Here is a 72,089-nt window from a genome sequence, read left to right on the forward strand (position 1 = left end):
CCCTTCCAAGCCTTACCATGTGCCCAAACAGTAATTTACCCCCACATGTGAGGTATCGGTGTACTCAGGAGAAATTGCCCAACAAATTTTAGGATCCATTTTATCCTGTTGCCCATGTGAAAATGAAAAAATTGAGGCTAAAAGAATTTTTTTGTGAAAATAAAGTACTTTTTCATTTTTACGGATCAATTTGTGAAGCACCTGGGGGTTCAAAGTGCTCACTATGCATCTAGATAAGTTCCTTGGGGCGTCTAGTTTCCAAAATGTGGTCACTTGTGGGGGAGCTCCAATTTTTAGGCACACGGGGGCTCTCCAAACTTGACATGGTGTCCGCTAAAGAGTGGAGCCAATTTTTCATTCAAAAAGTCAAATGGCGCTCCTTCCCTTCCAAGCCCTGCCGTGCGCCCAAACAGTGGTTTACCCCAACATATGAGGTATCAGTGTACTCAGGACAAATTGGACAACAACATTCATGGTTCAGTTTCTCCTTTTACCATTGGGAAAATAAAAAAATTGTTGCTAAAAGATAATTTTTGTGACTAAAAAGTTAAATGTTCATTTTTTCCTTCCATGTTGCTTCTGCTGCTGTGAAGTACCTGAAGGGTTAATAAACTTCTTGAATGTGGTTTTGAGTACCTTGAGGGGTGCCTTTTTTAGAATGGTGTCACTTTTGGGTATTTTCAGCCATATAGACCCCTCAAACTGACTTCAAATGTGAGGTGGTCCCTAAAAAAAATGGTTTTGTAAATTTCATTGTAAAAATGAGAAATCGCTGGTCAAATTTTAACCCTTATAACTTCCTAGCAAAAAAAAATTTTGTTTCCAAAATTGTGCTGATGTAAAGTATACATGTGGGAAATGTTATTTATTAACTATTTTGTGTCACATAACTCTCTGGTTTAACAGAATAAAAATTCAAAATGTGAAAATTGCAAAATTTTCAAAATTTTCGCCAAATTTCCGTTTTTATCACAAATAAACGCAGAATTTATTGACCTAAATTTACCACTAACATGAAGCCCAATATGTCACGAAAAAACAATCTCAGAACCGCTAGGATCCGTTGAAGTGTTCCTGAGTTATTACCTCATAAAGGGACACTGGTCAGAATTGCAAAAAACTGCAAGGTCTTTAAGGTCAAAATAGGCTGGGTCATGAAAGGGTTAAGAGGTCACCTGGTGCATCATCTGACTGATGAGTTCATTCTGCAGCGACCAAGCTGGGAGAAGGAGGTTGCTGGGAACAGTTGTTCTTCTGCTGAGTCCGGTGAATCTGGTGTTTCTTCCCGCTGTGCTTTGCAGCAATAAGCTAAGCGTTGTTTGCCTATACTTTGTTTGTCTTTCCTTACCCCTTGTTGTATTAGTGCAGCAGTGGGACCAGTGCTCTCACCTGCCAGTTCCCTACGTAGGGATAGGTGCAGGGCAAGTGAGGGACTAGGTGTCCTGGTCAGCGACTGGGTGAAAGAACTCATATAAGGACAATAGCAAGAAAAGGGCACATCTGCAGGCCAGTGCAGGAGGCGCCCATTCCCCCAGTCCCTACCAACAGGGCCCACCATTGTAATTGTGTCCCCGGAGTTCCCTTGTTTGTTGTGCTGTTTGTGACAGACCTACGGCTGGGTCATTTCATACCGGGTCAGTCACATCGTGACAGACCCAGAACTCCAGTGAAAGTAACAGTTTTTGAGGAGACAATGATTTTTTATTCTTAACATTGAGACTACATGAAGGCTTTTATAGCTCCCTGAAAAAATAATAATATTAGCAAAACCCAAAAAAATAAACTGGAGTATAGGTTGGAATGCATGAAACATTTAGGAAAATGCTCATAATGGCTATTAAGCAGACAAAATTTAAGACAGAAACAAAATTAATATATACCCTGCTGTAAGTAATTAAAAAGCAAAATAAATAACATAGGGTGCTTAGTAACACATAAAACATAAAAGCCATCCCACCAGTGCCAAGGTGTACCCAATTGGAATGGTCAAAACCTCTAGTTTTGAAATATTTTTCAAAAATGACCTCAATGTGTATAAGTGCTGAGCAGGACTGGGGCCCAATTATGGATACCAGCCATAGGAAGCTAAATGAATGCCCTTGTGTGCACTGAGTGCAAAAATGCTACATGTTGCATGTACATCAACTTTTACTCCAGTATATTTCTTTCGGTTTTGCTTTAGGTTCCTACAATCTTTTATATCCTCAGAGGCGCCCCTGTATAACTAAAAAAAACTGCTTTATTCATGTCTCATGCTGCATGCAAATTGTGTGGTCGGGTACAGTGAGCAAATCCAAATCGCGTCTTCTATCTGGATGGAAGTGGATGAGGTGTCCTATGTCATCCACACAGTGCTTGAAGTCTCACTCCTACTCAGCGGAATCAGAGACAGGCAGCGCAAATTTGGGTAATGCGCAGGTATCGGCTTTACTTTTATGTCACCAAATCCCTGCCTGTTCAATTACATAAATAAAGCAATTTGGGGGGGTAAGCAGGGGCACCTCTGAGGGAATAACATGGTTTGTAGGAACTCCATTTACATGCTTTTAAAGGTGATTGGCGTGGTTTATAATGCCAAAAACTGGTGACCGATTCCCTTTAAAACTGAAGAATAGCCCTACAAGAAATCTTCATGTAGCCTAGGAGTGCATTTACATTATGCAATCTACTTTGATAAACAACACTGGATTGGTGATTGGCAGTTGTGTGATCGCTTGTTTAGACAGGCAAACAACATGATAATATGATCACAGAGCAAATAGATCATTCAGTACACATAGGCTACATAGTTCTCGGCAGCAGGTTTTGTCTACACAGGACAATGTGCTGCCATGAATGAAGATATCATTTCACCTGATAAACAAGTGTTTTGCTCATTTGTTGGGTCATCAGCAAAAAATGTTATGAAGATTTTATTTTTAGGAACGATTGTTACTGATAATTGAGCAGTGTAGTAAATGGATCTTAAAGGAACCTGTCAGGTAGCTCAGTCCTCCTAAGATGTCTATGTTTACATATAGGTCATAGAAAGTTTGAAAAAATGATACCTTGATATCTTCAATCTGATGTTTTATTCCAGAGAAATCCACGTTTTTCTTAATCTACTATATAATTGTCTAAGGGTCACTTCCGTCTGTCTGTCTGTCTTTCTGTCTGTCTTTCTGTCACGGATATTCATTGGTCGCGGCCTCTGTCTGTCATGGAATCCAAGTCGCTGACTGGTCGTGGCAAAAGCCCACGACCATTGCCACGACCAATCAGCGACGGGCGCAGTCCGGCGGCAACATGGCCGCTCCTTCCTCTCCGCAGTCAGTGCCTGCTCCGTACTCCCCTCCAGTCCGCACTCACACAGGGTTAATGGCAGCGCTAATGGACCGCGGTGTAACGCACTCCATTAACGCTGCTATTAACTCTGTGTGACCAACTTTTTTACTATTGAGGCTGCCTAAGCAGCCTCAATAGTAAAAAGATCTAATATTAAAAATAATAAAAAATCATCATATACTCACCCTCCGGCGCCTTTCCCGCTTCTCGCGACGCTCCGGTAACCGCTCCATGCAAGCGGCAGGTTCCGGGGTCAAGGATGGTATGCGACAAGGACCTTCCATGACGTCACGGTCATGTGACCGCGATGTCATCACAGGTCCTGTGTGCCTGCGCGAGAAGGACCTGCCATGACGTCACGGTCATGTGACCGTGATGTCATCACGGGTCCTGCGCTACCAACCCTGGGACCGGAAGCTGCCGAGTGCACCACACACAGGCGACATGACTGCAAGGGCTCCCTCAGAAGGTGAGTATATGTTTATTTTTTATTTACTACGTAGCTGGGCAATATACTACGTGATTGGCCAATATACTACGTGGCTGGGCAATATACTACGTGGCTCTGTGCTGTATACTACGTCACTGTGCAATATACTATGTGGCTCTGTGCTGTATACCACGTCACTGTGCAATATACTATGTGACTGGGCACACAAAAGAGAATAGTAAAACCAAAAACACTCAGTTTGAAAAAATGTTGCAGTAATCCGCAAGTGCTAGTAAAAGATGTAAAAAACAGGGTATTTGGTTGATACGTTTTTTGCAAAAAATGTATACTAAGCTGCTCTACCAAACTTCACGGTATACCCTTATCAGAGCAGTCCTAACTAATGTATGCAATCCCTATCTGATGTATTTAAAAACCTGATCATCTGTATATTACCTGTGTGAACAGGGTTCAGAGAGGAAAAATCCATGTGTGCATACAGGGTAGAACAGCTTTTGTGCAGATAGCCCAAGAGGAGTGGTGGAACTCCCCAGTCTTGTAGACACAAGAGAACAATTATGGAAACAGGAACACATGGGCTACTTGCACAGTGAACAAGTCTGTATGATCATGTTCACACACCACCAAAAAACCTGAAGACACAAAAGAGAATAGTAAAACCAAAAACACTCAGTTTGAAAAAATGTTGCAGTAATCCGCAAGTGCTAGTAAAAGATGTAAAAAACAGGGTATTTGGTTGATACGTTTTTTGCAAAAAATATTGACTGGGCAATATACTACGTGACTGGGCAATATACTACGTGGCTGGGCAATATACTACGTGGCTGGGCATTATACTACGTGGCTGGGCATTATACTACGTGGCTGGGCATTATACTACGTGGCTGGACAATATACTATGTGGCTGGGCAATATACTACGTGGACATGCATATTCTAGAATACCTGATGCGTTAGAATCGGGCCACCATCTAGTAATTATATAATCTGCAACAAGAGAATATTGCAAATGAAAGGATCTGTTACCAGTGTGAGACATGTAATGGCTGACAGTCTGCTCTCTTGATCTACATGTCTCACACTGGTAACTCCCCTTTTCATTTAACATAATCCTTGGAGTTATATTCTCATGCAAATCAGTGTCCGGGCCATAGTCCTGAACAACTCATTTACATATAAGAAAAATGTGGATTTCCCTAGAATAAGACATCGGATTGCAAATATCAAGGTATCATTTCATTAAACTTTCTGTGACATACATGTCCATGTAGACGACTTAGGAGGGTTGATTTTCTGATAGATTCCCTTTAAGCCTTAGGGTGTATGCAATAATGCTCACATGTGGCCAAAAAACGTGGAAGGATATATGTGGATTTCAAATTATTTGTTGTTAACTCTGATTTTGTGGGTAAAACTGCTGCAAAAATCTGTGCCCATTTATCAATCGATTTGAAAATGTTGTCACTGCATTGTCATGATCCTGTCTGTTTTTTCCCGGTCTGATCATGCAAGGGTTAACTTTGCCTGGCCTTGTTTTGGGTTCAGGTCTGCTATTTTTTCCTGGTGCGTCCTGCAGGTGATGTCAATTATATTTTCTGCCTATGGTATGAGTATCTGACCCTGGTAGCACCCTGATTTATCCTGCTGCGCTTTCTGACTTAGCCGGTGTCTGTTCTTTCCTCCCTTCCCGTCCTGTTTCCCCTTGTTTTTGGATTTCCCGGTGTTTGACTCAGCCTTGGCTTTGACCTGACTTTGCCTGTTGCTTCTGGTACTGCTGCTTTGGACTGGTTTTGACCCTCTGGCGCTCCTCTGACTCTGTGCTTGTTTTTTCCCTTTGTACTGCGTGACGGTCTAGGTTTTGACTCGGCTTGTTTGACTACTCTGCTGCCACCTGGTTGTAGCCTCACTGCAGCACTGCAGGTCTGCTTTTGAAAATGTGCTGTCCTCCTTCCACTCTATTCCCATCTAGTGGAGCTTGCAGCTGCCTACATAGCTGCAGCGTGACATGCATGATGGTGAGATTTTCAGTTACCTGTGGCCTCCAGTACATTGTGCAGTGCCTTTATCCAAATTGTATTATGTTCCTACCCCAGGGCTAGTTCACACATTGGTGGCATATCAGATTTTCCCAAAAATGAGGCACAAAACACAGCTTAACTGCACTGTATGAATAAACCATTATGTTGGGTTTTATTAATAATAATAATAATAATGATAATATTTATTTTTATATAGCGCTAACATATTCCGCGGCGCTTTACAGTTTGCACACATTATCATCACTGTCCTCGTTGGGGCTCGCAATCTAAATTCCCTATCAGTATGTCTTTGGAATGTGGGAGGAAACCGGAGTACCCGGAGGAAACCCACGCAAACACGGAGAGAACATACAAACTCTTTGCAGATGTTGTCCTGGGTGGGATTAGAACCCAGGACCCCAGCGCTGCAAGGCTGCTGTGCTAACCACTGGGTTTTACATATGACTGCTCAATGTAGTTAAAAAATATAGCCAGAAGGAAAAGTTTATTTTATATTATTTTTATTGCTCTGCCTATAAACGTTGCAGTTTGTATTATGCGACTTAAACTGCAACAAAAACAAAAAACTCAGTTTTACAGACAAAAAATGCGATGGTTTAGAAATGAGGCTTTTGGCTGTACACCTTGGATATGTGAAATACATAGGCCGAAATTTTAACAAAACTGGTGCTATATTAATTTAGGCATTTTTTAACTATTTTATTTTCTTGCAAAGAAAAATGCATCAGTCAAGTAATAACCTTAACAAAAATTAGTATATTGATTTTGTCCAATTTATTGACTATGTTGAGATAAATTTATGACTGCATGTGCCCTACTTGATAAATCTGTCACAGTCTACATCCCTGCCATTACACAGGCCAAAAATTTATGTTTCTATGTAATTTTACAAATTCTGACCAGGACACAGCTGCAGAATGCTGATGGAATGAAATATATATCAATATGTCATTTCCTAAATGCCTCATAGGAAATGTTCTGTAAGAAAAGAAAAATACTGAAATATATGGCTGTATAAGGGATTCAGAACATTATATTTTACTACATATTAAAAATCTATACCGAAGCTCACACTTTTGAATTCATTTTTATTTTCTGATTATACTGTATATTATATATTTTATTTTCTATATTAATCAAAACACCCAGCATGTATCTCCAACTTAGAAAAGCTGTTGGTAAAGTCTGATAAATTCATGACCACCCATTTTTTTTTTTGTACTGAATTCATGTGTTAAAAAATGTGGTGCACACGTCTTATAAAAATGGTGTTCAAAGCACCATTTATTTCAATGTGTTTGGTTCTTTCTTGAGTACAGTTGTATATTGTTTAGTAATGCAGCGGACAATGTTGCAGGACATTTGGATGGCACACTTTTTGGCAAACAGTCTAGATCTCTAGAAGGTACTGGCTGTTTGATTTTTTAAGCCCTTAGGTACACTGGTCTCTTTTTATTGTTTTTTATGGTACCCGGGGGTTTTAAGAACCCAATACTTAGCTATTGGTCAAATATTTGTTCAGCCAGTCATTTGGTTAGCAGCAAACTCTCCCAACTCCTCCATTTGGTTTGCCAATGTACAATTTCTCCTGAGTGCACAGATGCCCAATATTTGGAGGAAAACAAACTATTTGGGTGCACAGCAGGGCTTGGAAGGGAAGGAGCATCATGTCACTTTGTGAATGCAAAATTTTCTGGAACAATTAGCGGACGCCATGTCGCGTTTGGAGAGCCCCTGATGTGCATAAACAGTGGAAATCCCCCACAAGTGTCACCATTTTGGAAACTTGACCCCTTTGGTAACTTATCTATATGTGTATTGAACACCTTAACCCCCAAGTGCTTCACAAAAGTTAATAACATTAAGCCGTGAAAATAAAAAAATCTAATTTTTCCAGCAAAAATCTTTTTTAGCTCCAAATTTTTTACTTTCACAAGGGTAACAGGAGAAAATGGACCTCCAATGTTGTTGTTCAGCTTCTCCTGAGTTTAAAGATACCCCATATGTCATTGAAAACTACTTTTGAGGCACAGTGCAAAGCTCAGAAGGGAAGAAGCGCCATATTATAGTGCAGATTTTTCTGCACTTGTTTGAAGGTAAAACACATCCCATTTCAAGTACAAAGGGAGAATGAAGAGATCCATTAGTTAAAAATTAACTTTTATTTATAGAGATTAAAATGCAAGAATAAAAAGTAACATGTCAGTGCCTGCTCTCAGGAGGCACTCAGAAGCCACCTTCCCTGCAGGACCCTGAAGGACCGTGCGGCCATCTTGTGGCTGGGGGACTCCATGGATACCATCAGGACAACACGACCGCATCGCCAGGTACGGACTGGGGCTGAAATTCAGCCCTGGCATTTGAAATCACACAGGCCCGTGCTGTTCCCGTCCCCAAGAACCGGATGGAATATATTATTAATCTTTCCCTGGATGGAGGAAACTAAGATTTACTAAAAGACCAATATACTAATGATACCCGTGGCCTGCTGGGGTAAGTGATGGAGTTAGCGACTTTGTGCTCCATCACAATTCTTAACATTATGGGTATCTTGAGAACACTGATTCTGTTAACAACGTTGCAGACAAGGCAGACCATGACCAGACAGGCCCTTCTGGCATTTGCCAGAATTGCCAAATGGCCAGTCCGGCTCTGCGCATTGCATTGTCCTGATGGAAGCACGCAGGGAATCGATTCCCTGCGCTATGTTCCTCTATGTCTCTGTCACTACTAACAGTGGCATCAGAGGGGTTAAACACGTGATCGGTGCTAGCACTGATCGTGGGCGTTGCTGCAGGGTGTCATCTCTCACACAGAGCTAACACCCTCACCCGATCGCCGAGGCACTCAGCGTGAGGCCACGCGATCGTGCGCCGTACACATACTGCTGTTTGCGGGAATGCAGCTCCCGTAGAGCATTATTTAAACAACACGTGTTAGAAAGGGGTTAATGTTGCTGTAGGCCTCTTGTTTTTTCATCAATCTTTGAGAGACATGCATTTTTAGGTAATGTAACTGTTGTGCTGAATTTATGCCATTTCTGGATGACCATACGCACATTGTTTCATGGTTTCTCTAATGCCTTGGACTTTTTTTTACTAGAACAACTAAACTATATATGGGGTTAAACAAAATGACTGTAAATGATGGCAGCTGTGTACTGATTACTATTTAACATGAGTTTAAATGCAATTGGCTAATTTTGAAAATTCTGAACACAACTGCATCCCCAATTACAAGCGGGTGTTCACAATTAGGCAATCAAATTATTTTATTTTTATTTCCCACCTCAAAATGATTTTAGTTTGTTTCTCAAAATTTGCATAGATTTCAAATTTTCAATTCTGAAATTACTGTTCTAGATAACTTTTTTTGCATGACAAAACTTGACTTTCTATCAAGGATGTGAATACTTTTTAAATCCACTGTACATCATTCACATGACCAGTGCATGCAGTCACTGGCCTCAGCGAGTCAAGTGAATGTATGTGACATCATTAAAAACAAAATTGTATGTGGCATCATATCTGCAGAACTTGCAGAAAACATGAGAGGAGCCATGGTTTTAAGTTATTATATTTCTTGCTGTTAGGCAACTTTCCTAAAATCCCAGAAAACCATTTGAATATTATTCTTGGAAAGTTTACTATTTATATATAGGCTTTGCTCCAACGTTTTTTATATGTGTAGTAAAATAACAAAAAACAAAAAAACAAAACAGGCAAAGGTATGTGTCCACCTCTTCAGATTCTTCAGGTTACACATGTTGAGTAAGTATCTCAAATGTCTGCCCCACTAAAGCTGTCTTTTATATTGAGAAGGGAATGTATTCAACTAATAGGCTGCAAAGTAGGTAGGTTTCCTATTTTAAAAGGAATGGGTCCAGGGTGGGGTAAAAAAACAAAAATCCTCTACACGTCTCTACATCGGGTTGGAGATGCCACTAAACTGCTGCAGCCAGTTAGTGACCACAAGAGATGAGCCAATCTTTTGAAATTCACCAGCTTTCCAAATTTTCCCAAAAAATTCAACTTTCGGCAAATACGTTTGTGCAAATGTCAACTCTGGATAGCTTGTATTTGTTAGTAATACATGTGGGGGAAGAGGAACCTAGATGATCATAAGAGCTTACACTTTACAGGTGAGAGATAGAAAGAGGACCCTGCTGACCATAAGAACTTATACTCCACAGGAGAGAGGGGGAGAGAACCTCAGTGATCATGAGAGCTTACCCTCCACAGATGATACATAAATTGTCTATTTAGAGAGGTAATCCTACATGTCAATATAGACCCTTTAACAAGCCTTGTAATATGACATAGGATAAAAGCCAAATCAGAATCTCAATTTGCAGTGTTTCAGGGTATTGCCCCTCATCAGTGCAAAGTATGCCTTTTGTCCTAAGTCATATTGCAAGGCTTGTTAAAGGGTCGATAGTGACTTGTAGAATTGCTACTTCCAATAGGTGGCACTAGAATTCAAGTCCTCTTCTTCTCAGAAGAGACAATTTGAATATTTAATTCCCCAGAGGAGCATGCAATGCATTTAAGTCTCCTTATACTGGTGTGCCAGATCTGGCATGTCACTCTCCATAAGGCGAAAACTTACCCCTTAAATCTCTACAGAAGAGAGAGACTTAGGCCGGAGTCACACTAGAGCGTAATACAGACGAGTGCTATGCGATAAAAAAATCGAATAGCACTCCGACCAGTATTCTTCTATGGGGCAGCTCACATAACCGTTTTTTTCCTCGTCCATTTTCAGTGTGCGAGTGAAATTGCAGCATGCTGTGATTGTCACCGACACTCGACCGAATCTCTGCTCACTCGCACCCATATAAGCCTATAGGTGCAAGTGAGACAACGCACATCACTCAGATATCATCTGAGTGATGTGCAATATACCCTGACCCTGGCAATGGAGGAGATGGAGAAATTCATATCTCCGCTTCCTCCGCAGCTGTGCTCCGATCCACTCTCTGCGAGAGGCTCGGAGCACAGACGCATTACACTGGGCTCCTGCTGACAGCAGAGCAGGAGCCGAGGATCATTAGCATATCGCATCAGATGCTCTCGCATTGGATGCAATACGCTAGTGTGACCCCGGCCTTAGCAAGAGACTCTGCACATGGAAAATGACTCTGCCGTACAAACACTGCTCCACTGAGAATCGCTGATCTATAAGGACCCAGATACTGACCACCACTGTACAAGGTATGATAATCCGTTACATGTCATAGCTGTAGGGTATTATGGGGAGGCCTGTGCGGAAATGCAATATCTATGTTTTGGAGTGGCCATCACAAAGCCCTGATCTCAATCCTATTGAAAGTTTATGGGCAAAGCTGAAAAGGCAGGTGCGAGCAATGCGACCTACAAACCTGGATCAGTTACACTAGTTTTGTCAGGAGGAATGGGCCCAAATTGCAAACACCTATTGTGAGAAGCTTGTGGAAGGATATCTCAAACTTTTGACCCAAGTCATTCAGTTTAAGGGCAATGGTACTAAATACTAATGAAATGTATGTAAACTTTTGACTCTGCAGTAAGTAATAAAAACGTCATTATTCTGGCATTTGGCAAATATTAATAATTATGCTAAATGTGATTGACCTAAAATGGGAAAGGTTTATTCTGATTTCCTGTCAGATAATGAGAAAAACATGCAGATGTGTCTTTTTATATAGTGTATGAAAACTTCTGGTTTCAACTGATAGAGAGAGAGAGAGAGAGTAAAAAAAAAGGAAAGCAGCACAAAAGAAGTATGAAAAAAAAGTGGACTTTATTGTCCAAATGACATTGAGAAAGGATATCACATCTGAAACATTGCCATGCCATTTGGACAATAAAGTCCACTTTTTTTCTTTCTGCTTTTGTGCTGTTTTCCTTTTTTTACACTATTATTGGAAACCATTTGATTGCTGGTTGGGAAAGTTCTGCATGATACTTGAGGTAACACTAGATGCTGCTCCAGTTTTATATACAGTGGGGCAAAAAAGTATTTAGTCAGTCAGCAATAGTGCAAGTTCCACCACTTAAGAAGATGAGAGGCGTCTGTAATTTACATCATAGGTAGACCTCAACTATGGGAGACAAACTGAGAAAAAAAAATCCAGAAAATCATTGTCTGTTTTTTTAACATTTTATTTGCATATTATGGTGGAAAATAAGTATTTGGTCAGAAACAAAATTTCATCTCAATACTTTGTAATATATCCTTTGTTGGCAATGACAGAGGTCAAACGTTTTCTGTAAGTCTTCACAAGGTTGCCACACACTGTTGTTGGTATGTTGGCCCATTCCTCCATGCAGATCTCCTCTAGAGCAGTGATGTTTTCGGCTTTTCGCTTGGCAACACGGACTTTCAACTCCCTTCTACAGGGTTGAGATCTGGAGACTGGCTAGGCCACTCCAGGACCTTGAAATGCTTCTTACGAAGCCACTCCTTCGTTGCCCTGGCGGTGTGCTTTGGATCATTGTCATGTTGAAAGACCCAGCCACGTTTCATCTTCAATGCCCTTGCTGATGGAAGGAGGTTTGCACTCAAAATCTCACGATACATGGCCCCATTCATTCTTTCATGTACCCGGATCAGTCGTCCTGGCCCCTTTGCAGAGAAACTGCCCCAAAGCATGATGTTTCCACCACCATGCTTTACAGTAGGTATGGTGTTTGATGGATGCAACTCAGTATTCTTTTTCCTCCAAACACGACAAATTGTGTTTCTACCAAACAGTTCCAGTTTGGTTTCATCAGACCATAGGACATTCTCCCAAAACTCCTCTGGATCATCCAAATGCTCTCTAGCAAACTTCAGACGGGCCCGGACATGTACTGGCTTAAGCAGTGGGACACGTCTGGCACTGCAGGATCTGAGTCCATGGTGGCGTAGTGTGTTACTTATGGTAGGCCTTGTTACATTGGTCCCAGCTCTCTGCAGTTCATTCACTAGGTCCCCCCGCGTGGTTCTGGGATTTTTGCTCACCGTTCTTGTGATCATTCTGACAATACGGGGTGGGATTTTGCGTGGAGCCCCAGATCGAGGGAGATTATCAGTGGTCTTTTATGTCTTCCATTTTCTAATTATTGCTCCTACTGTTGATTTCTTCACTCCAAGCTGATTGGCTATTGCAGATTCAGTCTTCCCAGCCTGGTGCAGGGCTACAATTTTGTTTCTGGTGTCCTTTGACAGCTCTTTGGTCTTCACCATAGTGGAGTTTGGAGTCAGACTGTTTGAGGGTGTGCACAGGTGTCTTTTTATACTGATAACAAGTTTAAACAGGTGCCATTACTACAGGTAATGAGTGGAGGAAAGAGGAGACTCTTAAAGAAGAAGTTACAGGTCTGTGAGAGCCAGAAATCTTGATTGTTTGTTTCTGACCAAATACTTATTTTCCACCATAATATGCAAATAAAATGTTAAAAAAACAGACAATGTGATTTTCTGGATTTTTTTTTCTCAGTTTGTCTCCCATAGTTGAGGTCTACCTATGATGTAAATTGCAGACGCCTCTCATCTGTGGAACTTGCACTATTGCTGACTGACTAAATACTTTTTTGCCCCACTGTATATACATATACATATATATGTGTGTGTATATATATAATATTAACAATAGAAACAACAAAATAATGGCATAGCAAAGAAAAAATACTGACACAGTAAAAGTAACTGTAAAGTTATCACAACTACTGATATTCTTTTTGTATTAGTTTTTAAGATTTCTGTTTACAATTATTGCACAAGGTCCTTCATTGTCCACTTTTAATGGATGAGAAGTTGTCCAGATTAACGATAATAACATGTAAACATATAATTACTAACACAGTACAGTCATCAGAGGTAATTCCTGTAACGAGCCTTGTACCTCTGTGATCATTACATGATCAGGGCATATTTCTATCCACTAGGTTTTCATACTATGACAACAGACCTTGAAAACTGTGAGGAAATAGAAAGTATTTCAGAAAAGTGTATGACTTTTCTCAATAAGATCAAGGGATAAAAGCAACAGAAAGTGTAACAAAGTAATATGGGAACTACATGTGTTGGGTGGAGTCAAAGTCTAAATGTCTATGTTGCTAATAAACAAATAACTTCTTTATCTCCAGGGTACGAATGACATATACTACATGGTAATAGATTTTTCTTTTAGACTCCCAGCTGTGTTATTAGTTGTTAGGTCCTTATTGTTGTTAGGTTGTTACTGGACTTGTAAAAATCCATCAAAATCCTATCTTTTATCATGCAGTCGACATTGTGAAAACTAATAAAGACAATGCCCATTCCTCACTATAAAAAGGAACATACCTGCAGGAATTACCCCTCTAATTTGCCTCCTTACAGGTAACCTGTCACCCCAAAATTCGCCTATAAGGTTTGGCCCCTGGCATCAGGGGCTTATCTACAGCATTCTGTAATGCTGTAGATAAGCCTCCGATGTCACCTGAAAGATAAGAAAAACAGGTTATATTATACTCACCCAGGGGCGGTCCCAATGCGATGCGGTCCGGTCCGATTGGCGTCGCGGTCCGGGTCCGGCGCCTCCCATCTTCATACGATGATGTACTCTTCTTTGCTTCCTGCCGCGACTCCTGGGCAGGCATACTTTATCTGCCCTGTTGAGGGCAAAGCAAAGTACTGGAAAGTACGGGAAAGGTCAGAGAGGCCCGGTGTAGTGGAGTTGTTCAGTTGTAGTGCTGAACCTGAACCCCTGGTTCTTGTGTGGCCAGGGCCTGAACCTTGAGACCTGGAACTCCCTGTAGTCTAAAGCCGCACCGACTGTACCTGTTCCCTGAAAAACTGCACCGCCTGTACCTGAACCCTGAGAGTCCACACCAGCAGTGCCTGAATACTGAGAAGCTGCAACGGCAGTACTTGAACCCTGAAAAGTTGTATTGGCGGTACCTGAACCCTGTGAAACTGCACTAGCAGTACCTGAGCCTTGAGAAGCTGCACCAGTGGTACCTGAACCCTGTGAAGCTGTACCGGCGGTACTTGAACCCTGTGAAGCTGTACCGGTGGTACCTGAACCCAGTAACCATTCTGTCAATACTTGAACCTGCACCTGCGTCAGTCCTGGTTAGCGTTCCTGTGTCCTTACTGGCGGAGCCTGTTCCAGTATCTGAATACAGCCCTATCTGTGACTCTGTGTCAGTATCTGTTCTGTCAGAGCACCTGAGTCGTATGAACAGAGTCCGAATCCTGCCTATGAGTGACTGTGAGTCCTTATCCATGTCTGCAAACCTGACCCCTGGGGTGATTGCCTAGGACTGGTACCTGGCAGCTACCTGCAGCTCAAGCTTGACTCCACCATCCAGTGAGAACCAGGTAGCCCCTTAGCCATGCCCCTCCTAGGTAAACCTGGCCCTATGGCACAGTGGGTTCATGAACCACATGTCCCAACTGTGGGCATAACACCTTTTTTTGGAATCTTCTACTTGTACGACACCACAAAATAAGTAAAGAAGTTGTAGCAGTATAGAAATATTGCAAAAAAATCTTAAAAAATTCATTTAGAAAAAAACTTGGCAGGTTCACCCAAATGTCCAAATTTCCCTGAACACCCTTCTCAGCATGCTCTTATTTTAGTAAAGTTAAGTAACCTTTTAAAAATCATTGGTAATTAGTGTCCTACTGCATATGTAAAGTATCTCTACTGGTCACTGGGAAGACACCTAATCCTAGAATAGTTATTACAAATCTACTGTAATGACACCCAAAGAGGCTCCAGTTACTCTCAGACTGCCTCCTCCCATCGCTGGAGCTCTCACACATGTGTAAGGAGGTTGACTGGACCGTGGGTACCTGCATGCCGGGTCCGGAACTAGAGAGGCTGCATCCTCTATTCCCGGGAGACAGCTTTGAGGAGGCAGACCTTACCCTGTAGCCTGAGGGAAGCCTGATTGGGAGGGACCTTCCTGCAGACCCAGGGAGGCAGGGAGAGACGGTCAGAAAGCGCACGCAGCAGCCGGGCTATAAACAGGAAAAGTGCGTGAAGGACGGGAGTCTGGCGCCGGCAGAGAGTAGTGTGGGGACCAGCGCAGAGAGCAGCGTGCAGAACGGTGCACAGAGCAGTGAGCAGCGTGCTCTGTTTCCCCTATCTGTGTACCGGTGTGGCGATGGGCCATATAGAAGGAGCCCCCGTCGCCTGCAGAGCAGAGCCATGCAGAGTCGAGCCGTATACACCGAGCTGAGCCGTGCAGACCAAGCGGAGCTCAGCAAGCTGTGCAGCAACCAGAGAGAAGTGTCCTGCCCTGAGAGCACCAGCAGCGTGCAAGACAGTCCCTGTCGTCGCCCGCCACCAACAGCGGGGACCAGAGAGAAAGAGACGTGTGGTATGTGTCCGGTCTTCGTGTCCGTGAGTACCACACATGTGCCCCATAAGAGTGACCGGGACAGTACAGACATTCGCACCCTGACTGGGCCATTAAACACCTACGCAGCCACGCTGGGCTCGTACAAGACCATGACTCCTATTACCGTCAGCCACTTTGGGCCCGTTTGACTCGAGACTGTCAGGAGGGTTATGCAGGAGACACGTCGGGCTTAGACAGTACCGTGGCCTGTAACCGTGTAGGCATCAACAGTATATGGACAAGGGGAGTTGGAAGGTACCCGAGATCGACCACTGTTACCAGAAGAAGGGGTATTGTTTGCTTGCTGGACCACATTAAAAAGGACACCGCGCCAGCCATTGTCGGCGCCATGGAGTTCGCAGCAGGAGCTGCGGTGTTATACGCTTGCTTCCGAAGTGTCATTGTTTGCACCATTGTACTTCACTTTGCCATTCATACTGTTTAATTCTTTACCTCCCTGGAGTATTCCCCTGTAAATAAACTTCTTATCCCTTGCTCTGCCTCCCGTCCGTCACTGCATCCCACGTTCCTGCTTGATACCTTACACATGCACCGCTGCCTTGTTCCAGAACCTGAGAAGGAGGGTATGTAGCTGCCGACATCTCACTCGTGCCTCTTTGAGTATCACTACAACAGACTGGATGTGCCTGATCTGGGATGAGGAGCTATCCTGGTGAGCAGTTAAGGCACTTTGGGCAGCACGGTGGCTCAGTGGTTAGCATTGTTGCTTTGCAGCACTGGAGTGCTGGGTTCAAGTCCCACCAAAGCCAACATCTGCAAGGAGTTTGTATGTTTGCACAGTGTTCACGTGGGTTTCCTTCCACACTCCAAAGACATACTGATAGGGAATTTAGTTTGTGAGCCCCAATGGAGACAGTGGTGATGATGTCAGCAAAGTGCTGCAGAGTATGATGACGCGATATAAGCAAACCTTCATAAATAAAGTACAACTTTACATATGGTGATGATAATAACGTTTTTCTGTTGTTGCAAGATTGCTTGGACAGTTTTCTATGATAAGTGCAAGCTAGGAATGAGTTCTAGAAGGCATGTACACTGGGAGGTTTTTTTTTACCAGCAATCGGAAGGCTAATCTACAGCAATATACACACAATTTTGTGTACATCTGCCCCTGTGGACTTCCCTACAGATACTATATATGTGAACCTGCTGCTTTATCAAGGTTGATTAGATTGCTGAGCAGATAACAGGATGACATATCTTCCTGAAAGGATCGAAAGTACGAGTCTAAAAAGTCCAGTGTAAAAATGACAAGATTACTAATTTAGTTCTTTTCAGTAAAGGTGATTTTCTGCTAATAGCTTCTCCTTCAGACATAGTGTTCTGATTGATACTACTAAAGCCTTATAGCTATAGCACTGTTATCTGTCTCTATCGACATTGAATTTTCCCTAATCCTATCAAAACTCAAGACGAAAATCTAAACTCAATCGACAAAGTAACCCTTGTCAATGACCGCGACCAGAAGAGAATTCGGATGAGAATCAGTCCATGATCACAAGTATACAAATTGCATGCACGCAGTAACACGACCACTCACTCATAGGAGGAATCCGGGAGGGAATGGTGATGGCGTGTGCATCACGCATTGTCACAATTTGGCATTAGGAGTCACAGAGTGACTACAGACTATTCAGTCTTTTCTTGCAAAAAATATCTTTAAATTTGGGGTAGAAAAAAAAGATGTATTTTCTCATTTCATTCTATTTGAGTATTTTTTCGAGTATACTCATGGTTACTGTGGGAATGAGTTATAAAATATGAAATATCCTGTATGATGTTCTGCTTTTCTCTCTAGGGGAGTCTTGTTCTCTTTTAAAGCCTCACATTTAGCAATAGTTTCCAGACACAGTCATAGGGTGGGGAACCAGCACAACCCCTGACACGCACACCCCTTCCCTCAGCTCCCAAATGTTCCTTCTCTGACCTCTTGTTCAATTACTACTACATATTGACTCACTTTACCCCTGTGTCATTGTGTCTCTGACTCATAAAGAGGGCATCAGACGGTGACAAACTGCAGGGGAAGATACACTTGTAGCTGTCACATTACAAACGCTGCAGGTCACATATGAAAGGGGTTAAAATGCGGTGTGCCAAATTTATAGCACCATCTCATCCAATTTTTCAGGGGCAGGACTAGCTGTATAAATAGACAAGGTGTTTTCTCAATTCTACCATTCTAATCCACTGATCTATATCGGAAAACCTGCTTGGTTAGAAAGTCTTTGTTACAGTGTTAATTTAGGTCATAAATAATGTTATATTGGTTGGAGATGACTTTTTCTGACACAATTTATTTTTTTCTGCTCTAATTAATACAGCGTAATGATAAGAACTTTTGCAATTATGAGTTCTGGAGATTTTTCTTAAGGTTCCTGATGACACAAGCATGGGAGAAATATATGGATATAGGGAGTGAATTAAAGAATTAAATCAAACATAACCCCAAAATAGCAGCCTGGGAAAAAAGTAGTATCACACAATAAAATGGAAGATTTAAAGGCAATGTACAACTTTGTCTTTATACTTCATTTCCTTCTTCAATGCAAAATCAAGCAACTTTGTAAATGGTTTTCATTTAAGATTTTTTTACCATTTTGCTGCTGCAGAATACTGGTAAGTTCTTCTAGCAGTGATCTGCAAAACTGTTACAAATCTGGGAAAACTCTTGCTCAGTTCTAGTTGACTCTTTCTACTGTCACCCTCCCTTCTATCAGTGTTCTAGATTTCCCCCTCTCCACTGTTATCTTCAGGATAGATACAGGAAGAATGTTCATCAAGAGGTAGTAGCACTGTGCTTATTCACACAAGCAAATGAATACAGTTGTACCGGAGATGCGGTGTATCAGACCCCTTTAAATTTTTCACTCTTTGTTTCACTGCAGCGATATGGTAAATTCAAGTTCATTTTTTCTCATTAATGTACACTCTGCACCCCATCTTGACTGAAAAAAACAGAAATGTAGTAAATTTTGCAAATTTATTAGAAAAGAAAAACTGAAATATCACATGGTCATAAGTAGTCAGACCCTTTGCTCAGTATTGAGTAGAAGCACCTTTTGAACTAGTACAGCCATGAGTCTTCTTGGAAATGATGCAACAAGTTTTTCACCCCTGGATTAGGGGATCCTCTGCCATTCTTCCTTGCAGATCCTCTCCAGTTCCGTCAGGTTGGATGGTGAACGTTGGTGGACAGACATTTTCAGGCCTCTCCAGAGATGCTCAATTGGGTTTAGGTCAGGGCTCTGGCTGGGCCAGACAAGAATGGTCACAGAGTTGTTCTGAAGCCACTCCTTTGTTATTTTAGCTATGTGCTTAGAGTCATTGTCTTGTTGGAAGGTGAACCTTCTTCCAAGTCTGAGGTCCAGAGCACTATGGAAGAGGTTTTCATCCAAGATATCTCTGTACGTGGCTGCATTCATGTTTCCTTCAATGACAACCAGTCGTCCTGTCCCTGCAGATGAAAAACACTCCCATAGCATGATGCTGCCACCACCATGTTTCACTGTTGGGATGGTATTGGGCAGGTGATAAGCAGTGGCTGGTTTTCTCCACACATACCACTTAGAATTATCACCAAAAAGGACTATCTTCGTCTCATCAGACCAGAGAATCTTATTATTCATAGTCTGGGAGTCCTTCATGTGATTTTTAGCAAACTCTATGCGGCCTTTCATATGCCTTGCACTGAGGAGATGATTCCGTCAGGCCACTCTGCCATAAAGGCCTGACTGGTGAAGGGCCGCAGTGATAGTTGACTTTGTGGAACTTTCTCCCATCTCCCTACTGTATCTCTGGAGCTCAGCCACAGTGATATTGGGGTTCTTGCTTACCTCTCTCACCAAGGCTCTTCTCCCACGATTGCTCAGTTTGGTTGGATGGCCAGGTCCAGGAAGACTTCTGGTGGTCCCAAGCTTCTTCCATTTAAAGATTATGAAGGCCACTTTCCTCTTAGGAACCTTGAGTACTGTAGAAATTCTTTTGTAACCTTGGCCAGATCTGTGCCTTGCCACAATTCTGTCTCTGAGCTCCTTGGCCAGTTCCTTTGACCTCATGATTCTCACTTGGTCTGACATGCACTGTGAGCTGTGAGGTCTTATATAGACAGGTGTGTGCCTTTCCAAATCAAGTCCTATCAGTTTAATTAAACACAGCTGGACACCAATGAAGGAGCAGAACCATCTCAAGGAGGATCATAAGGAAATGGTCAGCGAGTGTCTAGGCAAAGGGTCTGAATTAGTGATGAGCGAGTGTACTCATTACTCGAGATTTCCAAGCATGCTCGGGTGTTCTATGATTATCTTGGGCATGCTCGTAGATTATGTTTGTGTCCCTGCAGTTGCATGATTTGCAGCTGTTAGACAACCTGAACACATGCAGGAATTGCCTGTTTGTTAGGGAATCCCCACATGTATTCAGGCTTTCTAGCAGCCGTAAATCATGCAGATGTGGCGAAACAAACATAATCTACGAGCACGCCCAAAATACTCTGAGAACACCCAAGTATGCTCGGAAAGTCTCAAGTAACGAGCCCACTCACTCATCACTAGTCTGAATACTTATGACAATGTGATATTTCAGTTTTTCTTTTTTCTTAAATTTGCAAAAATGTCTACATTTTTGTTTTTTTTTTCAGTCAAGATGGGGAATTTACCAAATGGCTGCAATGAAACAAAGAGTGAAAAATTTAAATGGGTCTGAATACTTACTGTACCCACTGTATACACAGTTAATACAGCAAAAAAAGGGGCAGCAGTGTATTCCTGCCCAGGTGTCAGAACTAGTGCACTTTCAGGATGCAGCAAACCCATGTAGTAAGGCCTCATTCACACTTCCATTTTTTACAATCAGTCACAATCCATAAAAATGTTGAAAAGATGGATCCTGTGCAGATTGTAAAAAATGGATGCACTGGGTCCCTTTTTTGTGACTGATCCGTCGAGGCTATGTGCACACATTGTGTATGCGTCTTTGCCGCATTTTTCCGCTGCGAAAATGTATACACAACCCAACCCAGGTTAAAAATAATTTAAAAAATGAAAAATCATGATATTCTTACTTTCCGGCGTCGCACGCGGCCTTCCCGATGCTCGCGATGCTGCCGGTAGCTCCCGTTCCCAGTAATGCATTGCGAAATGACCCGATGACGTAGCGGTCTCGCGAGACCGCTACGTCATCACAGGTCATTGTCTCGCAATGCATTACTGGGAACGGGAGCTGCCGGCAGCATCGCGAGCATATTTTAAAATTATTTTTAACATTAAATCTTTTTACTATTGATGCTGCATAGGCAGCATCAATAGTAAAAATAGAAAGAGAGAGAGAGCCAGAGAGACTTTCCCTGACGGGAGCATACTCAATTTCAAAAGACGGCATCCACCGCTGGATTCCTGCTTTTGACAGTCAGCGACGTATCCTGCGTCCATAGGCTTCCATTATAGCCAGCGACAGACAGTGGGGTCGCTGAACGATTTTCCGACGTACAGAAAAAACGTTCCTCTGTGCGTTGTCTCCGCCCGACAGACAGCAATTTTACGACAGATCCAGTGCACGACGGATGAAACAGAAGGCCATCCGTCACAATCCGTCGCTAATACAAGTCTATGAGAAAAAAACGAATCCAGCAGAAACATTGAGACGGCTCCCAGGCACAATAGCTACATGCCAAGCAGGGTGCGGGAGCGCCGCTTTACAGCCACCTCAACACATAGGTCCCTCATTGGGCAGACGACCACCGGCAATAAGAAATCGCTATATGCTCCTAAGCATCTGGACATTAGACAACAGACGTCTCTTCACACCCTACTCTCTTCCTACTTTTCGTTATCTGTACATCTGAAACTAAGCAGCCCCATGAGTAAGACCCGGAAGGTTTGAAACGTTGGGTTTCAATCAGATTGTATTAATTGAACTCCAGTGCTTGTGGCCTTTTTTGACATTTATATAATTTTGAATAAACATTGATGAACACTTTTTGCAAACCTACCAAAGAGAGTGTGTGGTGAATTATACTTCTTACTTTTGTAGTAGCAACCTGGTCAACCAGAAACATCCATATCCTTTTACTCCTCAATAGCTGCAGATGAAGATCTCCTATCTGTGAGCATGATTGCAGCAGCTGTATACACTATGGGCATACAATGGAGCTGTGACATACACAACCTGGTCGGGTGAGCACCCCTTTAGCCTCACTCTAACTTCCTTTACACTGTACAGTATCACCCTATGTGGCCTTTCCACTCTTTTTTTCTCTTCTATGAACTTTCTCTATAGCATTTTACCAACAATTTTTTTTTTTATTGAAAAACGCTATTGGTTTTTTCATTGTTGAATGGACTTGAAAAAAAATTGAAAAAAAGTGGCTGTAAAAGAGATGCATCAAAATGCTGGGAAAACCCCAAAAATAGACAAAATGATCAAAAAAGTGCCCAGGAGACAGCAAAAAAGAAAAACTCTTATAAGGCTACGTTCACACTAGCGTTCGGCTAGTGTGCATCGCGCTAGCGTCGGGCGACGCAGCAGCGACGCACGCGTCATGCGCCCCTATGTTTAACATGGGGGACGCATGCGTTTTTGCTTGTTGCGTTTTCCGACACGTGCGTCTTTTTTGACGCTAGCGTCGGACCAAGAAAACGCAACAAGTTGCATTTTTCTTGCGTCCGATTTTCGTCAAAAAACGACGCACGCGTCGAAAAACGCAGCGTTTTTGCGTGCGTTTGCACGCGTTTTTCGGTGCGTTGTGCGTCGCGTCCCCGACGCAGCGGCGCACAACGCTAGTGTGAACGTAGCCTTAAAGACACTTCAGGAAAAGAAAATGTTGATGTTTCCTGAAGCATTTTCCTTTTAAAAAACTCAGCAATTTACTCACCTGAAAAAGATGCTGTGGGCACATGCTCTTATGCTGATAATCCACACTCAATAACTGAGAAAGATCTCTTGGTAAGTTGTCAAATAAATGCGGAGCTGTGATAAAGAGTGTGCCCTGAGAGGCCTGTCCACACCATCACACTTGTGTCACTCTCACCACACACTGTGTGATCGCACAGCGGAGAGGCTGATGAATTCCAAGTTAGGACATATTTCACTGGAGCAACATGAAAGCTCCTTAATGGATGTTGATACACACAAGCCTCTGACATCAGAAGAGCCTCTTTGTTGTGGTAAATGACATGTGTGAGATTATTTCTCAATCCCTTTGTTTATGTTCTGCACATGTCAAGTAGTGTATGGTTAAGGAGGCTTCACGTCCCTGTGTCATCCATCCCTCAGTGAGTAGAACTTCATAGAATTTCCTGCATGATAGGACATTAAAGGGAAGGTGCCGCAATTTTGTTTTTGTATTAAAAATGATTGTTTATATAAACAATTATTTTGAATACAAAATCATTTTTTTTAACTTTAATATATTTTTTATTATTAATTATTTTTGCAGCCACTGGGCGCCGCCATTTTGCTTTCCAGCAGTGTAAGAGTCCCAGCAGGACACTTACACTCTGCTGCCCTGGACATAGGAGGCTGCGGTCGGCGTCCGACCCATTAGCTACAATTATAAACTGCTCTCTGCTCTGATGTGGCCATGCCCCCTGGGTGGTCTCCACATCACAGCAGAGGCAGGAGATCGGCGCCATCTTGCCTCAGCCCACAGTGGAGTGTACCTGTGAGCTCCACTGTGACTGAGAGCTGCTCCCTTCACACTGTCAGCGGCCGTTCCCTGTCCTCTGCTGCCTGGTGTGTGGCTGTAATCCCTAGAGAGGGTGAAGGAATGCTGCCGTCTGATGTCCTCTTATCTGGAGCTGCAGAGAGGTAACAGAGGGGGATGGGGGAGGCTCTGTGCTGCTCCGACCTCACTGCAGCTCCTCACAGGACATCAGACCCTGCATCTATCACTGTACTGTGCTGAGCAAAGTATCTAATCCTCTCCTGTGTGATAGTGTCTGCTGGCCCATGTATCTAATCCTCTCATGTGATACTATGCTGAGCCATGCATCTAATCCTCTCCTGTGTGATACTATGCTGAGCCATGCATCTAATCCTCTCCTGTGTGATAGTGTCTGCTGGCCCCTGTATCTAATCCTCTCATGTGATACAATGCTGAGCCGTGCATCTAATCCTCTCATGTGTGATAGTGTCTGCTGGCCCGTGTATCTAATCCTCTCATGTGATACTATGCTGAGCCATGCATCTAATCCTCTCCTGTGTGATACTATGCTGAGCCATGCATCTAATCCTCTCCTGTGTGATAGTGTCTGCTGGCCCCTGTATCTAATCCTCTCATGTGATACAATGCTGAGCCGTGCATCTAATCCTCTCATGTGTGATAGTGTCTGCTGGCCCGTGTATCTAATCCTCTCATGTGATACTATGCTGAGCCGTGCATCTAATCCTCTCCTGTGTGATAGTGTCTGCTGGCCCGTGTATCTAATCCTCTCATGTGATACTATGCTGAGCCATGCATCTAATCCTCTCCTGTGTGATAGTGTCTGCTGGCCCCTGTATCTAATCCTCTCATGTGATACAATGCTGAGCCGTGCATCTAATCCTCTCATGTGTGATAGTGTCTGCTGGCCCGTGTATCTAATCCTCTCATGTGATACTATGCTGAGCCATGCATCTAATCCTCTCCTGTGTGATACTATGCTGAGCCATGCATCTAATCCTCTCCTGTGTGATAGTGTCTGCTGGCCCCTGTATCTAATCCTCTCATGTGATACAATGCTGAGCCGTGCATCTAATCCTCTCATGTGTGATAGTGTCTGCTGGCCCGTGTATCTAATCCTCTCATGTGATACTATGCTGAGCCATGCATCTAATCCTCTCCTGTGTGATACTATGCTGAGCCATGCATCTAATCCTCTCCTGTGTGATAGTGTCTGCTGGCCCCTGTATCTAATCCTCTCATGTGATACAATGCTGAGCCGTGCATCTAATCCTCTCATGTGTGATAGTGTCTGCTGGCCCGTGTATCTAATCCTCTCATGTGATACTATGCTGAGCCATGCATCTAATCCTCTCCTGTGTGATACTATGCTGAGCCATGCATCTAATCCTCTCCTGTGTGATAGTGTCTGCTGGCCCCTGTATCTAATCCTCTCATGTGATACAATGCTGAGCCGTGCATCTAATCCTCTCATGTGTGATAGTGTCTGCTGGCCCGTGTATCTAATCCTCTCATGTGATACTATGCTGAGCCGTGCATCTAATCCTCTCCTGTGTGATAGTGTCTGCTGGCCCGTGTATCTAATCCTCTCATGTGATACTATGCTGAGCCATGCATCTAATCCTCTCCTGTGTGATAGTGTCTGCTGGCCCCTGTATCTAATCCTCTCATGTGATACAATGCTGAGCCGTGCATCTAATCCTCTCATGTGTGATAGTGTCTGCTGGCCCGTGTATCTAATCCTCTCATGTGATACTATGCTGAGCCATGCATCTAATCCTCTCCTGTGTGATACTATGCTGAGCCATGCATCTAATCCTCTCCTGTGTGATAGTGTCTGCTGGCCCCTGTATCTAATCCTCTCATGTGATACAATGCTGAGCCGTGCATCTAATCCTCTCATGTGTGATAGTGTCTGCTGGCCCGTGTATCTAATCCTCTCATGTGATACTATGCTGAGCCGTGCATCTAATCCTCTCCTGTGTGATAGTGTCTGCTGGCCCGTGTATCTAATCCTCTCATGTGATACTATGCTGAGCCGTGCATCTAATCCTCTCCTGTGTGATATTATGCTGAGCCGTGTATCTAATCCTCTCCTTTGTGATACTGTCTGCTGAGCCGTGTATCTAATCCTATCCTGTGATACTGACTGCTGAGCCGTGTATCTAATCCTCTCCTATGCACTCCTCTCCCCCCTGCATATCTTTCCCCATTGCACACACAACTCAATGCGTGCGTTAACAGGAGCTGCGGGCGTCATGCTGTATTATGGCATTATGTGAGATCTATATGACGGTATTATGTGATCTGTATGGTGGTATTATGCTTGATCAGTATTGTGAGAATTATATGGTGGTATTGTGTGTGTGATCTATATGGCAGTATTATGTGAGAACACTGGCAGCATTATGTGTGATCTATATGGCGGTATTATGTGAGAACACTGGCAGCATTATGTGTGATCTATATGGCGGTATGTGTGAACACTGGTGGTATTGTGTGATCTATATGGCGGTATTATGTGAGAACACTATGGCAGTATTATGTGTGATCTATATGGCGGTATTATGTGAGAACACTGGCAGTATTATGTGTGATCTATATGGCGGTATTATGTGAGAACACTGGCAGTATTATGTGTGATCTATATGGCGGTATTATGTGAGAACACTGGCAGTATTATGTGTGATCTATATGGTGGTATGTGAGAACACTGGTGGTATTATGTGTGATCTATATGGCGGTATGTGAGAACACTGGTGGTATGTGTGATCTATATGGCGGTATGTAAGAACACTGGTGGTATTATGTGTGATCTATATGGCGGTATTATGTGAGAACACTATGGCAGTATTATGTGTGATCTATATGGCGGTATTATGTGAGAACACTGGCAGCATTATGTGTGATCTATATGGCGGTATGTGTGAACACTGGTGGTATTGTGTGATCTATATGGCGGTATTATGTGAGAACACTATGGCAGTATTATGTGTGATCTATATGGCGGTATTATGTGAGAACACTGGCAGTATTATGTGTGATCTATATGGCGGTATTATGTGAGAACACTGGCAGTATTATGTGTGATCTATATGGTGGTATGTGAGAACACTGGTGGTATTATATGTGATCTATATGGCGGTATGTGAGAACACTGGTGGTATTATGTGTGATCTATATGGCGGTATGTAAGAACATTGGTGGTATTATGTGTGATCTATATGGCGGTATTATGTGAGAACACTATGGCAGTATTATGTGTGATCTATATGGCGGTATTATGTGAGAACACTGGCAGTATTATGTGTGATCTATATGGCGGTATGTGAGAACACTGGTGGTATTATGTGTGATCTATATGGCGGTATGTGAGAACACTGGTGGTATTATGTGTGATCTATATGGCGGTATGTGAGAACACTGGTGGTATTATGTGTGATCTATATGGCGGTATGTGAGAACACTGGTGGTATTATGTGTGATCTATATGGCGGTATGTGAGAACACTGGTGGTATTATGTGTGATCTATATGGCGGTATGTGAGAACACTGGTGGTATTATGTGTGATCTATATGGCGGTATGTGAGAACACTGGTGGTATTATGTGTGATCTATATGGCGGTATGTGAGAACACTGGTGGTATTATGTGTGATCTATATGGCGGTATGTGAGAACACTGGTGGTATTATGTGTGATCTATATGGCGGTATGTGAGAACACTGGTGGTATTATGTGTGATCTATATGGCGGTATTATGTGAGAACACTATGGCAGTATTATCTTCAGAAAGCGGACCCATTCTAGGGTGGTTCTGGCTGAGCACCTGCACGCGGGTCTGGGGTAATAGAGGGGGCAGCATGACCTCCAGTTAGGTGCAGTCAGGGGAAGGCTGGTGAGGCAGCTGAAGAGAGGCTTCTCATTTTTATCGCTACTATATGGCTACATTTCCTTCCCAGCGTCATCCCAGACTGCGCCTGTCACCTCGCTTTCACACATCGCCAGGACAGGATGGAGAAGACAGGATCTGAGGAGGGGAATGGGGTCGGCATGCAAAGTCTGGATCAGACCAGGCCATCAATCCGCAGAAATGTTTACTGGATTTCTGTGGAGCAGACGGTCCATCCATGTGTATAAAAGACAGCGCTCTATGTACAATCCCTGGCTGCTCCGCGCACTAAACAGGGGGCCCCCCCATAGACCTGCACACTGCTCTCCTGAAATACTCTGTGCTGCTGTCACCCTGCTCCCTCCACCACATATCTCCCAGAATCCTTGCTGCCTGCCATCCTCGGTGACTGTCTACTTGTCAGTATAAGGCTGCTTTCACACTAGCGTCGGTACGGGCCCGTTGCAGTGCGTCGGGTCGACGTACCGACGCATGCTGTGAAAGAAATGTCCGACGTGGGCAGCAGAAGGCGTCTTACGACGCTTCCGTTGCCCCATTGTAAGGTATGGGGAGTATGGGGCGGAGTTTCGGCCGTGCATGCGCGGTCAAAAATGGCGGACTCGACGCACAAACAAACGTTACATGTAATGTCGGTAATGTTAGTATATGGGGAAAAAATGCATCCTGCAGACAACTTTGCAGGATGTTTTTTTTCTCCTGAACGACGCATTACAATGTACAGCCAACAACGCTAGTGTGAAAGTAGCCTAAGGCTGCCGTCCACTATCAGTATTTGGTCAGTATTTTACCTCAGTATTTGTAGCTAAAACCAGGAGTGGGTGATAAATGCAGAAGTGGTGCATATGTTTCTATTATACTTTTCCACTATTTGTTCCACTCCTGGTTTTGGCTTACAAATACTGAGGTAAAATACTGACCAAATACTGATAGTGTGACGGCAGCCATACTCTGCAGTCACCAACAAAATGGCTGCTCACTGGGTCCCTGAATCTCATCCTCTCTAATCCCTTAGCAAACACCCATAAGGGGAGGAGAGGAGACATCACACACGTCAGCAGACGCCGCCCATAATTACAGCAGTGCAGTAATGTGAGCTAGTTGTACACTAGGTTTTTCTGAAATTTCAGCAGCTGCTCCCCCTAGTGTTTAAAAGTGGAAATTCCAAAACTTTTCAAATTATTTTTCATATTTTACTAAATTATAAACAAATGATAATATTTTTTAAGAACATGTAATCATTAATTCTTTACATTTTTACAATTTCTGCAAAAAAAATTTTTTTTTGATGGCACCTTCCCTTTAAGTGTACCAACTGTAAGTGGAAAGCAGCAAAAAATGTTACATCCCAACAAAACAGCAGTTATTCACTTCATAGCTGGGATTTTTATGTTATTCATTAACCCCTTCCCGACCTGTGACTCCACGTAGGCGTCATGAAAGTCGGTGCCAATCCGACCTGTGATGCCTACGTGGCGTCATGGAGGGATCGCGTCCCTGCAGATCGGGTGAAAGGGTTAACTCCAATTTCATCCGATCTGCAGGGACAGGGGCAGTGGTACTTCAGCCCTGGCGGGGGGGGGGGGGGGGGGGTTGGGCTTCACCCCCCCCCCCCCGTGGCTACGATCGCTCTGATTGGCTGTTGAAAGTGAAACTGCCAATCAGAGCGATTTGTAATATTTCACCTATGAAAACTGGTGAAATATTACAATCCAGCCATGGCCGATGCTGCAATATCATCGGCCATGGCTGGAAACCCTGATCTGATCTCCCCCCCCCCCCCCCCCCCCGTCGTCCTGTCCGCTCCCCCGTGCTCCGATTCCACCCCGTGCTCCGATTCCACCCCCGTGCTCCGATCCCCCCCGTGCTCCGATCTCCCCCCCTCATACTTACCGAGTCTCCCGGTGTCCGTCCGTCCGTCCGTCTTCTCCATGGGCGCCGCCATCTTCCAAAATGCCAGTTGGCAGATTCGTTCCAGGTATATTTTCAGCACTGTGATAAAACCTATCACAGTGATCAAAATATCACCCCCATAGGTAGGGGCAATAATAAAATAAAGAAAATATATATTTTTTTTCCACTAGGGTTAGGGTTAGAATTAGGGTTAGGGTTCAGGGTTAGGGTTAGGGCTAGGGTTAGAATTAGGCTATGTGCACACGGTTCGGATTTGGCTGCGGATCTGCAGCGGATTGGCCGCTGCGGATTCGTAGCAGTTTTCCATCAGGTTTACAGTACCATGTAAACCTACGGAAAACCAAATCTGCTGTGCCCATGGTCCGGAAAATACCATGCGGAAACGCTGCGTTGTATTTTCCGCAGCATGTCAATTCTTTGTGCGGATTCCGCAGCGTTTTACACCTGTTCCTCAATAGGAATCCGCAGGTGAAATCCGCACAAAAAAACACTGGAAATCCGCTGTAAATCCACAGGTAAAACGCAGTGCCTTTTATTATTATTATTTATTTATATAGCACCATTGATTCCATGGTGCTGTACATGAGAAGGGGTTACATACAAGTTAGAGATAACACAAACTAACAATGTCAGACTGATACAGAGGGGCGAGGACCCTGCCCTTGCGGGCTTACATTCTACAGGAATTTTACCTGCGGATTTTTCAAAAATCGTGCAGAAAAATCTCACACGAATCCGCAATGTGGGCACATAGCCTTAGGGTTAGGGTTGGAATTAGAGTTAGGGTTGGAATTAGGGCTAGGGTTGGAAATAGGGTTAAGATTAGGCTTGTGGTTAGGGTTAGGGTTAGGGGTGTGTTGGGGTTAAAGTTGTGGTTAGGGTTGGGATTAGGGTTTTGGTTAGGGGTGTGTTGGGGTTAGGGTTGTGATTAGGGTTATGGCTACAGTTGGGATTAGGGTTAGGGGTGTGTTGGGGTTAGTGTTGAAGTTAGAATTGAGTGGTTTCCACTGTTTAGGCACATCAGGGGTCTCCAAACGCAACATGGCGCCACCATTGATTCCAGCCAATCTTGCGTTCAAAAAGTCAAATGGTGCTCCCTCCCTTCCGAGCCCTGACATGTGCCCAAACAGTGGTTTACCCCCACATATGGGGTACCAGCGTACTCAGGACAAAATGGCAACAACTATTGGGGTCCAATTTCTCCTGTTACCCTTGCGAAAATAAAAAATTGCTTGCTAAAACATAATTTTTGAGGAAAGAAAAATTATTTTTTATTTTCACGGCTCTGCGTTATAAACTTCTGTGAAGCACTTGGGGGTTCAAAGTGCTCACCACACATCTAGATAAGTTCATTGGGGGGTCTAGATTCCAAAATGGGGTCACTTGTGGGGGGTTTCTACTGTTTAGGCACATCAGGGGCTCTGCAAATGCAACGTGATGCCCGCAGACCATTCCATCAAAGTCTGCATTTCAAAACGTCACTACTTCCCTTCCGAGCCCCGACGTGTGCCCAAAAAGTGGTTTACCCCCACATATGGGATATCAGCGTACTCAGGACAAACTGGGCAACAACTATTGGGGTCCAATTTCTCCTGTTACTCTTGTGAAAATAAAAAATTGCTTGCTAAAACATCATTTTTGAGGAAAAAAAATGACTTTTTATTTTCACGGCTCTGCGTTGTAAACTTCTGTGAAGCACTTGGGGGTTCAAAGTGCTCACCACATATCTAGATAAGTTCCTTCGGGGGTCTAATTTCCAAAATGGGGTCACTTGTGGGGGGTTTCTACTGTTTAGGCACATCAGGGGCTCTGCAAGCGCAACGTGACGCCCGCAGACCATTCCATCAAAGTCTGCATTTCAAAAGTCACTACTTCCCTTCCGAGCCCCGATATGTGCCCAAAAGTGGTTCCCCCTCACATATTGGGCATCAGCGTACTCAGGACAAACTGCACAACAACTTTTGGGGTCCAATTTCTCCTGTTGTGAAAATAAAAAATTGCAGGCTAAAAAACAATTTTTGAGGAAAAAAATTATTTTTTATTTTCACGGCTCTGCGTTATAAACTTCTGTGAAGCACTTGGGGGTTTAAAGTGGTCACCGCACATCTACATTAGTTCCATGGAAGGTCTAGTTTCCAAAATGGGGTCACTGTGGGGGAGCTCCAATGTTTAGGCACACAGGGGCTCTCCAAACACGACATGGTGTCCGCAAACGATTGGAGTTAATTTTTCATTCAAAAGTCAAATGGCGCTCCTTCCCTTCCGAGCCTTGCCGTGTGCACAAACAGTGGTTTGTGACCACATATGAGGTATCGGTGTACTCAGGAGAAATTGCCCAACACATTTTAGGATCCATTTTATCCTGTTGCCCATGTGCAAATGAAAAAATTGAGGCTAAATACATTTTTTGTGAAAAAAAAGTACTTTTTCATTATTACGGATCAATTTGTGAAGCACCTGGGGGTTCAACGTGCTCACTATGCATCTAGATAATATCCTTGGGGGGTCTAGTGTCCAAAATGGGGTCACTTGTGGGGGAGCTCCAATGATTAGGCGCACAGGGGCTCTCCAAACGCGACATGGTGTCCGCTAAAGATTGGAGCCAATTTTTCATTCAAAAAGTCAAATGGCGCTCCTTCCCTTCCGAGCCCTGTCATGCGCCCAGACAGTGGTTCCCCCCACATATGAGGTATCGGCGTACTCAGAACAAATTGTACAATAACGTTTGGGGTCCAATTTCTCTTTTTACACTTGGGAAAATAAAAAAATTGTTGCTAAAACATCATTTTTGTGACTAAAAAGTTAAATGTTCATTTTTTCCTTTCATGTTGCTTCTGCTGCTGTGAAGTACCTGAAGGGTTAATAAACTTCTTGAATTTGGTTTTGAGTACCTTGAGGGGTTCAGTTTTTAGAATGGTGTCACTTTGGGTATTTTCAGCCATACAGACCCCTCAAACTGACTTCAAATGTGAGGTGGTCCCTAAAAAAAATGGTTTTGTAAATTTCGTTGTAAAAATGAGAAATCGCTGGTCAAATTTTAACCCTTATAACTTTCTAGCAAAAAAAAAAATTTATTTCAAAAGTTGTGCTGATGTAAAGTAGACATGTGGGAAATGTTATTTATTAACTATTTTGTGTCACATAACTCTCTAGTTTAACAGAATAAAAATTCAAAATTTGAAAATTGCAAAATTTTCAAAATTTTAGCCAAATTTCCATTTTTTTCACAAATAAATGCAAAAATTATTGACCTAAATTTACCACTAACATGAAGCCCAATATGTCACGAAAAACAAACTCAGAACCATTAATATCTGCTGAAGCGTTCCCGAGTTATTACCTCATAAAGAGACACTGGAATTGCAAAAAACGGCCAGGTCATTAAGGTCAAAATAGGCTGGGTCATGAAGGGGTTAAAGAGGATTTAACCTTCAACCATTTAGCTGTTATGGACACAATTGTGCAGAGAAAACAGGAAAAAAAAACAACAACTGGAAAACAAACAATTGTCACTAGAGCATAAGGGTCAAGCTGGGTCCTCAGAAAACCTCAGCGTTCTGATGTAGAACTATGTATACCAAATAGGTCTATCAACAAGTGTCACCTACCTAGATAAATACACATATGCAAAATTTACCAGGCCTGTTCTAATTTTTCTGAAAAAAATCCCAGAAAATTTGCAGCTTCTTGGATGTATCTTCTCTGCTGCTGAGCTATGGCCAACGTAACATGGATCTGTTGCCAGACTTCACAATACAAACTGAGTATATTATTAGATAGAACTTAAAGATTGCGAGGCTGGTGTAGTTGCTTTGAAATCCATGTCAGAATCTATATAATTGTCTAAGGGTATGTTCACACGTTCAGGATTTCCATCCTTTTTTTTTCAGGACAGTTTTTTTAAAAAACTGCAGCTCTTGGCAGAAAACGCAGGTCCTTTTTTTGGTCCTTTTTTTGTCCTTTTTTGATGCGTTTTTCGATGCGTTTTTTGATGCGTTTTTTTATCCTTTTTTTATGCAGTTTTCTATGCAGAGACTGTGTGTTTCCTAGGAAGCTTTTTAGGGCTAAAATGGCTGAAAATACCCTAACCCTACCCCTAACCCTAACCCTAACCCTACCCCTAACCCTACCCCTACCCCTAACCCTAACCCTACCCCTAACCCTACCCCTAACCCTAACCCTACCCCTACCCCTATTCTAACCTTAGTGAAAAAAAAAAAAAAAAAATTCTTAATTTTTTTATTGTCCCTACCAATGGGGGTGACAAAGTGGGGGGGGTGTCATTTACTATTTTTTTATTTTGATCACTGAGATAGGTTATATCTCAGTGATCAAAATGCACTTTGGAGCGAATCTGCCGGCTGGCAGATTCGGCGGGCACACTGCGCATGCGCCCGCCATTTTGCAAGATGGCGGCGCCCAGGGAGAAGACAGCCGGACGGACACCGGGACGCCGGGTAAGTATAAGGGGGGGAGATTAGGGCCAGGGGGGGGGCATCGGAGCACTGGGGGGGGGCATCGGAGCACGGGGGGGGGGCATCGGAGCACGGGGGGGGGCATCGGAGCACGGGGGGCGGGATCGGAGCACGGGGGGGCAGCCACACTCCACCCACGCACTTCCGCCCGCTCCCCCGCACTTCCTGCTGCAGCGGTTCTGCACATCAAATCGCAGTAAAACCCGCAGATATATTTTTGATCTGCGGGTTTTACTGCGATTTTGACCTCACAATGGAGGTCTATGGGTGCAGAACCGCTGCGGTTCAGGAAAAAGAAGTGACATGCTCCTTCTTTTTTGCCGCAGCTATTCTGCGCGGCTTTTTAAACGAAATTACGGACCATGTGCACAGCAGTGACTGTTTTCCATAGGGTTACATTGTTATGTACCCTGCATGGAAAACTGCTGCGGAACCGCAGCGGCAATACCGCTGCGGTTCCGCAGTAAAAAACGCACTGTGTGAACATGGCCTAAGGGGTACTTCCGTCTGTCTGTCTACAACTTCCATAACGGAAATCCCGCGTCGCTGATTGGTCGCTCCCGCAGGCCACGACCAATCAGCGACAGGCTTAGCCGGCCACGAATTGGCCCCTCCCTACTCTCCTCCAGTCAGTGCCCCCTCCCTACTCCCCTCCTGTCAGTGCCAGTGTGTCGCCCCATCCTGGACCAACTTTTTACTGTTGATGCTGGCTATGCAGCATCAATAGTACAAAGATATAATGTTAAAAATAATTTAAAAAAAAAATCATGCTCTTCTCACCTTCCGTCGCCTCCGCAGCTTTCCCACTCCTCGCGATGCGGCCGGCAGCTTCCGCTCGCATAGATGCATTGCGAAATTACCCACATGACTTAGCGGTCTCATGAGACCGCTAAGTCATCTGGGTAATTTTGCAATGCATCTCTGGGAACGGAAGCTGGTGGCAGCATCGCGTGCATCAGCATAGCTTTGCTGGACGTCGGAGGGTGAGTATATAACTATTTTTTATTTTAAGTTTTTTTTTAACAGGGATATGGTGCCCACACTTCTATATACTATGTGGGCTGTGTTATATACTGCGTGGGCTGTGTTATATACTGCGTGGGCTGTGTTATATACTACGTGGGCTGTGTTATATACTACGTGGGCTGTGTAATATACTGTATGGCCTGTGTTATATACTGCGTGGGCTGTACTATATATTACGTGGGCTGTGCTATATATTACGTGGGCTGTGCTATATATTACGTGGGCTGTGTAATATACTACATGGCTGCTATATACTATGTAGGCTGTGTTATATACTGCATGGCCTGTGTTATATACTGCGTGGGCTGTGCTATATATTACGTGGGCTGTGCTATATACTATGTGGGGTGTGTTATATACTATGTGGGCTGTGTTATATATTGCGTGGGCTGTGCTATATATTACGTGGGCTGTGCTATATATTACGTGGGCTGTGTTATATACTACGTGGCTGCTATATACTACGTGACTGCTATATACTACGTGCCTGTGTTACATACTACGTAGCTGTCTGTGTTACGTGGGCTGTGCTATATACTACGTGGGCTGAGTTATATACTGCATGGGCATTGTTATATACTGCGTGGGCTGTGCTATATATTACTTGGGCTGTGTTATATACTACGTGGGCTGTGCTATATACTACGTGGCTGTGCTAAGCGCGACGTACATATATACATACATGCATATTCTAGAATACCCAATGCGTTAGAATCGGGCCACCATCTAGTGGCTGTATAATTCTTTTTGAAAGTCCCTCTTACTAATATTAACAGCAGATTTTTGGGAGAGGATTATACAGCTATTTTAACAAGAATTTTCACAGCAAAATACATTGGTGTACAAGTACATGATGTATTTAGTTTGTACTGTGAAATCTGTTGACAAATCCACACAGAATGTCTGTTCAAACTAAGTCCCACCACTCGGTGATTTACAGCGGAGCCAATCATTTATATACACCTTCCCATCTGCTTGTTTTCTATCTATCTGGATCCATCCCACTTCATCTTTGACAGACTGTGCTTCAAAGAGCTAGAGAAAGGAGGAGATAAGTGGAAACCAAGCAGGTGTTGAGGTGTATCTAAAGGATTGGCTCCGCCAATCCCCTGCAGACTGTGAGCCCTCGCGGGCAGGGTCCTCCCTCCTTATGTACCCGTGTGCCTGTTATCTGCTCATGTTTAATGTATTTGTCTATATTTGCCTCGTATTCACATGTAAAGCGCCATAGAATAAATGGCGCTATAAAAATGTATAATAATAATAATAATTGGCCCCACCATGAAGCACTGAGCGCCTGTACTTGATTTCATCAGTCATTCTGTGGTCAGAGTTCCTTTAAGGCTACTTTCACACTAACGTCACAATGCGTTGTTATGAAGAAAAAACGCATCCTGCAACGTTGCCTGCAGGATGCATTTTTTTCTCCATAGACTTTCATTAGCGACGCATTGCGACGGATTGCCACACGTTGCATCCGTCGTGCGACGTGTTTTTGCAGTCCGTCAGGACAAAAACCGTTGCTTGCAACGTTTTTTTGTCCGTCGGGTCCGCTATTTCCGACCACGCATACGCGGCCAGAACTCCGCCCCCTCCTCCCCGGACCTTACAATGGGGCAGCGGATGCGTTGTAAAACTGCATCAGCTGCCCCTGTTGTGATTTTACTTCACAGCATGCGTCGGTACCTCGGCCTGACGCACTGCGACGGGCCCGTACCGACGCTATTGTGAAAGTAGCCTAAGGTTGGTTACACAGACTGTAGTAACCAGGGCTGTATTTGGCGTTCATGCTGCCCTAGGTGCTTTAAGTGGTCACGCCCCACTGATAAGGCCATGCGTACTCGTTGAGTATTTGATGAGTTTTTTTACCACAGTATGTGTAAGCCAAAACCAGGAGTTGAAAATGCAGAAGTGGTGACGTGTTTCTATAAGGCCGGGATCTCACATGTGAGAAATACGTCCGAGTCTCGCATGGTAATACCCAGCACTGCCGCCGTCTCTCTGGAGCGGAGCATGCGGCTCCATGTATTGCGATGCGGCCGACGCTCAGCTCCTGAGTAACGGCGGCAATGCCGGGTATTACCATGCGAGACTCGGACGCATTTCTCTCATGTGTGATCCCGGCCTTATACTTTTCTACTTAGGTCGGAATCACTTTAGCGTATAACACGGCCAAGTGCTAACCAATGTTTTATCAGATAGTGCTCGGCTCAGTGTTATACTACTTGGCAGTGCAGATTACTTTCTCTGCCGATTCAGTATGAAAGAACAATCTCAGCATGCTTCGATTAGCAGTGAGATTTGGCTCACACACACTCATACAAGTCTATGGGTGCATGTGAAACATCGTACTGCACTCGGGTGTCATCTGAGTGCGGTCCTACTTTTTCCACATATCTATAGACATGAATGACTGAGTGCATTCCAAGAATCGGAGGAAAATCATGCATGGAACAAAAGTGGTCCAAGGAAAAAAATCGGACATGCAAACAGCCCCAGAAAATAACATGAGGAGGAGTACTATCTGTCAAAATGACAGACAGCACTTGTCTGATTTTCAATGGTTGTGTGAACGAGCCCTAAGGGTATGTGCACCTGTTGTCTATTTCAGGTGGATCTGCTCTGGAACTGTGAAAAAGCGCTGAATAAATGCTAAACAAAACAAACACATGCAATTTAAAAATAATTTCAAGCGCATATGTTTAGTTTTTTGAGCTTCTTTTAACCCCTTTCAGGTTTCCAAAGACACAAAGCTGTGAAAAGAAGTAATCTGGTTTATTTAATACAATTAAAATTTAAAAAAATGGGGGCCAAAAGATTTCAGGAAAGAGGACTGAAAAGAAGCAAAAAAAAAAAAAAATGCATCAGGACAAAAAAGATGCTGGTGTGTCCTGAAGTGTCCTCTACCTGAAAAACTTGCAGAGTTTGCAGATATCTAAAAACATTGTGTGCACATACCTAAGGCTGGCCATACACATTAGATAACTGTCTGACGATCGTTCAGCAGACAGCCTTCCAGCCAACACTCCCATACACAGGAGTGCTTACTCAGTCGAATAGAATATCTATATTAATCCATCACAAATGATTACTGTCACTACAGGACTACATCACCAGAACCACCATCAGTAAACCACTACATCAGCAGAACTTGTTGCCAGTCATCATCAGACCAAACAGGAGTCGAAGTACATATAGATGCAAGCAGCAAAATTATTAAACATTTAAAGAGTAACTTAACTTTTGGGAGATAAATTACATGTTTTAGGTCCATTAATTTTGAGATTAGTGTGGATCTGGGTCCTGAGATCCTGATTGCTCAAAAGACCTCTTAGTAGTGCACAACTGAGGAGACAGGAGTATGATTTTGTACTATATTTCCTCTGAACTGTGTGCTCTCTTTTCTACTGAGCTTTCTTAGGGCAGTCTCACACGTCCAGATATTTCCGGTACCGGAATTATCCGTGTCCGGGTGCCGGTGCGTTTCTGTGGCACATCAGTGTGGCACACGAGCGGCACACGTGTGCCGCCCGTGTGCCCACTGGGTACCACACGCACCGTGCCGGAGACAGCGCTAAAGTTTAGCGCTGTCCACCGCATCGTGCTGAAGCCCCATTCATATCTTCCCTGCAGCAGCGTTTGCTGTAGAGAAGATATGAATATTAGTGTGTAAAATCAATATCCAGGAACCCACCCCCCTTCCACCCGCTGTGCGCCCCCCCCCCGCTGTGATTAAAATACTCACCTAGCTTCCGGATCCCTCGCAGCGTCCTGTCCTGGCCGCACCTTGTACTGTATGAGCGGTCACGTGGGGCCGCTCATTTACAGTAATGAATATACGGCTCCACCCCTTTGGGAGGTGGAGCTGCATATTCATGATTGTAATTGGTGGCCCCACGTGACCGCTCATACAGAACAAGGTGCGGCCAGGACAGGACGCTGCGAGGGATCCGGAAGCTAGGTGAGTATTTTAATCACAGCGGGGGGGAGGGGGGCGCACAGGGGGTCGGAGGGGGGTGGGGACCTGGATATTGATTTTACACACGTTGTGGGTTTCGCTGTATATTTTTTAATTATTTAAATAATAATGAATAAAGTTACGTTAAAATCAAGCACTCCATTGTTTTTCTTGTGAAATTCTCAATAAGTTTGAAGTGTCACATGACCCTCTTCCCATTGGAAATAATAAAATTGGATCCAAAATGGCCAACTTCAAAATGGCTGCCATCGTCACCACCCATCTTGAAAAGTTTTCCCCCTCCCATATACTAATGTGTCACAAACAGGAAGTTGATATCACCAACCATTCCCATTTTATTTAGGTGTATCCATATACATGGCCCACCCTGTACACTGTACACCCCATATTGACTGAAAGAAATGTAGGAATTTTTGCAAATTTATTAAAGAAAGAAAAACTAAAATATTACATGATCATAAGTATTCAGACCCTTTGCTCAGACACTCATATTTAAGCCATATGCTGTCCATTTCCTTGTGATCCTCCTTGAGATGGTTCTACTCCTTCATTGGAGTCCAACTTTTTTAAATTTACCAAATGGCTGCAATGAAACAAAGAGTGAAAAATTTAAAATTTAAAGTGGTCTGAATACTTTCCGTACCCACTGTATATGTCCCCAATCCAGGTATACATGGCCCCTTCATCCCCATCCTGGCATACATGGTGGTCCCCTGATTCCCATTTTGGTATGCATGGCTTCCTCATCCCTATCCTGGCATTCATGCCCCGCTCATCCCTATTCTGGTATGCATGTGCCACTCATCTCTATCCTGGTATGCATAGCCCCCTCATCCCCATCCTAGTATGAATGGCCCCCATTCTCATCCTGGTATGCATTACCCCCTCATCCCTATCCTGGTATGCATTGCCCCCTTATAGTAATCATACTACCCTGACCCTAAACCTCAAAGGGGAATGGGCCACACTTCATAATATCGATATAGCATAACAATCCTTCTCAGAGGATCAAGAAGTGCATCAAACACAATTAATATATAATGTATACTTTATTGCAATATAAAATAGAAAAACACAACCATTAAAATTGGTGCCTCTAACCAAACAAACAACCAGAGGCTAAGCAGGCAGAGTGGAAAATAAGTAACTTCTTATTATCAAAATAACACAGTATATAGGGATATATGCATTTATAAATTTACTACCAGAAAATTGCACTTTCTATAGGTAAATAAACAACCCGGAAAAGTATCCACAAATTAGTTACAGGTGCTGCGGTTATAATTAACCCGGATCCAGCCGACACCCCACAATAGTCTGATACTATGTGTTGCCTTCTACCCATCGCACAGTATAAAGTGCATATAATCAGCTCGTCCTCATATTACCTAGTGTGCAGTCCCAAAAACGATTCCACTGCCAGGTGACCAGCCAAGCCTCCGGACCCCTACGTACGTTTCGCCGTCGCTTCTTCCTGGGGGTGTGTCTGTGAGCAGGCATCATGTGAATTTGTATGATCTGACATCCAATCAGATTAACAGAAAGGAGTTTTCTCAAAGGGGAACCAATCCGTATGCATGGTGCTGGGATATAGGAAGAGTTTCAAAATTAAGACCAACATACGGCTAACAAACTAGAATGGAAGCAAATCCCACACATATAGAGAAAGGGGGAACCTTGACACATGAATTTTTCAATAGGAAAACATATAAGAGAGACGATAAAATCAAGGTGATCAATTTATCAACACATATTTTATCTAATAAACAAACTGAAATTCTTGAAAAGGGTTTAAATTTTTGTCCCTCCTATTCCCCAGATGCGTTCACGTCCATAAAGGATTTACATCTTTTTTCCCGAAAGTTGATTTTAAAAAAACTCCACAGCAAGGGACAGGGGGATGACAGCTTTGAAACTATGGAAGAAAAAGAGGCACTGGCTAATTTGGAGGCTCTGGCGTTGGAAAGTAGCTCTGAACTGGTGAGTAATTTTCCTGAGCACTTAATCAGCAAAATAAAAAAATTTCCATCGCTCAATATATGCCCTGCAGTCGATGTATTTACAAAGTTGGTCTCTAAAGATATAGAAGAACTTTCCAATAAGGGCTTTGGAGCCTCTAATTTTGATCAAGATGACAGACAGGCGCTAGACACCCTAAAAAAATGGGATGATGTAGTCTTTAAGAATGCGGATAAAGGTGGCAATCTAGTGATATGGCCCCACAAGATGTACGAAAAGCAAGCCCATAGGCTTTTAGACAATAAAGAGTGTTACAAAAAAATACATACTAATCCGCTGAAACGTTATCAAGATGATTTGATATCCATCCTAGAGAAGGCTTATGATGCTGGCATTATCCCCAAATGATTTGTAGATGCTATAAAAAATCTGAACCCCAGAATGGCAACACTGTATCTCTTACCAAAGGTACATAAGGATCCGTTGGACCCTCCGGGGACCGATTGTGTCAGGGAACGGCAGTTTATGTGAAATCGTTACCCAGGTTCTAGATTTTTATTTGAAGCCTTTGGTTAAAGAACTACCATCGTATATAAAGGATACTACGGATGCGCTACGAAGATTGGACAATTTGGTACTAGGGCCTAATAGTGTCATGGTGACAGCTGACGTAGAATCTTTGTATACGTCTATTAGACATGCAGATGGCATTAGGGCTGTATCGTGGTATCTTGAATCTAGTAGTTTGGATAAAGACCTGTGTGCCCTATTGATAGAACTACTTACATTCATACTCACTCATAATGTGTTCCTCTTCGGGCGGGACACGTACCTGCAGTTACAGGGCACTGCCATGGGGGCTTGCTGTGCCCCCTCCTACGCAAACCTGTTTCTGGGGGCATGGGAAAGGGAAATTTTCATCTGTAATCCCACCCACCAGAGTCATCTCATCCAGGAGTGGATGAGATATATTGATGATATTTGGTTTGTGTGGGAGGGGGGACTTGATGAATTAGATCAAATGATGAACATGTTGAATCAAAACAATCTTAATATCAAGCTCACTTTTTCCCATGGCAGATGCGTTTACTTCCTGGACCTGCGGGTGCGTGCCCTTCCCGGAGGGGACATCATTACCAAAGTATTTCGAAAGAAGACTGCAACCAATTCTGTCCTCCATGCACAATCTGCACACCCAAAGACAACTATCAACGGAATCCCTATTGGACAGTTTCTGAGGGTCAGGCGCATTTGTTCGGAGAATCATGATTTTGAAGCTCAGTCAGAGGAATTAAATGAGAGATTCCTGGAACGAGGTTACAACCCGAAAATTATACAGAGGAGTTATTTACGGGCAAGGGATACGCCAAGAAACAAGCTGTTATATGACAATGCCATCAAAAAAGTGAGTACCAAGGATGACAGCAAGAATCAAGTGAGATTCATTACTGGATTTCACAACAAATGGTATCAGTTTAAACGTATCCTGAATAAACATTGGTCAGTCTTATTTGCTGATCCTATTCTGAAACAAATTTTACCGCCAACTCCTTCTATTGTGGCCAAGAGGTCCAGAAATCTCCGGGATATCTTGATGCATAGCCATTACGAGCCGAATAAGAAAGGAAATACCTTACACCAACAAATGGCTGGCTTCTACCCATGTGGGAGATGTAAGGCTTGTGCCAACTGTATAAAAACCAAATCCTTTTCAAATTTTGATGGGTCCAAGAAATTTGAAATAAGAAGATTCATCACGTGTACGTCCAAGGGGATCATATACCACGCTAGTTGTCCTTGTGGTAAGGTATATATTGGCCTTACCACAAGGGAATTGAAAGTCAGGATAAGAGAACACCATCTGGACATTGAGAGAGCGAAGGGAATTGATGATGTCTCAAGTCTAAAGACTATACCAAGACACTATAAGAAGTTCCACAACTGTGACCCATATCTGTTGAAGGTAAAGGGGATTGATTTAGTTTGCCTGGGACCTAGGGGGGGCGACTTGGGTAGAACTCTCACCCAAGTAGAGAGCCGGTGGATCTACCGCCTGGGCACCCTGGCTCCCAATGGCCTTAATGAAAGTCTTGGTTTTGGTGCGTTTTTGTAATGTCCAATTAGCTTCAGCTTTCACATATTTCTCTCTCTGTTTTTAATTGTGTTTGTGGTAGGTTCACTACCCTGTGTCTGTCTTTGTTTTTATTCTTTTATGGTAATGTCTCTTCTGTCATCCTTAGGAGCATCTGAGTGAACTACGTATGATGGAGTTGGTGTATGGGGAGTTCATCTAATTGAATCATTCGGAGTTGGTATTATGGAATTGGAGTTTTCTGAGGACTACAAGACGGAGATTGTTCTATAAAAGACGAATCCTTTGGTCTTTGGACAATGAATCTGATCTATTGGGGATGAAGACCAGCATTAATGACTTTATGTATATTGTGGACGTTTTTCCTTACTTTTTCATCTATCTTATAGAGTAGGGTGAAATTTGCTGTGAGTTACGTTAATTGATTCACGTCCTAAACAAATGAATGAGATGGTTTGAGTCTCTTGGAATTATATTAGCATATAATCACATGGGTCACTATTCTGTTTCATAAATAATATAAGTTTCACAAACAATATAAAACATTTTTTCTATTTCACCTTTGCCATGTCTCGCAGGGCGTTGTTCCCTTTGTTGTCCCCTATCCTGCAGGGGGGGATGGCAGAGGGTTCCCGTCTTTTAGCCTGACATTGGACAGAGATATATGTATTTATTAGATTCAAAATTTTGGTCACATAATATATAATCACTGGAGTCATAGATTTGGCTTGAGTCAATAATCTGTTTAAATGTTGGCACTTTATTATGCACAGTAGTCACTTTAACATAGTTTTTATCCCTGATGTGGTTTTTATTCATCTACTATATTGCTAGATAGGTTCCGTTTTTCATTGTTTAATTGTACTGAAGATAGCCCTATTGTATCTCTTGTAGTGTAACCCCTTGAGGTGTCTATTGTGTGTATCTACCTGTTATTGTGATCGTGCATCTCAGAAGGGGTTCTCGGTATGTGTGTGACTATATTTGAGTGTCTGTTTTTCTTTCATTCTACGGTAAACGGCAAGGGTTTTTTTTTCCGTATGTGGATAATATTTATTTTCTCTGATGTTGGCATTTTTGCATTGGGAGCGTTGTGGGTTAATATTTTCTTCCACTGATGGTATTGTTTTCTTCCATTTTAGCCTGACTGTCTGTGGGTGTGTGTGGGCGTATGACATTGTTCCGCCTATTTCATATTGATTGACTGAGCTGCGGCACTAAGATATAATTTGGGGATAAATAATATGTGTACCCGGTAACATATGAGATGTTCCTGTGAGATTGATATGTCCTACAGGTTCATTAGATATATATACGCGCTCAGACACTTAGTTATATATACGGATGGTTCTGTCTGGATTGGCGCTGTCAGGGTTTGAAATCTTTTGCATTCACGCTGAATGATTGGCTGTGCAGTGTGGGCGTGTATCTATACTCCGCCCACTCGGCATTGATTGGCCATGGTGATGATACACAAATCCATGTGGGCACCCATATGTTTGTATTGCGGCGCCTGTCTTATACTCCGCCCACTTTTCATTGATTGGCTGCGCTGCGGCGATGATGCACAAACCTTTTTGAGCATCCACATGTTCACAATGCGGCGCGTGTCTATGCTCCGCCCACTTTACTCTCATTGGCTGCGCTGCGGCGCTGGTGCACAAATTTCTTTCGGCACTCATTTGTTCACATCGGGACTTATGTTAGGCGTCTTTAACCACCTCGGACTCATAGTTTTCTATTTACGGACATTTGGGCTAGAATGTGGAGATACCGTTTTGATCGGCTACTCTGTGGGCTGCATTTCACCTGAACCCTCAGGCTATTGGATGCGTGGGGTGGGCGTGTGGTGATGCGCCGCCCACCTTGTAGTGATTGGATAGGTTGCGGCTTTAGGTTAGAACTGTTTGGGATATTGCCGGGTATACCTATAGGTTTACGCCACTGCATGTATATGCCTCCTGGCATTGCAGGCCATCCATACACACACAATCACTCGGTTCCCCCTTTCTCTATATGTGTGGGATTTGCTTCCATTCTAGTTTGTTAGCCGTATGTTGGTTTTAATTTAGAAACTCCTCCTATATCCCAGCACCATGCATACGGATTGGTTCCCCTTTGAGAAAACTCCTTTCTGTTAATCTGATTGGATGTCAGATCATACAAATTCACATGATGCCTGCTCACAGACACACCCCCAGGAAGAAGCGACGGCGAAACGTACGTAGGGGTCCGGAGGCTTGGCTGGTCACCTGGCAGTGGAATCGTTTTTGGGACTGCACACTAGGTAATATGAGGACGAGCTGATTATATGCACTTTATACTGTCCATGGGCGTGTTAAGAAGTGAATATTAATTTCTCTTTAATAGCAGGCACACAGGGGCAAGATCTAAGGCGGGTGGCCCAACACAAGAGACATGGGCTAAACTTTGAGGCCGGTGGGCCAACACAAGACGAGAAGGCAGGCCCAAGGTGGGCAGCCAAACACACCAGACACAGGGCCAGACCTGAGGCGGATGGCCCAACACAACAGACATGGGGCCAGACCCGAGGCAGGCGGATCAATACAAGAGACATGGCGCCAGCTCCGAGGGAGGTGGCCCAGCACACAGGACATGGGGCCAGGCCGAGGCATGTGGCCCAACACATAACACATGGGGTCAGACCTGAGGCAGGTGGTCCAACACACATGACACAGGGACAGCCCCAATGTGGGTGTCCCAATGCACAAGACACGAGGCAAGACCTGAGGCGGGTAGCCCTACACACTAGATACAAGGCCGAGGCCAATCCCGAGGTGGGAGAGGTCCAGCACATGAAACACGGGGCCCAGACCTGAGGTGGGCGTCCCAACACATTAGACACGAGGCCAGACCTGAGGGGGGTGACCCTACACACTAGACACAAGGCCATTCCCAAGGTGGTAGGTCCAGCACATGAGACACAGGGCCCAGACCTGAGGTGGGCATACCACACTACACACGAGGCCAGACAAGAGGTGGGTGACCCAACATATGAGACGTGATACCAGACCCAAGGTGGATGGCCCAACACACATGACACAAGGCCAGACCTGAGGTGGGTGGCCAAACACATGAGATATGAGAGGAGCCAGAAGACCACAGCATCTGATTTCTCCTACTCCTGCACTGATTAGAAGCACTTCACCTTCATATTCTCATTTGCACAAGGAAAGACTAGAAGCAATGGGATTAAACTGGGAGGAGACACAGATTAGATATTAAAAAAACTTTTTGACAGTTAGGGTGATCAATGAGTGGAACAGGCTTCCACGAGATGTGGTGAGTTCTCCTTCAATGAAAGTCTTCAAACAGAGGCTGGACAGACACCTGTCTTTAAAGATTTAGTGAATCCTGCTTTGAGCAGGGGGTTGGACCAGATGACCCAGGAGGTCCCTTCCAACGCTAACATTCTATGATTCTATGATATTAAACAGTATAAATTTATTTTAGCAGTGCAGGGGTTAATCTGCTCTGTTGAGAACTCCAGGAGTGTTAAGGTGCTCAGCTATGCACTGTTAGCCACTGCCATCTCCAATATAAACTGGTTTTGGCTAGCACTCATTCTAGCACTCATTAAAAAGGTCCCTTAGTCTGCTTAAGTAGGCTTCACAATCATGGGGAAGACTGCTGACTTGACAGATGTCCAGAAGGCAGTCAATAACACCCTTCACATGGAAAGTAAATTTTGCTCTTCATTTGGAAATCAAGGTCCCAGAGGACTGGAGGAAGAGTGGAGAGGCACACAATCCAAGCTGCTTGAGGTCTAGTGTGATGTTTCCACAATCAATGATGGTTTGGGGAGCCATGTCATCTGATGGTGTAGGTCCACTGTGTTTTATCAAGACCAAGGTCAGCGCAGCCATCTACCAGGAAATTTTAGACCACTTGATGCTACCCTTTTTGGAGATGGACATTTCATTCTCCAGCAGGACCTGGCACTTGTCCGCACTACCAAAAGTACCAATACCTGGTTTAAAAACAACAGTATCACTGTGCTTGATTGGCCAGCAAACTCACCTGACCTTAACCCTATTGGGTATTGTGAAGAGTAAGATGAGAGACACCAGACCCAACAATGCAGATGAGCTGAAGGCTTCTATCAAAGCAGCCTGGGCTTCCATAACACCTCAGTACTGCCACAGGCTGATCACATCCATGCCACGCCGCATTGATTCAGTAATTGATGCAAAAGGAGCCCTGAACAAATATTAAATTCATTTACTGAACATACATTTCAGTAGGCCAACATTTTGGATTTTGAAATCATTTTTCAAGCTGGTGTTATAAAGTATTCTAATTTACTGAGATAATTTTTGTGTTTTCATTAGCTTTAAGCCATAATCATCAACATTAACAGAAATAAACACTTGAAATAGATCACTCTTTTTGTAATGACTGTATATAACATATGAGTTTCACTTTTTATTTTTATGCATTGAAGAACTGAAATAAATTAACTTTTTGATGATATTCTAATTTTGTGAGAAGCACCTGTCTGTCCAAAGCAAAACAGGATGCGGGAGAATGTACTGATGGGTCTATTCACAGTACTGATACAGAAGGAGTCACAGTGTGCTCTGTCAGGCATGATTTTCGGCCATAAACCCCTTGTTGCGATGGGCAGCAAGACGTAGACTTTATGTGACTGCAGACTGCTGAATTGTACAGCGAGTGGTGCGCACACGATCATAATTCTATTGTATTACCAGTGCGAATTGGTGGTGATATGTATGCGATTTGCATACCTGCAGTCAAATGCCTTGCTAGATTCAGCTGGCTCCTCTCAATTCACTTTTATTGGGAGAAGTCGAATTCATTTAGTTGTCACTTGACCACAAGTATGCAAATCACATGCGTGAAGTCACAGAACTCCTTTCTTGCATCCGGGAATCATACTAGTGTGCGCACCACAAAGTTTATCAGCAATTTTCCATTTTCCAAAGCTATTTTTTATGAACCACATCATATTTGAAGTGACCTTGTGTGGCTATATGGCAAAAAATACCCAAAGTGACACCATTTTAAAAATTGCATGCCTCAAGTTGCTTAAAATCACATTCAAGAAGTGTATTAACCCTTTAGGTGTATCGTAGGAATTAATACAATATGAAAGGAAAAAATTAAAATTTTACTTTTTCGCACAAAAATGTTGCTTTAGCCCCAAATCTTTCATTTTCACAAGGGTAACAGGAGAAAATCGATTGTATAATTTATTGTCCAATTTTTCCTGAGTACGTTAATACCCCATATGTGGTGGAAAACTACTGTTTGGGTGCATGGCAGGGCTAGGAAAGGAAGGAGCATCAGTTGACTTTTGAAGTGCAAAAGTGTCTGGAACAGGTAGCCGATGCCATGTTGCATTTGGAGAGCTCCTGATGTGCCCAAACAGTGGAAACCCCCCACAAGTGACCCAATTGAAAACTACACTCCTTAAGGAATTTATCTAGAGTTATGTTGAGCATCTTGAACCCACAGGTGCTTCACTGAATTTTAAAACATTGGACGTTGAAAACTAAAAATGACTTTTTTCCACAAAAAAAATGTTTTAGCCCCAAATTTTTCATTTTCACCAAAGTAACAGAAAAAAATGGACCACATAATTTGTTGTGCAATTTCTCCTGGCTACAGTGATACCCCATAAGTCGTCAAACTCTTATTTAGGCACAGGAGTTGGAAAGGAAAGAGAACTATTTGATTTTGAAATGCACCATTTTCTGGAATAGATTGCGGACACCATGTCGCATTTGGGAGCCACCTAAGTGCAAAACAGCAGAAAGCCGCCATTTTAAAACTACACCTCTCAAAGAATTTCTTTAGGGGTGTAGTGAGCATTTTAAACTCACAGGTATTTCACAGAATTGTACAAACATTGGGCTGTAAAAATGAAAAGTTAAATTTTTGCCACTAAAATGTTATTTTAGCCCCAAGTTTTTAATTTTCAAAAGGGACTACAAAATTTGTTACACAATGCCTACTGGATATGAAAATGACCAGTATGTGGCCAAAAAATACTTTTAAGGCCTTCTTCACACGTCCTGGTAATTCCTGTACAGGAAAAAGGGTGCTGGTGTTCCATGTCCATGTGCCATCTGTATGTATGTGACATCCGTGTATCAGTGTGTTGTCAGTGTCTGTGTGTCATATCTGTGTGCCATCCATTTGTCCATGTGACACATACCGGTGCCTGGAAGAAGCAGTACAGTTCACGCTGATCCCAGGTGCTGGCTGCTGAAGGCAGCTCACATCATTGTCTCCTGAGCACGCTGAGATCAGTGCGATCAGGAGACCATAATGGGAGTTGTATTCAGCAGCAGCTGTGCCCCTCCTGAGTAAAATAAAGAATTAAATAAAGAAAAAGGCCCTGTAGGTTTGGATTTATTTTTCCCTTAATAATAAAGACCTTAATTTAAAAACTGCATTTTGTGGTTACTTGTGTTATTTTTGTCTAATATTTAAATTTATTTGGTGATCTGATACAGAAAAGATAAATATCTTTGTACCGTGTTAGCCAGTAGATAGAAAAATATTTCAAATTCAGAGTCCTTAGTGGGTGATACCTTTAAATGGCTAAACTGAGAAGATGGTAACAAATTGCAAGCTTTTGAGACTACAGGGCGGGCCATTTATATGGATACACCTAAATGAAATGGGAATGGTTGGTGACCCAGATCAGCGTGCTGAATTTGCAGAATGGGCAAAACAAAAATTGGAACAGGATCCTCAGTTTACACAGAACATTATGTTCAGTGATGAGGCAAACTTTTTGGGGTGGGCCATTTATATGGATTCACCTAAATATAATGGGAATGGTGACATTTTTCTTGTGTAAGGTGTCTTGCATTGACCCGGGTACTGCGTTCACCAGACATCAACACAATTTCTGTCTGCTCCTCAAATGTTAACCTCTGCGACATGTCAATGGCTGTAAACAAAGAGAAACTTGTAAATAACTCATGAAAGAATAAAGTTACATTAAAACCAAGCACACCATTTTTTTGTGAAATTCTCAATTAGTTTGATGTGTCACATGAGCCTCTTCCCATTGAAAATATTTTGGATCCAAAATGGCCGACTTCATAATGGCCGCCATGGTCATCACCCATCTTGAAAAGTTTCCCCCTCCCATATACTAATGTGCCACAAACAGGAAGTTGATATCACCAAATATTCTCATTTTATTTAGGTGTATCCATATAAATGGCCCACCCTGTACTCAGGTCACTTCATCAGGCATAGACAGTGATCTAAAAGATTTAAGTGTGACAATCATGCAAAAGAATAGGAAATCAGGAAGGTGGCAAACACTTTTTCACACAACTGTATACGCTTGCATGATAGGACTGCTACATCCTATAGTTCAAGTCCTCTTTTTCTCTGATGTGGCTATTTGCATAAATTCTCAGAGGAGAAATGCATGGCCTATATATCTCCTTACACTGGATTTACACTCTCCATAAGGAGAAACATTTCTCCTTGACTCACAGTCAGAGGAGTCTTATCTAGCCAAATTAGATCTCCTGCTTTGCCCTGAGGAGAGGCAAACACACTGAAACATGTCTGCATGTAGAGTTTCTGGTTTGGCTTCCTTTCCAAGTCATGTGGCAAGGCTCATTAACCCCTTTCTGTCATTGGATGTACTATTCCGTCCATGTGGGGTGGGCCTTAATTCCCAAGGACGGAATAGTACGTCCAGCGCGATCGGCTGCGCTCACGGGGGGAGCGCGGCCGATCGCCGCCGGGTGTCAGCTGCCTATCGCAGCTGACATCCGGCGCTATGTGCCAGGAGCGGTCACGGACCGCCCCGGCACATTAACCCCCGCCACACCGTGATCAAACATGATCGCGGTGTGCCGGCGGTATAGGGAAGCGTCGCGCAGGGAGGGGGCTCCCTGCGGGCTTCCCTGAGACCCCGCAGCAATGCGGGTTAGGGCTAGGGTTAGGGCTAGGGTTAGGATTAGAGCTAGGGTTAGGGCTAGGGTTAGGGTTAGGGCTAGGGTTAGGGAAAGGTTGGGGCTAGGGTTAAGGCTACAGTTAGGGTTGGGGCTAAAGTTAGGGTTGGGGCTAAAGTTAGGGTTAGGGTTTGGATTACATTTACGGTTGGGAATAGGGTTGGGATTAGGGCTAGGGGTGTGTCTGGGTTAGAGGTGTGGTTAGGGTTACCATTGGGATTAGGGTTAGGGGTGTATTTGGATTAGGGTTTCAGTTATAATTGGGGGGTTTCCACTGTTTAGGCACATCAGGGGCTCTCCAAATGCGTCATGGCGTCCGATCTCAATTCCAGCCAATTCTGCGTTGAAAAAGTAAAACGGTGCTCCTTCCATTCCCAGTTCTCCCGTGTGCCCAAACAGGGGTTTACCCCAACATATGGGGTATCAGCGCACTCAGGACAAATTGGACAACAACTTTTGGGGTCCAATTTCTCCTGTTACCCTTGGGAAAATACAAAACTGGGGGCTAAAAAATAATTTTTGTCGGAATTTTTTTTTTTTTCACGGCTCTGCGTTATAAACTGTAGTGAAACACTTGGGGGCTCAAAGTTGGGGGTTTCTGCTGTTTAGGTACATTAGGGGCTCTGCAAACGCAATGTGATGCCTGCAGACCATTCCATCTAAGTCTGCATTCCAAATAGCGCTCCTTCCCTTCCAAGCACTCCCATGCGCCCAAACGGTGGTTCCCCCCACATATGGGGTATCAGCGCACTCAGGACAAATTGGACAACAACTTTTGGGGTCCAATTTCTCCTGTTACCCTTGGGAAAATACAAAACTGGGGGCTAAAAAATAATTTTTGTCGGAATTTTTTTTTTTTTCACGGCTCTGCGTTATAAACTGTAGTGAAACACTTGGGGGCTCAAAGTTGGGGGTTTCTGCTGTTTAGGTACATTAGGGGCTCTGCAAACGCAATGTGATGCCTGCAGACCATTCCATCTAAGTCTGCATTCCAAATAGCGCTCCTTCCCTTCCAAGCCCTCCCATGCGCCCAAACGGTGGTTCCCCCAACATATGGGGTATCAGCGCACTCAGGACAAATTGGACAACAACTTTTGGGGTCTAATTTCTCCTGTTACCCTCGGGAAAATACAAAACTGGGGGCTAAAAAATAATTTTTGTGGGAAAAAATGTTTGTTTTATTTTTATGGCTCTGCATTATAAACTTCTGTGAAGCCCTTGGTCAAAGTGCTCACCACACCTTTAGATAAGTTCCTTAGGGGGTCTACTTTCCAAAATGGTGTCACTTGTGGGGGGCTTTCAATGTTTAGGCAGTGTAGGCACATCAGTGACTCTCCAAACGCAACATGGCGTCCCATCTCAATTCCTTTCAATTTTGAATTGAAAAGTCAAATGGCGCTCCTTCGCTTCCGAGCTCTGTCATGCGCCCAAACAGTGGTTTACCCCCACATATGGGGTATCAGCGTACTCAGGACAATTTGTGCAACAACTTTTGGGGTCCATTTTCTCCTGTTACCCTTGGTAAAATAAAACAAATTGGAGCTGAAGTAAATTTTTTTGTGAAAAAAAGTTAAATGTTCATTTTTATTTAAACATTCCAAAAATTCCTGTGAAACACCTGAAGGGTTAATAATCTTCTTGAATGTGGTTTTGAGCACCTTGAGAGGTGCAGTTTTTAGAATGGTGTCACACTTGGGTATTTTCTATCATATAGACCCCTCAAAATGACTTCAAATGAGATGTGGTCCCTAAAAAAAATGGTGTTGTAAAAATGAGAAATTGCTGGTCAACTTTTAACCCTTACAACTCCCTAACAAAAAAAAATTTTGGTTCCAGAATTGTGCTGATGTAAAGTAGACGTGGGAAATAGGGTTGAGCGAAACGGGTCGGCCATTTTCAGAAGTCGCCGACTTTTGGCAAAGTCGGGTTTCATGAAACCCGACCCGACCCCTGTGTGGGGTCGGCCATGAGGTCGGCGATCTTCTGAATCTGGTATCGGAATTCCGATCCCGAGTTCCGATATGTTTGCAATATCGGAAATCGGTATCGGAATCCATATTTAAGTGTAAAATAAAGAATTAAAATAAAAAATATTGCTATACTCATCCTCTGACGTGCCCTGGTACTAACCGGCAGCCTTCCTTCCTTAGAATCAGCGCGTGAAGGGCCTTAGATGACGTCGCGGCTTGTGATTGGTTGCGCGACCGCCCATGTGACCGCTCGCGCGACCAATCACAAGCTGCGACGTCACCGAAGGTCCTTCAAGCGCTGATTCTTAGGAAGGAAGGCTGCCGGAAAGAAGCAGGGCACGTCCGAGGGTGAGTATATTCCTATTAGGTATATACTCACCCTCGGACGTGCCCTGCTTCTTTCCGGCAGCCTTCCTTCTTAAGAATCAGCGCTTGAAGGACCTTCGGTGACGTCGCAGCTTGTGATTGGTCGCGCGAGCGGTCACATGGGCGGTCGCGCGACCAATCACAAGCCGCGACGTCATCTAAGGCCCTTCACGCGCTGATTCTAAGGAAGGAAGGCTGCCGGTTAGTACCAGGGCGCGTCCGAGGGTGAGTATAGCAATATTTTTTATTTTAATTCTTTATTTTACACTTAAATATGGATCCCAGGGCCTGAAGGAGAGTTTCCTCTCCTTCAGACCCTGGGAACCATTGGAAACCCAATACACTGCATTGGGTTTCGAGTTTCGGCCGACCCCCGACCCCGACTTTTTTATAGGATCGGCTGATTTCACTCGACCCGACTTTTAAAAAAGTCGGGTTTCGTGAAACCCGACCCGATCCTAGAAAAGTAAAAGTCGCTCAACCCTAGTGGGAAATGTTACTTATTAAGTATATTGTGTGACATATCTCTGTGATTTAATTGCATAAAAATTCAAAGTTGGAAAATTGCGAAATTTATCAAGGAAATTTTACCACTATCATGAAGTACGATATGTCACGAGAAAACAATGTCAGAATCACTGGGATCCGTTGAAGCGTTCCAGAGTTATAACCTCATAAAGGGACAGTGGTCAGAATTGTAAAAATTGGCCTGGTCATTAATGTGCAAACCACCCTTGGGGGTAAAGGGGTTAAAGAGTAGATAATGTCTTTTAGGATTTTACATCCAATAGGTAGTTCTACAGTCCAAGTCCCCTTCCCCTCTAAGGAGGCTATTTACATACACACATATATATAATTTGTGTTGCCATTAGAAACATACTGTAACTAGGACATTGCAAACTGTGAAAACAGCCATGTAATTATTAGCTTGGTACCCCAGGGTATTTTGTGGTGTATAAGGTATTGGTAGGGATGCTTGAACTCAGAATGTCTTTCTATACAAATAAGTCCTTGTATGGGATAGGTGATTGGTTGATGATTAAAAGGGATTTAGGCTGTAGGAATTTTCCTCCAGACTTTGATGCCTTGTCCTATGTAGAATTAGACTAGGGCTCCTCTGGTGCTATTGTATTGCATGTCTTTAAACTCATCTTTAAATCATTATCTGTTGAAAGACAATCCTGTAGTAAGAGTATCATTAGTGGTGCTAGATTATCTAGTACAGTATATATCAGTAATGAGGGCTTCTCCATATGAACCAATAGCCAATGTGTTTTACACTACCTTCATTATTAATTGGAGTTGATTTTAGGACATGCGTCATCTATGTGTAAAAATGGTTTGCAAAGGCTTTATTAGCTAAGATTAGTTTGACCCAAACGGTTCACATTCCTATGTCACATTTTTGCATCATCATTCAATGTATGAGATAGTCAATGACTCGCCTATCTACCTCGTGTTGTGTGGTGTTTAGAACGGGCTCCCTCCTTCGCCGGTCTCGGCAGGGTATAGGTGCCTCTTGAGGTGAAGTGTCAAGCGGCAAGGTGTGGCTGCTGCTCGCTGGGCCAGCCTATAGTCCTGGCTCCTCTTCTTTCTAGGACTCAGATGGTGAGTCCCTGTCCTGTAAGTTACTGTAATATCATCTCTGTAACTTGAAATTTGCATAATAAGTAAAACAACTAAGGAGAGTGTTATACATAATAAGTGAGTACACTATATACTAAGGGACTGTGTTATACATTGTAATTAAGTACACTATATACTAAGGGACTGTGTTAGACATAATAAGTGAGTACACTATATACTAAAGGACTGGGCTATACATAAGTGAGTACACTATATACTAAGGGACTGTGCTATACATAAAAAGAAACTACACTATATACTGAGGGATGGCACTATACATAATAAGTGAGTATACTATATAGTAAGGGACTGTGCTATACATAAGTGAGTACACAATATACTAATGGGCTGTGCTATGTATAATAAGTTAGTACACTATATACTAAGGGACTGTGTTAAACATAATATGCAATAATAATGTCTTCCTTCACCTTCCCCTGTTCCTAAATACATGATAAATCCCCCTTCCTCCCATCCTAATCCCCCACCCCTCATTGTCCTCCTCCCCCCACATCCCATTATTGCCCTCTCCCCTCCGCCATCATTGCCCGCTTAACCACCCCATTATTGCCCTTTCCACCAGCTCCATCATTGCCTTCTCCCCCACCACCCTCATACTTGCCAATTCCATCATCTCCATCATTTCCTCCTCCCAAACCACCCTCATTATTGCCCTTTCCACCACGCCCATCAGTGTACTTTCTAACACAACCATCATTGCCTTTTCCCCAATGTGTCTTGGTCCCCCTCATTTTATGGTGACAAAGCTACATATATTTATAGCCACACATACATACATGTATATATATATTACATAGCCTCCTTTATTATGTATGTTGCCATCTCTTATTATACAGTGCCCTCTCTTATTATGTACAGCACCGTCCCTTACATATTGGATTATATAGAGCCCTGATTTTTTTACATACCGTCCTGTCTTGCTAGCTGTATAATGCAATGATGGCTGATGGAGCATGGGAAAGCTTCTTTTCTAATGGAGGAGCTGATCGACTGGTAGTCTGGTCACTGGCTCCTCCATCAGCAGTCATTTTATATGTAACAAGAGAGGGGACTATGTAATAAAAGATGGCGCTGTGAATAACAAAAATAACAAGAATAAACTATGTAAGAGACAGCACTGTACATAACAGCAGAGGAATCTATATAGTAAGGAACGGCATCATATATAACTAAAGAGGATGCAACGTAATAAAAGACCATGTTATACATAACAAAAGAGGAAACTATGTAACTAAGGATAGTGTTATACATAATAAGTGAGTACACTATATACTAAGGGACTGTGTTATACATAATAATTAAGTACACTATATGCTAACGGACTATGCTATACATAAGTAAGTACACTATACTAAGGGTGTTCTGTCTCCGCCATCTAATATTGTTACCCTGATTATTTGCTTGCATAATTGCAGTTTCCTCAGTATACAGTATTGATGTATTCATGCCTTTATTCATCTGTGATGCTTTGGCTCCCTCTAGCGGTCAGAGTTATGTTGACAGTTCAATCTTGTTTTTGTATTATCCATGTCTGATTCTCCTCCTCCTTTGCAGTGCATTATGGTAGCTCAGCCTCCATTTCCCTCCATTTTTCCTTTCACTTTCTTCAGTTTGCCTTCAAGGAAAGACGCTTCACTTCATCCCCCTTGCGATTGCATTGCCGGTATGTCTTTATGCTTCCTATAGATATTCCTGCTCTATATTAGCTTAGTTTAACCAGTTGTACTCCCAGTTTAGTCACTAGCTTTCTAAATGTTATGCATAATGTATATCATGTGTATTATGTATCTGTTCTATGCCATGCACTGATTCTATGTATATCATTGTTCACAGTTTCACCGCATCAATATACCACTACGTTTAATAAAGCACAGACTCAACCACAGTCTCCTTATTGGACCCCGGTATAGCGGTTTAGCTGACTTTATAGCTACGTATGAGCCTGCCTCAGCTAGTGAGGACAGAACAGTGAAACGGCAATCATCCAACTAGTGGGATTCATCAGTGAAACGGCAGCCATCCAACTAGTGGGATTCAAGTCACCGGCTACTCAGAGACTAAATACAGCTACAGCAATCTCTGCACAGCCAAGCACTTTCCCAAAACACCATGTCTCACAAATCGCATAGGACAAGATCTGTTACTTCCGTCTCCTCAAAGACAACATCCATCAGCAGCGCTGTCGCCATTGCCCGCGCAAATGCTGAAGCTGCCAAAATACGAGCGAGCTTTGCTGACCAAGAGATGCAACTTAAATTAGAAAAAGCACGCATAGATGAAGAGAGAGCCGATCAAGAGAGAAGGTCGCGCTTAGAGAGAGACGATCAAAAGAGAAGGTCGCAGTTAGAGAAAGCCTAGCAGCAAAAAGGGAAGCTGCCGCAGCCCTCGCCGAAGCAGAATCGCTAGAAGCCGCGCAAAATCCCAAGCTGCATAGCCAAAGCAGTACGTCGAGTCTGGAGTTTCCACTGCAAGACTCACCACAACGCACATCTCAGTATGTTAATGACCTTCCTGATCCAAACTATAACCCTGAACCAGTACCAAAACCAGAATACGACACCTCCAGCGAAGTGAGCGAGAGTCGTCACGAGGCTCAGGACAGAAACAAACTCGAAAATGTGAGGCAAAACAACTCTGCTAATGGCTACCTTGCCCCTCATCAGGTAAACAACGTGGATCACCCTGCTGACGCACCGTACATCAGGCCGAAGCAATACAACACCGGCTGGCGCCACCATGAAGACACTAACAGGTACGAACGCACCTCACATCACTATCAGGGCGACCCATCACCAGTATACTCTGCTGACAACCGGTTCACGACAGAATTTGCCAAGTTCTTCACACGACGTGAACTGGTTGCCAAGGGACTCATGAAATTCACTGACCGAGCTGAAGGTTACAGAGCTTGGAAAGCTTCCTTCCAAAATGTCATTAGAGACTTGGGGCTACAACACAGGGAAGAGATAGACCTGTTAGTCAAATACCTGGGAGAAGAGTCAGTCAAACACGCAGTAAGGATCAGAGACATTAATATAAACCGCCCTGAGACTGGCCTCAAAGAGATCTGGAAAAGGCTGGATGAGTGTTATGGCTCAGCAGAAGTAATAGAAAGAGCCTTGTTCAAAAGAATCGATGACTTTCCTAAAATATCTAACGAAGGTCTCCAGAAACTTAGAGAGCTAAGCGACTTGCGAAAGGAAGTCCAAGTTGCCAAATACGAGGACGACCTACAGGGACTTGCATTTCTCAACACAGCCAGAGGTGTTAACCCTATAGTCCAGAAGTTGCCCTACAATCTACAGGAGAGGTGGCTCACACATGGTTCCACGTACAAATACAAACACAGCGTTCCATTCCCTCCCTTCTCCGTTTTTGTAGACTTCATACACCAACAAGCAAGAATTAGAAACGATCCCAGCTTTGACTTTGCAATACCATATGCCACACCATCACCACCTGCAAATTCCTTGTGGGAATAAAAGGACTAGAAATAGGAAAAACCCAATGTGGCTAAACAAAGAAGTAAGACAGGCAATTAACAGTAAAAAGAAAGCATTTGCACTACTAAAGCAGGATGGCACCATTGAAGCTCTAAAAAACTATAGGGAGAAAAATACTTTATCTAAAAAACTAATTAAAGCTGCCAAAAAGGAAACAGAGAAGCACATTGCTAAGGAGAGTAAAACTAATCCCAAACTGTTCTTCAACTATATCAATAGTAAAAGAATAAAAACTGAAAATGTAGGCCCCTTAAAAAATAGTGAGGAAAGAATGGTTGTAGATGACGAGGAAAAAGCTAACATATTAAACACCTTCTTCTCCACGGTATTCACGGTGGAAAATGAAATGCTAGGTGAAATCCCAAGAAACAATGAAAACCCTATATTAAGGGTCACCAATCTAACCCAAGAAGAGGTGCGAAACCGGCTAAATAAGATTAAAATAGATAAATCTCCGGGTCCGGATGGCATACACCCACGAGTACTAAGAGAACTAAGTAATGTAATAGATAAACCATTATTTCTTATTTTTAGTGACTCTATAGTGACAGGGTCTGTTCCGCAGGACTGGCGCATAGCAAATGTGGTGCCAATATTCAAAAAGGGCTCTAAAAGTGAACCTGGAAATTATAGGCCAGTAAGTCTAACCTCTATTGTTGGTAAAATATTTGAAGGGTTTCTGAGGGATGTTATTCTGGATTATCTCAATGAGAATAACTGTTTAACTCCATATCAGCATGGGTTTATGAGAAATCGCTCCTGTCAAACCAATCTAATCAGTTTTTATGAAGAGGTAAGCTATAGGCTGGACCACGGTGAGTCATTGGACGTGGTATATCTCGATTTTTCCAAAGCGTTTGATACCGTGCCGCACAAGAGGTTGGTACACAAAATGAGAATGCTTGGTCTGGGGGAAAATGTGTGTAAATGGGTTAGTAACTGGCTTAGTGATAGAAAGCAGAGGGTGGTTATAAATGGTATAGTCTCTAACTGGGTCGCTGTGACCAGTGGGGTACCGCAGGGGTCAGTATTGGGACCTGTTCTCTTCAACATATTCATTAATGATCTGGTAGAAGGTTTACACAGTAAAATATCGATATTTGCAGATGATACAAAACTATGTAAAGCAGTTAATACAAGAGAAGATAGTATTCTGCTACAGATGGATCTGGATAAGTTGGAAACTTGGGCTGAAAGGTGGCAGATGAGGTTTAACAATGATAAATGTAAGGTTATACACATGGGAAGAGGGAATCAATATCACCATTACACACTGAACGGGAAACCACTGGGTAAATCTGACAGGGAGAAGGACTTGGGGATCCTAGTTAATGATAAACTTACCTGGAGCAGCCAGTGCCAGGCAGCAGCTGCCAAGGCAAACAGGATCATGGGGTGCATTAAAAGAGGTCTGGATACACATGATGAGAGCATTATACTGCCTCTGTACAAATCCCTAGTTAGACCGCACATGGAGTACTGTGTCCAGTTTTGGGCACCGGTGCTCAGGAAGGATATAATGGAACTAGAGAGAGTACAAAGGAGGGCAACAAAATTAATAAAGGGGATGGGAGAACTACAATACCCAGATAGATTAGCGAAATTAGGATTATTTAGTCTAGAAAAAAGACGACTGAGGGGCGATCTAATAACCATGTATAAGTATATAAGGGGACAATACAAATATCTCGCTGAGGATCTGTTTATACCAAGGAAGGTGACGGGCACAAGGGGGCATTCTTTGCGTCTGGAGGAGAGAAGGTTTTTCCACCAACATAGAAGAGGATTCTTTACTGTTAGGGCAGTGAGAATCTGGAATTGCTTGCCTGAGGAGGTGGTGATGGCGAACTCAGTCGAGGGGTTCAAGAGAGGCCTGGATGTCTTCCTGGAGCAGAACAATATTGTATCATACAATTATTAGGTTCTGTAGAAGGACGTAGATCTGGGGATTTATTATGATGGAATATAGGCTGAACTGGATGGACAAATGTCTTTTTTCGGCCTTACTAACTATGTTACTATGTTACTATGTAAATCCACGCAGAACATCTGTGGAAGTACACAAGACTTATGTTTCTTCTCCAGGTTCTAATTACAGGTCTGCTGGCTGCTCCCAATCAGAGACAAAGGTGCAGGACCCTGACAAGCAGTGCCCACTTCATCAGAAGCCTCATCCTCTCCTGAAATGCAGAGCCTTCAGAGGAAAATCTATGCCAGATCGCAGAAGCTTCCTGAAAGAAAACGGTATCTGCTACAAGTGCTGCTCGTCCACAGCTCATCTCGCCAAGGATTGCAAGGTCAGTGTAAAATGCACAGAATGTGGCACCACAGATCTGTTATGTAGGCAATCCAGTGACACAGTGTGCCAGCAATCAGAGCACATACAGTGATCTGACAATAACCCAAAAATAATAGAACGAGCTCTGAGACGTGGAATCTCTGTAGACCGCAATACCTGAACCTAACCTAAACACAACTAAAGGCAGCTGTGGATTGCGCCTGACACTACCTATGCAACTCGGCACAGCCTGAGGAGCTGACTAGCCTGAAGATAGAAAAACAAGCCTGACTTGCCTCAGAGAAATACCCCAAAGGAAAAGGCAGCCCCCCACATATAATGACTGTTAGCAAGATGAAAAGACAAACGTAGGGATGAAATAGATTCAGCAAAGTGAGGCCCGATATTCTAGATAGAGCGAGGATAGCAAAGAGAACTTTGCAGTCTACAAAAAACCCTAAAGCAAAAAACCACGCAAAGGGGGCAAAAAGACCCAACGTGCCGAACTAACGGCACGGCGGTACACCCTTTGCGTCTCAGAGCTTCCAGCAAAACGAAATGACAAGCTGGACAGAAAAAGTTGCAACAAAAGCAAAGAAGCACTTATCTAAGCAGAGCAGCAGGCCACAGGAAAGATCCAGAAGCTCAGATCCAACACTGGAACATTGACAAGGAGCAAGGAAGACAGAATCAGGTGGAGTTAAATAACAAAGCAGCCAACGAGCTCACCAGAACACCTGAGGGAGGAAGCTCAGAAGCTGCAGTACCACTTGTGACCACAGGAGTGAATTCAGCCACAGAATTAACAACAGTACCCCCCCCCTTGAGGAGGGGTCACCGAACCCTCACCAGAGCCCCCAGGCCGACCAGGATGAGCCACATGAAAGGCACGAACAAGATCTGGAGCATGGACATCAGAGGCAAAAACCCAGGAATTATCTTCCTGAGCATAACCCTTCCATTTAACCAGATACTGGAGTTTCCGTCTAGAAACACGAGAATCCAAAATTTTCTCCACAATATACTCCAATTCCCCCTCCACCAAAACCGGGGCAGGAGGCTCAACAGATGGAACCATAGGTGCCACGTATCTCCGCAACAACGACCTATGGAATACATTATGTATGGAAAAGGAGTCTGGGAGGGTCAGACGAAAAGACACAGGATTGAGAATCTCAGAAATCCTATACGGACCAATAAAATGAGGTTTAAATTTAGGAGAGGAAACCTTCATAGGAATATGACGAGAAGATAACCAAACCAGATCCCCAACACGAAGTCGGGGACCCACACGGCGTCTGCGATTAGTGAAAAGTTGAGCCTTCTCCTGGGACAATAAAGAGAATAGTAAAACCAAAAACACTCAGTTTGAAAAATTGTTGCAGTAATACGCAAGTGCTAGTAAAAGATGTAAAAAACAGGGTATTTGGTTGATACGTTTTTTGCAAAAAATGTATACTAAGCTGCTCTACCAATCTTCACGGTATACCCTTATCAGAGCAGTCCTAACTAATGTATGCAATCCCTATCTGATGTATTTAAAAACCTGATCATCTGTATATAACCTGTGTGAACAGGGTTCAGAGAGGAAAAATCCATGTGTGCATACAGGGTAGAACAGCTTTTGTGCAGATAGCCCAAGTGGAGTGGTGGAACTCCCCAGTCTTGTAGACACAAGAGAACAATTATGGAAACAGGAACACATGGGCTACTTGCACAGTGAACAAGTCTGTATGATCATGTTCACACACCACCAAGAAACCTGAAGACACAAAAGAGAATAGTAAAACCAAAAACACTCAGTTTGAAAAATTGTTGCAGTAATACGCAAGTGCTAGTAAAAGATGTAAAAAACAGGGTATTTGGTTGATACGTTTTTTGCAAAAAATGTATACTAAGCTGCTCTACCAATCTTCACGGTATACCCTTATCAGAGCAGTCCTAACTAATGTATGCAATCCCTATCTGATGTATTTAAAAACCTGATCATCTGTATATAACCTGTGTGAACAGGGTTCAGAGAGGAAAAATCCATGTGTGCATACAGGGTAGAACAGCTTTTGTGCAGATAGCCCAAGAGGAGTGGTGGAACTCCCCAGTCTTGTAGACACAAGAGAACAATTATGGAAACAGGAACACATGGGCTACTTGCACAGTGAACAAGTCTGTATGATCATGTTCACACACCAACAAAAAACCTGAAGACACAAAAGAGAATAGTAAAACCAAAAACACTCAGTTTGAAAAATTGTTGCAGTAATACGCAAGTGCTAGTAAAAGATGTAAAAAACAGGGTATTTGGTTGATACGTTTTTTGCAAAAAATGTATACTAAGCTGCTCTACCAATCTTCACGGTATACCCTTATCAGAGCAGTCCTAACTAATGTATGCAATCCCTATCTGATGTATTTAAAAACCTGATCATCTGTATATAACCTGTGTGAACAGGGTTCAGAGAGGAAAAATCCATGTGTGCATACAGGGTAGAACAGCTTTTGTGCAGATAGCCCAAGAGGAGTGGTGGAACTCCCCAGTCTTGTAGACACAAGAGAACAATTATGGAAACAGGAACACATGGGCTACTTGCACAGTGAACAAGTCTGTATGATCATGTTCACACACCACCAAGAAACCTGAAGACACAAAAGAGAATAGTAAAACCAAAAACACTCAGTTTGAAAAATTGTTGCAGTAATACGCAAGTGCTAGTAAAAGATGTAAAAAACAGGGTATTTGGTTGATACGTTTTTTGCAAAAAATGTATACTAAGCTGCTCTACCAATCTTCACGGTATACCCTTATCAGAGCAGTCCTAACTAATGTATGCAATCCCTATCTGATGTATTTAAAAACCTGATCATCTGTATATAACCTGTGTGAACAGGGTTCAGAGAGCATGATCAGAGAGTGTGAACATGATCATACAGACTTGTTCACTGTGCAAGTAGCCCATGTGTTCCTGTTTCCATAATTGTTCTCTTGTGTCTACAAGACTGGGGAGTTCCACCACTCCTCTTGGGCTATCTGCACAAAAGCTGTTCTACCCTGTATGCACACATGGATTTTTCCTCTCTGAACCCTGTTCACACAGGTTATATACAGATGATCAGGTTTTTAAATACATCAGATAGGGATTGCATACATTAGTTAGGACTGCTCTGATAAGGGTATACCGTGAAGATTGGTAGAGCAGCTTAGTATACATTTTTTGCAAAAAACGTATCAACCAAATACCCTGTTTTTTACATCTTTTACTAGCACTTGCGTATTACTGCAACAATTTTTCAAACTGAGTGTTTTTGGTTTTACTATTCTCTTTTGTGTCTTCAGGTTTCTTGGTGGTGTGTGAACATGATCATACAGACTTGTTCACTGTGCAAGTAGCCCATGTGTTCCTGTTTCCATAATTGTTCTCTTGTGTCTACAAGACTGGGGAGTTCCACCACTCCTCTTGGGCTATCTGCACAAAAGCTGTTCTACCCTGTATGCACACATGGATTTTTCCTCTCTGAACCCTGTTCACACAGGTTATATGCAGATGATCAGGTTTTTAAATACATCAGATAGGGATTGCATACATTAGTTAGGACTGCTCTGATAAGGGTATACCGTGAAGATTGGTAGAGCAGCTTAGTATACATTTTTTGCAAAAAACGTATCAACCAAATACCCTGTTTTTTACATCTTTTACTAGCACTTGCGTATTACTGCAACAATTTTTCAAACTGAGTGTTTTTGGTTTTACTATTCTCTTTTGTGTCTTCAGGTTTCTTGGTGGTGTGTGAACATGATCATACAGACTTGTTCACTGTGCAAGTAGCCCATGTGTTCCTGTTTCCATAATTGTTCTCTTGTGTCTACAAGACTGGGGAGTTCCACCACTCCTCTTGGGCTATCTGCACAAAAGCTGTTCTACCCTGTATGCACACGTGGATTTTTCCTCTCTGAACCCTGTTCACACAGGTTATATACAGATGATCAGGTTTTTAAATACATCAGATAGGGATTGCATACATTAGTTAGGACTGCTCTGATAAGGGTATACCGTGAAGATTGGTAGAGCAGCTTAGTATACATTTTTTGCAAAAAAACGTATCAACCAAATACCCTGTTTTTTACATCTTTTACTAGCACTTGCGTATTACTGCAACAATTTTTCAAACTGAGTGTTTTTGGTTTTACTATTCTCTTTTGTGTCTTCAGGTTTCTTGGTGGTGTGTGAACATGATCATACAGACTTGTTCACTGTGCAAGTAGCCCATGTGTTCCTGTTTCCATAATTGTTCTCTTGTGTCTACAAGACTGGGGAGTTCCACCACTCCTCTTGGGCTATCTGCACAAAAGCTGTTCTACCCTGTATGCACACATGGATTTTTCCTCTCTGAACCCTGTTCACACAGGTTATATACAGATGATCAGGTTTTTAAATACATCAGATAGGGATTGCATACATTAGTTAGGACTGCTCTGATAAGGGTATACCGTGAAGATTGGTAGAGCAGCTTAGTATACATTTTTTGCAAAAAACGTATCAACCAAATACCCTGGTTTTTACATCTTTTACTAGCACTTGCGTATTACTGCAACAATTTTTCAAACTGAGTGTTTTTGGTTTTACTATTCTCTTTTGTGTCTTCAGGTTTCTTGGTGGTGTGTGAACATGATCATACAGACTTGTTCACTGTGCAAGTAGCCCATGTGTTCCTGTTTCCATAATTGTTCTCTTGTGTCTACAAGACTGGGGAGTTCCACCACTCCTCTTGGGCTATCTGCACAAAAGCTGTTCTACCCTGTATGCACACATGGATTTTTCCTCTCTGAACCCTGTTCACACAGGTTATATACAGATGATCAGGTTTTTAAATACATCAGATAGGGATTGCATACATTAGTTAGGACTGCTCTGATAAGGGTATACCGTGAAGATTGGTAGAGCAGCTTAGTATACATTTTTTGCAAAAAACGTATCAACCAAATACCCTGTTTTTTACATCTTTTACTAGCACTTGCGTATTACTGCAACAATTTTTCAAACTGAGTGTTTTTGGTTTTACTATTCTCTTTTGTGTCTTCAGGTTTCTTGGTGGTGTGTGAACATGATCATACAGACTTGTTCACTGTGCAAGTAGCCCATGTGTTCCTGTTTCCATAATTGTTCTCTTGTGTCTACAAGACTGGGGAGTTCCACCACTCCTCTTGGGCTATCTGCACAAAAGCTGTTCTACCCTGTATGCACACATGGATTTTTCCTCTCTGAACCCTGTTCACACAGGTTATATACAGATGATCAGGTTTTTAAATACATCAGATAGGGATTGCATACATTAGTTAGGACTGCTCTGATAAGGGTATACCATGAAGATTGGTAGAGCAGCTTAGTATACATTTTTTGCAAAAAACGTATCAACCAAATACCCTGTTTTTTACATCTTTTACTAGCACTTGCGTATTACTGCAACAATTTTTCAAACTGAGTGTTTTTGGTTTTACTATTCTCTTTTGTGTCTTCAGGTTTCTTGGTGGTGTGTGAACATGATCATACAGACTTGTTCACTGTGCAAGTAGCCCATGTGTTCCTGTTTCCATAATTGTTCTCTTGTGTCTACAAGACTGGGGAGTTCCACCACTCCTCTTGGGCTATCTGCACAAAAGCTGTTCTACCCTGTATGCACACATGGATTTTTCCTCTCTGAACCCTGTTCACACAGGTTATATACAGATGATCAGGTTTTTAAATACATCAGATAGGGATTGCATACATTAGTTAGGACTGCTCTGATAAGGGTATACCGTGAAGATTGGTAGAGCAGCTTAGTATACATTTTTTGCAAAAAACGTATCAACCAAATACCCTGTTTTTTACATCTTTTACTAGCACTTGCGTATTACTGCAACAATTTTTCAAACTGAGTGTTTTTGGTTTTACTATTCTCTTTTGTGTCTTCAGGTTTCTTGGTGGTGTGTGAACATGATCATACAGACTTGTTCACTGTGCAAGTAGCCCATGTGTTCCTGTTTCCATAATTGTTCTCTTGTGTCTACAAGACTGGGGAGTTCCACCACTCCACTTGGGCTATCTGCACAAAAGCTGTTCTACCCTGTATGCACACATGGATTTTTCCTCTCTGAACCCTGTTCACACAGGTTATATACAGATGATCAGGTTTTTAAATACATCAGATAGGGATTGCATACATTAGTTAGGACTGCTCTGATAAGGGTATACCGTGAAGATTGGTAGAGCAGCTTAGTATACATTTTTTGCAAAAAACGTATCAACCAAATACCCTGTTTTTTACATCTTTTACTAGCACTTGCGTATTACTGCAACAATTTTTCAAACTGAGTGTTTTTGGTTTTACTATTCTCTTTTGTGTCTTCAGGTTTCTTGGTGGTGTGTGAACATGATCATACAGACTTGTTCACTGTGCAAGTAGCCCATGTGTTCCTGTTTCCATAATTGTTCTCTTGTGTCTACAAGACTGGGGAGTTCCACCACTCCTCTTGGGCTATCTGCACAAAAGCTGTTCTACCCTGTATGCACACGTGGATTTTTCCTCTCTGAACCCTGTTCACACAGGTTATATACAGATGATCAGGTTTTTAAATACATCAGATAGGGATTGCATACATTAGTTAGGACTGCTCTGATAAGGGTATACCGTGAAGATTGGTAGAGCAGCTTAGTATACATTTTTTGCAAAAAAACGTATCAACCAAATACCCTGTTTTTTACATCTTTTACTAGCACTTGCGTATTACTGCAACAATTTTTCAAACTGAGTGTTTTTGGTTTTACTATTCTCTTTTGTGTCTTCAGGTTTCTTGGTGGTGTGTGAACATGATCATACAGACTTGTTCACTGTGCAAGTAGCCCATGTGTTCCTGTTTCCATAATTGTTCTCTTGTGTCTACAAGACTGGGGAGTTCCACCACTCCTCTTGGGCTATCTGCACAAAAGCTGTTCTACCCTGTATGCACACATGGATTTTTCCTCTCTGAACCCTGTTCACACAGGTTATATACAGATGATCAGGTTTTTAAATACATCAGATAGGGATTGCATACATTAGTTAGGACTGCTCTGATAAGGGTATACCGTGAAGATTGGTAGAGCAGCTTAGTTTACATTTTTTGCAAAAAACGTATCAACCAAATACCCTGGTTTTTACATCTTTTACTAGCACTTGCGTATTACTGCAACAATTTTTCAAACTGAGTGTTTTTGGTTTTACTATTCTCTTTTGTGTCTTCAGGTTTCTTGGTGGTGTGTGAACATGATCATACAGACTTGTTCACTGTGCAAGTAGCCCATGTGTTCCTGTTTCCATAATTGTTCTCTTGTGTCTACAAGACTGGGGAGTTCCACCACTCCTCTTGGGCTATCTGCACAAAAGCTGTTCTACCCTGTATGCACACATGGATTTTTCCTCTCTGAACCCTGTTCACACAGGTTATATACAGATGATCAGGTTTTTAAATACATCAGATAGGGATTGCATACATTAGTTAGGACTGCTCTGATAAGGGTATACCGTGAAGATTGGTAGAGCAGCTTAGTATACATTTTTTGCAAAAAACGTATCAACCAAATACCCTGTTTTTTACATCTTTTACTAGCACTTGCGTATTACTGCAACAATTTTTCAAACTGAGTGTTTTTGGTTTTACTATTCTCTTTTGTGTCTTCAGGTTTCTTGGTGGTGTGTGAACATGATCATACAGACTTGTTCACTGTGCAAGTAGCCCATGTGTTCCTGTTTCCATAATTGTTCTCTTGTGTCTACAAGACTGGGGAGTTCCACCACTCCTCTTGGGCTATCTGCACAAAAGCTGTTCTACCCTGTATGCACACATGGATTTTTCCTCTCTGAACCCTGTTCACACAGGTTATATACAGATGATCAGGTTTTTAAATACATCAGATAGGGATTGCATACATTAGTTAGGACTGCTCTGATAAGGGTATACCATGAAGATTGGTAGAGCAGCTTAGTATACATTTTTTGCAAAAAACGTATCAACCAAATACCCTGTTTTTTACATCTTTTACTAGCACTTGCGTATTACTGCAACAATTTTTCAAACTGAGTGTTTTTGGTCTTACTATTCTCTTTTGTGTCTTCAGGTTTCTTGGTGGTGTGTGAACATGATCATACAGACTTGTTCACTGTGCAAGTAGCCCATGTGTTCCTGTTTCCATAATTGTTCTCTTGTGTCTACAAGACTGGGGAGTTCCACCACTCCTCTTGGGCTATCTGCACAAAAGCTGTTCTACCCTGTATGCACACATGGATTTTTCCTCTCTGAACCCTGTTCACACAGGTTATATACAGATGATCAGGTTTTTAAATACATCAGATAGGGATTGCATACATTAGTTAGGACTGCTCTGATAAGGGTATACCGTGAAGATTGGTAGAGCAGCTTAGTATACATTTTTTGCAAAAAACGTATCAACCAAATACCCTGTTTTTTACATCTTTTACTAGCACTTGCGTATTACTGCAACAATTTTTCAAACTGAGTGTTTTTGGTTTTACTATTCTCTTTTGTGTCTTCAGGTTTCTTGGTGGTGTGTGAACATGATCATACAGACTTGTTCACTGTGCAAGTAGCCCATGTGTTCCTGTTTCCATAATTGTTCTCTTGTGTCTACAAGACTGGGGAGTTCCACCACTCCACTTGGGCTATCTGCACAAAAGCTGTTCTACCCTGTATGCACACATGGATTTTTCCTCTCTGAACCCTGTTCACACAGGTTATATACAGATGATCAGGTTTTTAAATACATCAGATAGGGATTGCATACATTAGTTAGGACTGCTCTGATAAGGGTATACCGTGAAGATTGGTAGAGCAGCTTAGTATACATTTTTTGCAAAAAACGTATCAACCAAATACCCTGTTTTTTACATCTTTTACTAGCACTTGCGTATTACTGCAACAATTTTTCAAACTGAGTGTTTTTGGTTTTACTATTCTCTTTATTGTCCCAGGAGAAGGCTCAACTTTTCACTAATCGCAGACGCCGTGTGGGTCCCCGACTTCGTGTTGGGGATCTGGTTTGGTTATCTTCTCGTCATATTCCTATGAAGGTTTCCTCTCCTAAATTTAAACCTCGTTTTATTGGTCCGTATAGGATTTCTGAGATTCTCAATCCTGTGTCTTTTCGTCTGACCCTCCCAGACTCCTTTTCCATACATAATGTATTCCATAGGTCGTTGTTGCGGAGATACGTGGCACCTATGGTTCCATCTGTTGAGCCTCCTGCCCCTTCACACAGGTTATATACAGATGATCAGGTTTTTAAATACATCAGATAGGGATTGCATACATTAGTTAGGACTGCTCTGATAAGGGTATACCGTGAAGATTGGTAGAGCAGCTTAGTATACATTTTTTGCAAAAAACGTATCAACCAAATACCCTGTTTTTTACATCTTTTACTAGCACTTGCGTATTACTGCAACAATTTTTCAAACTGAGTGTTTTTGGTTTTACTATTCTCTTTTGTGTCTTCAGGTTTCTTGGTGGTGTGTGAACATGATCATACAGACTTGTTCACTGTGCAAGTAGCCCATGTGTTCCTGTTTCCATAATTGTTCTCTTGTGTCTACAAGACTGGGGAGTTCCACCACTCCTCTTGGGCTATCTGCACAAAAGCTGTTCTACCCTGTATGCACACATGGATTTTTCCTCTCTGAACCCTGTTCACACAGGTTATATACAGATGATCAGGTTTTTAAATACATCAGATAGGGATTGCATACATTAGTTAGGACTGCTCTGATAAGGGTATACCGTGAAGATTGGTAGAGCAGCTTAGTATACATTTTTTGCAAAAAACGTATCAACCAAATACCCTGTTTTTTACATCTTTTACTAGCACTTGCGTATTACTGCAACAATTTTTCAAACTGAGTGTTTTTGGGTTTACTATTCTCTTTTGTGTCTTCAGGTTTCTTGGTGGTGTGTGAACATGATCATACAGACTTGTTCACTGTGCAAGTAGCCCATGTGTTCCTGTTTCCATAATTGTTCTCTTGTGTCTACAAGACTGGGGAGTTCCACCACTCCTCTTGGGCTATCTGCACAAAAGCTGTTCTACCCTGTATGCACACATGGATTTTTCCTCTCTGAACCCTGTTCACACAGGTTATATACAGATGATCAGGTTTTTAAATACATCAGATAGGGATTGCATACATTAGTTAGGACTGCTCTGATAAGGGTATACCGTGAAGATTGGTAGAGCAGCTTAGTATACATTTTTTGCAAAAAACGTATCAACCAAATACCCTGGTTTTTACATCTTTTACTAGCACTTGCGTATTACTGCAACAATTTTTCAAACTGAGTGTTTTTGGTTTTACTATTCTCTTTTGTGTCTTCAGGTTTCTTGGTGGTGTGTGAACATGATCATACAGACTTGTTCACTGTGCAAGTAGCCCATGTGTTCCTGTTTCCATAATTGTTCTCTTGTGTCTACAAGACTGGGGAGTTCCACCACTCCTCTTGGGCTATCTGCACAAAAGCTGTTCTACCCTGTATGCACACATGGATTTTTCCTCTCTGAACCCTGTTCACACAGGTTATATACAGATGATCAGGTTTTTAAATACATCAGATAGGGATTGCATACATTAGTTAGGACTGCTCTGATAAGGGTATACCGTGAAGATTGGTAGAGCAGCTTAGTATACATTTTTTGCAAAAAACGTATCAACCAAATACCCTGTTTTTTACATCTTTTACTAGCACTTGCGTATTACTGCAACAATTTTTCAAACTGAGTGTTTTTGGTTTTACTATTCTCTTTTGTGTCTTCAGGTTTCTTGGTGGTGTGTGAACATGATCATACAGACTTGTTCACTGTGCAAGTAGCCCATGTGTTCCTGTTTCCATAATTGTTCTCTTGTGTCTACAAGACTGGGGAGTTCCACCACTCCTCTTGGGCTATCTGCACAAAAGCTGTTCTACCCTGTATGCACACATGGATTTTTCCTCTCTGAACCCTGTTCACACAGGTTATATACAGATGATCAGGTTTTTAAATACATCAGATAGGGATTGCATACATTAGTTAGGACTGCTCTGATAAGGGTATACCATGAAGATTGGTAGAGCAGCTTAGTATACATT

Source organism: Ranitomeya imitator, chromosome 3 (assembly GCF_032444005.1).
Source record: "Ranitomeya imitator isolate aRanImi1 chromosome 3, aRanImi1.pri, whole genome shotgun sequence".
Classification (NCBI taxonomy): domain Eukaryota; kingdom Metazoa; phylum Chordata; class Amphibia; order Anura; family Dendrobatidae; genus Ranitomeya; species Ranitomeya imitator.